The following is a 72,089-nucleotide window of genomic DNA, read 5'->3' as shown; positions in this document are numbered from 1 at the left end:
TGTGCTGATGTCCATAGATTTTAAAATTCTACACTATATTTGCTGAATCTCAAATGCTTAAGTCATTAACTGCATACCTTTCAATATATGGTCATCATCTAACTGCACATCATCAGGATCAGTCATAATGTCATCAAGAAAGTCCTCTTCTTCCTCTGACATTCCTAGGTCGAAGCCTTCATATGGCTCAAAATAGCCATCAAAATCTGTAAAAAAAAAAAAAAAAAATGTTATGAAAATTTGACAGACAGAATGGGTGTGATTCATTCAAACCTATTTAAATTACTGACAATTGCAAGACATCGATTGGATTTGACAAGGTTTATTGAAACAACTTACAAGGCCCTCTCCCACCATTACAGCTAGTACACAATTATTACAGATAACCTCGGTGTTGAATCCAGGACCTTCTGAATTCTAGCTCAACTCCTTCTGATCACGAGCTGTATCTATATGCTTTTACTACAATGTATAATTAAATTGTGATGTTTATAAATTTCACTGAACATTTTGCTAGTAAATAAAGTCTTACCATATTGTTTCATGAATTCTTATGCTTTTTGCACATATTTATTTCTTATTTCAGTTTACTGTAACTTGCAGTCTGATACTTACATACTATATGTATATCAATGTATTTATGAAAGGAGATCCCAGAGGGATCTTGGCGCCCACCATTGAATAATCTTGATAGGTTCTATGTCAGATTGATCTTCTCTCTACTTTTCCCTTCATTTTACTAATCTGTGCAAATTGAGAAACATCCCTCCAGTACAAGGGAATCCTAGCTATATAGGAGATTTCAGATTTTGCGATAATGGCTGTTTGTTTGCAAGGTTGTTTTCAGGACAGACTGGTCCTAAAATGCAATACGAGTGACCAAGGGGAACCTACATATGAAATTTGAGAAAGATTCCTTCAGTACTTTCTGAGAAATAGCGATAACAAACTTCAATTGTCAAAATCAATGATGACTGTCTGTTGGCCATGTTGTTTTCCAACTAGTTCAACAATGGAATATGCTTAACTACAGACCAAGGCCAACCTACATATAAAATTTGAGAAAGATCCCTTCAGTACTTTCTGAGAAATAGCGATAACAAACTTCAATTGTCAAAATCCAAGATGGCTGCCTGTAGGCCATGTTGTTTTCTGATTGAACCCAAGATGCAATATGCATAACTAGGGACCATGGGAAACCCACATATGAAATTTGAGAAAGATCCTTTCACTACATTCTGAGAAATAGCGATAACAAACTTCAATTGTCAAAATCCAAGATGACTGCCTGTCGGCCATGTTGTTTTCCGATTGGTCTCAAAATGCAATATGCATAACTAGGCACCAAGGGGAACCTACATATGAAATTTGAGAAAGACCCCTTCAGTACTTTCTGAGGATAAGCAATAACAAGAATTGTTTACGGACGGAGGGACGGAGGGACGGACGGACGACGGACCACGGACGATTTGAATAGCCCACCATCTGATGATGGTGGGCTAAAAATATCACATTAAGATTTTTTTCAGTCTAGTTTTAATATGGAAATATTAAAGATATTACTTTTATTATTATTTTCTAAACATCACCTTCAGTATGTAAGGTCACTTAAAGTAGCCTCATGTCCTGATACATTTATTGACATGTTTTCCTCGTCCACGGTACCACTTAAAGGCTCAAAGGTCATAATAATGGACACTAATTAAACTCGTTATCAATAATAAATTGACGATTTGACATTATCATCGAGAGTTAGAGTCATAGTCCTGACGAGCACCTGTTAATTTGTGACCTGCACGTGCTGTTCTATGCATTAGACCAGATAGCTGATCTAGATCTAGGCCTAGTCAAATTCGCCCAACTCGGCAACTGTCGATTCAGGGCGCGAAGATTTACCCAAAAACACCAAAAAACACCCAAAACCACCTGAAACCTTCCCAAAGACACCCTTAAATATCGAGTTAAATGCATGGCAACATTAATTATGACATTTAAAAGGTTCTTTGCCAACCTGATTAGAACTGATTTGGGTTCAAAGTTCTGAAATTGTAACGTGTATATTTGAAGGGAGGTAACTCTATCAAGCAAAGACTTCAAATATTTATTCAGAATAAAATGAAATATATCACCACAACAATAATGATAATATAGCGTTTACAAATGTAAAATAAATGTGTCAATAAAGTCTGAATTACATCCGAAGTTATTGAAATTATATAGATAGATATATTCAATTTATTAAGAGAACACTGTTTATAGCTGAAATAATGCAAAATTATCACATATCTGTATCGGAAATATGACAACGATACACGTACATAAATGTGATTACAAAGAGTAATTATTATCAATAATCATAATATGAATCTAAAACTGGAAATATAATGCTTGCCAATAACAAAGATCACCATTTTCATACTCGTAAAATTATGCATTTAAACTGCAATATGTTTGATGTAGAAATACTACATATTTAAAGGTATTCAAACAAAAAGTTGGAAATATTACTAATCTAGCTATCGGTCTATAGACGATCATAAAGTATGGCTCAGACACGCGGAAACCAATAATATGAAGCTAACTTAGTTTTACGAAAAGTATATGTACATGAATTGCGGAAACCAATAATATGTAGCTAACTTAGTTTGTACGAAAAATATATGTACATGAATTATCACGAAACAAATTTTGAAAATATTTGATGCTTACAAAATTGTTTTTATAGCAGTCTAGATCACCATATTAAAAGTATGACTCCGACACGGGGAAACTGCCCAGGCGAAATGTGTGCAATTTGACCAACTACAATGGTCAACCATGGTCGACCATGTTTTGGTAATTGACACCATGGTTTGAAAACATGGTCGAACATGGTCCTGGTCGACCATGGTAGTTGATGGTCAACCATGGTTCATCATTGTCGACCATGGTCCTGGAAAACCACGGTCAATCATGGTTGACCATGGTCGTCCATGTTTGACCATGGTTGACCATGGTAAACCATCAACTACCATGGTCAACCATCAACTACCATGTTTGTAGACCATGGTAAACCATCAACTACCATGGTCGGCCACCATGTTTGTTAACCATGTTCAACCATGATGGTCAAGTATGAACAATTCTTTTCAATAATCTTGATGTCCACATTTACTGCAAGGACTTCAACTGCCACTTAGTCTACTGTTGGAGTTTTCTTACATTAGTTACGAAAAATACACTAGCTATGATTTTAATACATTAAAATCATTAGATTTTAATAAGACAGTAATTCAATATGAACATGAATAATGAAACATGTATTATATTACATTTTATGGCTATTTCCTTTAAAATAGATGCAACAGCTATTAAAATACAAAATTTGCATTCAAAAGGACATATTCAGTAAGCACAAGTTTTCATTATTTAACAAAACTTCACCAATGGGAATTATTTGTATATCAAATAGCAAGTATAAAAACAAAAACAAGTTGTCACCACAATCTTAATTATTATCATATTATAGCTATAATACCAGTGTCTTCCTACAGATAGCTCAGTTTGGTAAGCGTACAGCTAGTCGTTTGGATGGTCCTAGGTTTGATCACTGGTCTAGCCCCATCAAATAGTATAAAAACAATAAAAGTTGTAACCACAATCATTCATATTTACATAAGTACATATTTAATGCCCGAGAGCATGTCACAAAATCTCATGATAGTACATACATGCCATATTTTTAGGAGACCAATAAGGGAAATTGATGATTATTTTAAGGGAGTTTTGCCTAGTAAAATAAGGGAGACTTGTGCGCGACATTTTTACTCAATTTTAAAGAAATAAACTAATTTTGAAAGTGATAAAGAACATTTATTTTTATTGGGATATTAATCATACTGTATATGCAAACAACAAAAAGTTGCATAGAGGGAAAATGCAATAAGTATACATTCAGAATCTGATGATATGAAATTATTTTTTGGTTTTTTATGTAACACAAAATGTTTCACAGCTTTATGCATATAACATAACAGCATTTGAAAAGGGTATATTATAGTTACATGTAGCTAAAGATTAAGACAAGCAAGATAATCATTTATGAGTTTGGATTTTCTTAAAATGAGGAAGCTTGATCAACTCTAAGGAAACACATCAGATGTAAAAATCACAATGCAATGTCCTGTAGGATCGCTAATGTTGGACCTTTTTTTAGATATAGAAATATTCCAAGTGTGCAAGTGTATACATGAAGTCATGAGAACTGAAGATGTTCATGTTAGGAGACTGCAGTAAATCTATCATGATCATTCTAGATTGTGTATGTATATTGTCTCTGTCATGGACGGTACAGTCATTGTAAACATCATGATTGACCACTATGACCAACAGATGTGCTAATTTTGATAGTTTTCTAAAAGAAAATATCGGATTTCATCTTGCTATCACTGATCCACGAAACACATGTTATATGAAAAACACCTGATTTTGCGTCTGACCAGGCTCTGTATCAATTACCATCATCAAAGTATGGTCCTAAAAGAAAAACAATAATTCAAGTATGATAGATACAGCTTTTGAAACACTATGGTATATTAAGTATTTTGAACTCTTCCCAGGATTTGTATCACACGTTGAAACCGGGCAATAGTCAAATAATTATTCCCATGATTTGAAAAACAACTATTGACTGTTCGCGAAATTGCATGCGGTGATGACGTTTTTTTTCCCGCTACCATTATGAACTACATGCGGGTATTCTTATTAGCAGGATTTAAATTTGAAATGTTTTCATTACTATAATTAACTACATGTACAAATATTCGCATCATTAGGAATTGAATTTGTTGAAATTATTTTTTTTTAAATTTTATCTTATAAGTCGATAAAGTTTAAATGTTATACACAAGTGTCAAAACACATCCCTTAAACTCCATTGTTGAATTAGGTAATAAAACACTTATTTGATGCTTGTGAAGGCAATAGTCAGGAAATTTCTCCTCTGTGTTTGGGACACCAAAGTGTACTTATTGCCCTCAGCCTTCGGCTTTGGGCAATAGTACACTTGGATGTCCCAAACACCTCTTGGGAAATATTCCACACTATTGCCTACACAAGTGTGGGAGAACAGGTCACTATAGCCTTACTATGACTTATCAGTATCAGTTGTTAAACCAAGGGTTTGGTACCCTCCGTAACTATAGGTAGTTATCTTGGTAGTATTGTAGTACATGTAGTTATTAGTTGTTCAGGTAGGATTTATATATTTCAATTAAATGATAATCAGGATACAGTATATAGTCATGTGGTATTATTGTAATTAATTACCCGGGAAGAGGTATTATATACAGGCATAACAATCAGAGCGACTGTAACCAGTCGTCAATATTGAATTCTACTCCAGAACCTAAAGATGTAGGGAAGCAAAGGGAAATGTGCATGTACAAAAACTGCATCTAATCTCTCTTAGAATCAATTGGCAGGGGTAATAAGCTAGCACTACTTAGATGGTCAGGGATGAAAGGGAGTTAGACCACCTAAGGGCCAACATGTGTGTATCTGACCAGCCAAGGCAAGGAGAGCCCTTAGAAACGCCACAGTTACCACGGGTATCAGATTTCCAGACCTGATCTGACTGACCAGCGCTGGACCTCCCTACTGTGAGGATTGGCACAAGTTTGTCCTCAGGTGACCTTAACGAGTTTCGGGACACCGGTCCTATACATGTGTGTGCCATATATGTGATATACACATGTAGAAACACCAGATCATCAAACGTCTCCATTGGCATTGGCCTCGAGGAACTGTACCAGTTCTATTTGGTCTATTGTCATCACGTCATCAGAGGTAATCCCGGAGACATTACGTACCTCCGTGAGGATACAGGAATCGAGAAGGAAGAGGATCGCCGAAACCCGAAATCCGAAGGACGTTCTTGAGTTAATAAGCGTTATGCATTGTTTTTACTTGTGACTGTGTTAATCATTTACAGTTATGTGAAACGAACTCTGGTAATTTAAGCATCTGGATTGTACCTGCAAAATGTGTTTATTGTATGTGTTTATGCATTTTATTTCAGGAATTTTATGTTTTTTTATATGTTATTGTTCTTAGGGGGGCAGTTGATAGCAGTATTATACTAGGTGGTGCTATTTTGTTTTGTATCTAATTTACGACAGGTACACTATACATGGAGGTCAGTACTGCCTGCTCCATATGTATGTGAATTTCACTTTAATAGTAGTGGAAAAACTTATTACACATTATACTGGATCATAATGTTTGTTGTTTAAGGAGTTTTGTTCTTATATTTCACGGTTGTCTTAACTATGCTCTGTTCATTTTGGGGTGAATGGTTAATTTGGTTCATATACAGATTTAAACTTTTACCCATTCCAAAGGTTGACCCCTAAGGTGGTCTTGGTGACTGTATAGACAAAGTTATATTTTCAAGAAAATGATACTTTGATCTTAAGGGGGGAGTAATGTGGGAGAACAGGTCACTATAGCCTTACTATTACTTATCAGTATCAGTTGTTATACCGTTATCACTGTGAGTCCCTTTAATAGTACTATCCTTTAACCCTTTGCCACATGCAGGTTATAACACTTCAGCACTCTGTGCCAATAGTGCAAAGATACATTGTTGCAATGCAACATTATTGCGCTGACTGAAATATACATACACCATCTCAATGGCAGTTTTTGAGAAATTAAGCTTTGTTTTGATTAATTTTTCTAAACCTAATTTTGAAAGTGAAATAGTTGTTTTAGACATTTTTAGTAAGTTACAATTATGTTCAGAATTTCTTAAATTTTAATTCTGTGCTATTTTCTTTATAAAACCAACAACACATAACCACGAAATCAGCTGTATACAAACAGAACAGACACATTTCAAAATATTTTGACAATGTAATTTATAGTTCATTGAATTCCTGTACATGAAATGATTCAACATTAACTCCCAAATGAAACAAACTGAATTTTCAAAGTTTTCACGGGAATATTTCAACAGTTCAGGCTTAAGCCTAGAATATTTTATATCCGATGTTGCGACGAAGGAATGTGTATCCGACCATTTTGGGTCAAATCTACCTTCGCTTTTCAAATGCCAGCGAGCGTAGTTATTAGTGTGTCTAGCTCTGGTGGAAAACTGATTCTCAATGAAGAAAAGGTAGAAATAATCAATGGGACCTGCAGTATCAATATCAAAAGTTTCTGGAAGTACTGGCCCCGTTTCCCTAACAAAATCATTTACTGTGATCGGCGAAAAATCTCGGTCAACATTACCTAATGGCGGCGGTACAACTAGTCGCCGTTCGTCCTCATTTTCGGACTCGTTATCTGTTGACAGTTCATTTAGAACATCGTTAAGGGCGGACCCACCCTATTACACAAGCATCAAATAAGTGTTTACTTTTGCCAAACTAACACACACGAAATAACTGTTTGATGTAATTATATAACATATATAACCAGTTATCTCATAAGCAGGGGTGTACCTGACCTACAAAATGTCAGTATATATATGAGGCATAAAAATTTATTTGTACCCTCAAAAGTTTATATGTGCATCCAATTGGATGTACAATATCAGTATACTACTTTAACCTTTTTTTTTTTTTACAAAAATAAATAATTCAAAACTGCCAATCAACACCAATCATGTTAAAAAAAACTTTCAACATTTTGTAGTTTACTACACACAGAGATAAATTTGGGAATATTGTCTAAAACAAGTGCTAATTCGACTCTGGGCCCTGAAATAAAATCACCTTAAATATGTATTATTTAAAATATTAATCAGTTGGCCAATTTGAGTTTAACTCATGCATGAAAATTATATTAATCTATGGTGATTTACATTATAATTGACTTCTAATACTCTATACATACTTCCATTATAGTATCAAAGACACAAAGTAATATATATAGTACCAGTTTGAAATAAAATATCTTTTGTCATATTTTTAGATATAATAATGACTTATAACTGTTGTAATAGTATTTTAATAGTAATGAACAATCATATCATTTCAAAAGTGTCAGATATAGACAGTCACATATTCTATATGACCTTGCATTGGTATATAGGTTAGCCCAAGTTTTCTCTGGCCCTGACACCATATACACCAGATATGGTGTCAGGGCCAGAGGAAACTCAGGCTAGGTAAAGGTAAGGTGTGCATGATGACCAGTTTCCATCTAACAATTAAGGGGGTCTTTATCTTGTTAGATGACTATGTACACCTGTCCAGCTTTTCACACCTTATAAGGTAAACAAACTTGGAGGAAGGGGTCATTATTGGGGTCAGTGTAAGTCTGTCTTTTCTCCACACCCCTGTAATCATGCTTGATATACAGGTAAATATTGATTCTGGAAGTGGGGAGTGGGGTGGGGGAGGGGGAATGGAGCGGGATTGTATCTTATATAACAGTTAAAAGAACTCCATGTAGGGACCACGGAACCAAATGATTTCCCATAGACGGTAATGTTAACGTTTATCACTGTACTGCTTAAATGGAGTTTTCAACACTGGTCCAGTAGCCATAATTTTGAAGTATGTCATCTCGGAAACCTCTAAATTGAATTATAAAAAAATTCTACCAATTTGAACTTTTTTATATGGGGGCCGCCATCTTGTATTGAATTCAGCACCAAAAATTCATCTAAATTAACAACAAAATACACACTTACTTAACTCCTCCTGACAAAAACAGGCTAGCAAAAAAATAACTGTTTTTCTATATATTTTACATCTACATGTATTGCCCAACCCACATATTAAAACTTTGGAAACTTCTCTCATCTAAACATCCAATCAGTGGGCCCCGATGTATTCACCTTCCTATTAAATCTTCTGCCCAAACGGGGAAAACCCACATTCTATTTTTGATTTGGTTCTGTGGTCCCTGTAATTCACTAGGGATTAGAAAAGTGGAAATTCGCTCGCCAAAGTGGAAATTCCTTCCACTTTTGGTTTAACCTACCGGAGTTTTTTTTTTATTTCCACTTTTTTTTTTATATTTCCGCAAAATGTTTCCTATTACCACTGCTTTAATAGTCTTTCCACGGATTTATCATTCTTACCACTAGATGTTTATTCTTTCCAGTACATTTTAGTAATTACCACTAATTATATATAATTTGGTTTAATTGGTAAAAGTAGACCGCTAGTAACTATAAATCGTTCATCTGTTTCAGAATACTTGCCGATGGCCTCGTCACGGCTGAGCGCGTTCACCTGTGTGTCAAACGTGCCCCGTGACGATGGCAAGTAAAGGCTTCATACAGTGAACACACTGTAAGTTTAGCTGAACCATAGCTCTTGACGACCATGGAATTATTAAATGTATATGAACCAACTGATTTATGGTTGTTTTGTTTTCATTTCCATCCATTATTTTTACAGTTGAAATCAAAATCCTTTGATGATACAGCGCTGCGTACATATCGGACGGTAGGTATCTAGATGTGCTGCTAAGTGAATTAAAATCACCTTGTAAAACCGTATGACTATCTTCTGAGAGATGTATTTACCGGAATTATTAAAATGTCCCACACAAAGTTGTATTACGGTGTTTGTTTTCACTTCCAACGGAGAGATCTCGACATATGTGTCTGTGTATTGATAGCAGATCGAGAGCCCCAACACTGTTACGTAGGTGTGACACGTGGTTACACACTGTAAGTTTAGCTGAACCATAGCTCTTGACGACCATGGAATTATTAAATGTATATGAACCAACTGATTTATGGTTGTTTTGTTTTCATTTCCATCCATTATTATTATAGTTGAAATCAAAATCCTTTGATGTGCAGCCGGGGACGTCGTCCCCGATTCAGCGCTGCGTTTGCTGCGTACATATCGGTAGGTATCTAGATGTGCTGCTAAGTGAATTAAAATCACCTTGTAAAACCATATGACTATCTTCTGAGAGATGTATTTACTGGAATTATAAAATGTCCCACACAAAGTTGTATTACGGTGTTTGTTTTCACTTCCAACGGAGAGATCTCGACATATGTGCCTGTGTATTGATAGCAGATCGAGAGCACCAAAACTGTTACGTAGGTGTGACACGTGAATCTCGGCCGAGTTATGGGCGCTAGACTTGAGGTTTTTGTAGTAAAACCAATGTTTATGATATAATACTCACCACCATATAGATAATGGCGTATCGCCTCCGGCAGCCCATAATTTGCATAACAAAAATAAAAATAGATATCCCGTGAGAGGACCCTTAATGCCCGATACGAACGCACCGCGCATGACCCAAAACCTCACTTCCGAAACCAAATAAATTGGATGAGGAGACGAGGGGAGGAGGGTGGGAACTCTAGTATATGGTGGTGAGTATTATATCATAAACATTGGTTTTACCACAAAAACCTCAAGTTTATTTCAATAATAGCTCACCACCATATAGATAATAGCGAATTTGTCTTACCGTAGAGGAGTCTCCGAGGACAATGACCTCTTGAAAAGACAGCAACAAAGACATCAGTTAAAAACCCTTTAAGGGTCTGGGATATTTACAATAAAACTCTTTAAAAACAGAAACCGCAATGGAACCTCCCTAAGGATTGACTGGGGGACAAGTGACTGACTGAGCAGTGACAAGAGGACCCAGAGAATATAACCCATCTGCATGGGAGGACAGCGACCGCAGATAGAAGTCTGCAAAGGTGTTGCGGCCTCGCCAAAAGGCAGATGCCATGACCTCATCATATGAGGTTCCATTGAGAAAAGCCCAAGAGGCAGATAGAGCCCTAACTTCATGTGCCCTAACCCGAACACTGTCACAAGTCTCTGCAGTAGACCCCTCATAGGCTTTCTGAATAGTTTCACAGATCCACCTGGAAATAGTCTGAGAAGATATATCAGACTGCTTTGCCTTGGACAAGAACAGACGAGGTCTAGGACCCTGCCGCCCCCCCCTTACTTTTATCAAGATAAAACTTCAAAGCCCTACAAGGACAAAGTAGCAGGTCCTGATCATTGGGACCAGAGACAGCCTTTAAGGCAGGAATCTTAATAGGATCTGGTGAAAAATTGGGAACCTGGTTTTTCGCCAAGAAGGAGGGGTCAGTGAGAAGGGTCACTAGGGAATAGTTTCGTGACCACCTGAGACATGACGGAGAAGAAGAAAGAGCATGTATTTCACTTCTCCGCCTACCTGAGGCAAGTGCAATCAGGAAAACAGTCTTCCAAGAAAGGAACTTAACAGAAGCAGAAGCCAAATGCTCATAAGGAGACCTTGTAAGAGAGTCCAAAACTAAAGCCAAGTCCCACTGGGGTGTCAAGATTCTTACCTTAGGCTTCTCCAATGAAAAAGACCTGAGGAGATTAGAGAGAGTGGAACATGTTCCAACATCTGAACGACCCCGAAAAGAAAATACATTGGCTAAGGCTGAACGATAGCCTCGAATGGTGCTAGGCACTAGTTCCCTAACCTTAAAAAGGTAGAGGAAAAACTCCGCTATTAACTGAATAGAGGCACCGAGTGGATCAATCTTCCTGCTGATACACCAACTGCAGAAGACTGACCATCTGGACTCATAGATGGCAGATGAGGAAGATCGAATAGATCTTGTGATGCCATCGGTAACTTCTGCAGAAAAGCCTGCCTGCAAGAGACAGACCGAGATAGCCTCCACGCGTGAAGGTGTAGGTGTTCCGGATTGGGGTGAAACTGTCTGGATTTGGGCTGGCTGAGGAGATTCCACCTGGCCGGAATGGCCAAGGGGAGATCTACCAGCAAATCCAGAAGAGCCGGAAACCAAGGCTGTCTGGGCCACAGAGGTGCTATCAGGAGAACCGAGCAATCGTGATTCCTGACCTTGTGAAGTACCCTGCCCAGGAGGTTGAATGGAGGGAAGGCATATGCCAAAAGACCCTCCCAGCTCAGGGATAGAGCATCTACTTCCCAAGCCAAAGGATCCGGAACTGGAGACACGAACGTCTGAATCTGGAAATTCAGAGCTGTGGCAAACAGATCTACAAGAGGAGTCTCCCAAACCATGCAGATGGCCCTGAATATAGACCTGTTCAGGGTCCATTCTGTGATAACTGGACTCCGTGATCTGGATAGCGTGTCTGCTAAAACATTCAGGTGCCCTGGAAGATGCCTCACTGAGAGGGACAGACCCATATCCTGACAAAGAAGAATCCTGATAGTGAGGGCACATAGCTTGTGAGACTTTGTACCCCCCCTGATTCTCCAAATAAGCTACCACTGTAGCATTGTCTGTAGCCAGACAAATGGACTGATCCTGCAGCAGAGGCTGTAGGGACTGAATGGCTAGCAGAACTGCTCTCATCTCCAGCACATTGATGTGTTCCTGGAGTTGAGCCCCCTGCCAGACCCCTGAACGACACTGATCGTCGAGGTAGGCACCCCAACCCGTCATAGATGCGTCCGTATACAGAGATACTGTAGGGGACGCTCTCTGAAGAGAGACGCCCTTCAAAACATTGGCCTCCAAAGCCCACCACATGGCCGAGGCCTTGACGGAAGCTTCCAATGGAATCCGAGCATCCCACTCGAGGGATGCAGGTTTCCATTTGGAAAGAAGAAACATCTGAAGAGGGCGAATATGGAGCCGACCCAGGGGTACGACATCCGAAAGGGAATTGAGGAATCCGAGAAGCCTCAGAAACCACCTGACCTGAATATAGTCCAGACTGTTGAGCAGAATAACCAACTCCTTGGCTTTCTGGAACTTGGACTGAGGAGGAAGAACGAGGCCCCGATCCGTAAGGAAACGGTTTCCCAGGAAAATGAAGTCCTGGGATGGAAGAACCTCGGATTTCTCCCGTGAAGGGATAAAACCTAGGCGTAGAAGAGTTGTCAAGACCGACCTGGTGCTGCAACGCAGAGAGACTGGGTCTATATGCAGCATCAGGGAGTCGTCGAAATAAATATGGATATCTACTCCGCGACTGTGTAAATAGCCCACAACCACCTGAAGTAGCTTGGTGAACACCAAAGGGGCGGTGGTCAGACCGAAGGGCATGGCCTTGAACTGGAACACTCTGCCCTGAGAAGTGAATCTCAGGAATTTCCTGACCGATTTCTTTATCGGTATATGGAAATAAGCGTCCTTGAGGTCGATTGAGGTCGCCCACATACCTGGAGCTACCGAAGTCAAGATACTTCGAGGTGTCTCCATTTTGAAGTGTGGCGAGACTACATGCTTGTTGAATGCACTGAGGTCTATAATCGGACGCCAGGCCCCGGATTTCTTCTTGACAAGAAACATCTGGGAGTAAAAGCCTGGAGTCCAGAGTGACCTTGGAAGCTCCTCCACAGCACCCTTGGCTATCAAGGAATTGACCTCGTCTAAGAGGGCTTGAGCCTTCTCTACATCGCCTGGTGGAGGAAAGAAGATAGGGTCCACAGACAGAGGAGGATCCTTCAAGAGAGGAATACCTAGACCCTCGGAAACCACCGAAATTGCCCACTTGTCCTTGGTGAGCTCCTTCCATTCTGGTAGGAAGGAGGATAGACGACCCCCGACGGGAAGATCTGGCTTTGGAAGCTGGAGACCTGACCATGGATCGTCTAATGGGGAGGACAAGTGACAATGAGGAACCGAGGGACTGAAAGAGTCAGGAACTCTCTTAGGCTTACCTGGACGCTGCACCCGGCCAGGTTTAGGCTTAGCCCTAAGCTTCTCAAGCCTAGCTGAAGCCGCCTTGTCATTGTTGACTCGGTCCATGACAGAGGTGAGAATACCTCCAAACATTTCTGCTGCTGCACGGCGGGCCAAAACAAAATCAGCAAGAACTGCCAAAATGAGCGCGGTTCCATCCATGTGGGCCCGGTTCATGGCCTTGCTGAGTTCAGCCAGAAGCTTAGTCTTGTTAGGTAGGCTCTCCTCAGAATGAGAAGATGCTACGAAAAAAGCAGAGGAAAAAGAATCTGCATAAGCCAGCACATGAATGGCAAGACGAAGCAGTCTTTCCATGCGACTATGCTCCTTAGGAGATAAATGAACAATATCATTTGATCTCCCAGGCCAGCGATGGTCTAAGATAAGATCCACCTTGGCTGGAGTAGGTTCAACTGAGGAATTGTGCACAGAATATCGAGAAGGACTAAACCCCTCGATATCGCTAACCCCCAGAAGCAAACCAGAAAGATCCTGCTTCCTATTAGAAGAACCTTTGGCCTGCAGAACCTTTTCAATTTGGGCCAATGCTGAAGAGACCATAGTCCCTTCAGCCAAAGACCTACCTGATGCCTTAGCTTCTGGCTCCGAGGGAAGAAAGGCACTTAAAGTTGAAGTCCTTTCTGGAGGCTAGAAGCAGAGGGAGGGGGACAAAATTCAACTCCCAAAAGGGAAGCAACTTCCAAACGAAGGCTACGAAAGGAATCAAGATTCCTCTCTGCCCGAGATGCAGCCAGACCTAAATCTGAGTCGGGGTTATCAGCCTCAGAGTGAAAAGACATGATTTGACCCCTCGGTAGGTACTGATGGGAGCCATGAGCGAGTCTCGGCATCCACATCAGACCCAGCATCCAACGACAGAGTGTCCCCATCATCAGGCAAAGTCAGCTGACCAACATCCTCAGTCTCGGACTCCTCAAAATCCATATCCTCAGTCTCCTGAAGATCAGTTTGAGGAGACTGGCCAAAACTGGAGGTTGACCGAGACACAGTCTGGTCTGGAGCCTCCATTCTCCTACACTTAGAAGCAGAAGAAAGGCCAGCACTAAGATGAGAGAAGTTGACTTTATGCTTAACCCTGCTGGGAAGCGATGACCTGGGAGTCTCAGCCAATGTCTTTGAGGGACGGTGAACCCTTTTAGACTTAACAAGGCGTGAGCGAGAAGGGGGGGGACCCAACTCAAAACCTGACTGATTATAGACAGCTGAGGAAACCCAAGGTTGACCAGTATAACCTGGAAAGGTTTGACCATACCCAGGGTATGGAAATCCCATAGACTGGGAGGGGCCCCAGTGTTGGCCGAAGCCAGAATACTGGGGAGAAGGCAACATTCCGACACCCGCAGGACCAGGAAATGAATTGCCACCTACTGGAGACCTGCCTGGCCAATATGGCTGAAAATGGCCAAAATTGCCAGGAGACTGCAAACTACCACCTAACCCGGTGTAGCATGGTATTTTGAATCATGGTGAAATGACCCCGGGGTCAAAATACCATTATGGTGAAATGACCCCGGGGTCAAAATACCATTATGGTAAAATGACCCCCCTCATGGTAGAATGCCCCCCCCCTTTCCAAAAAAAAAAAAAAAATCCAAACTTGTTTTTCATCTATCATTCAACATATTTTTTTAATAAAAGCTATATTGTATCAGATAAGTGATTTTGATGCAAGTCCGAAAAGGGTGGGGGGGGGGGGGGGGGGGGGGGGGGGGGGGGGGTCACTTTAAAAGTGGTGTAAGATAAGTTTTTGATGTGATCATGTAAGAGGGGAGGAAGGTGTGTGTGTGTGGTTTGAGGGGGGGGGGGGGTGACTATGGGATTGCCCCCCCTCCCCCGCTTATCCCCTTCCACTACTTTTACAATACTCTGATATACCTATTTCACCAAACTTTTAAAACAAGTTTACTTCACAAAAAATAAAGTATTTACAATATTAGATTTTGGTAGATCATTGCAAAAGCTGGGGCAGGTTTGGGTCACTTTACCATGACCATAGCGAAACAAGATATTTTGACATTTTTTTTTCAAAATTTTTTTTTTGATCAACCTCAATTCTTTAACCTATACATTATAACAAAACAAACCAAAATTGATCTCAGATAAGTTTTTGATGTGATCATGTACATGTAAGGAGGAAGGGGGGGGGGGGTCACTTTACCATGGCCATGGGAAAGTGACCCCCTCCTCCCCCGCTCATTCCCTTCCACTACTTTTACAATACTTTGATATACCTATTTCACCAAACTTTTATAACAAGTTTACTTCACAAAAAATAAAGTATTTACAATATTAGATTTTGGTAGATCATTGCAAAAGCTGGGGCGGTTTGGGTCACTTTACCATGACCATAACGAAACAAGACATTTTTTTTTTCAAAATCTTTTTTTTTGATCAACCTCAATTCTTTAAGTATTTGCAATATAAGTTTGGGGTAGATCATTGCAGACTGGGGAAGTTGGCGGTCACTTTACCATGACCAAAATGAAATAAAAAATTTTACTTTTTTTTGTGATTGATTTTTTTTCACAAATTTTTTTTTTAAATCCTCAATTCCTTAAACTTAACATTATTACAAAACTAAATTGGTGTAAGATAAGTTTTTGATGTGATCATGTAAGGGGGGAGGAAGGTGTGTGTGTGTGGTTTGAGGGGGGGGGGGGGGGGTCACTTCACCATGGCCATGGTAAAGTGACCCCCCCCCCTCCTCCTCCTCACCTTCCCTTCCAATACTTTGATATATCTTTTTCAAAAAAAAATTTGTGATTGATCTTTTTTCACAAAATATTTTTTTAAAATTCTCAATTCCTTAAACATTACAGTGGAACAAAACTAAGTTTGCTTGAGAAAAGTGATTTTGAAGTGATCATGTAAGGGGGAGGAACAGGGGGGAGGGGGGTCACTTTACCATGGCCATGGTAAAGTGAAACCCCCCCCCTGTCGTCCTCCTCTCCTTCCCCTCTAATACTTTGATAAATCTTTTTCAAATTTTTTATAACAACTTTACTGAAGAAAAACAAAGTATTTACAATATTAGTTTGGGGTAGATCATTGCAAACTGGGGAAGTTTGATGGCACTTTACTATAACCAAAATGAAATAAAAAAATTACTTTTTTTGTGATTGTTCTTTTTTTCACAATTTTTTTTTTTTAAATCATCAATTGCTTAAACAAAGTGCAGTAAAACAAAACTAAGTTTGCCTGAGAAAAGTGATTGTGAAGTGATCATGTAAGGGAGAGGAACAGGGGGGAGGGGGGTCACTTTACCATGGCCATGGCATGTGTTCTGACATATACATTGAATAATTGATTGAAATAAATTAATAAACTTTTGGTGAATTATGTATAATTATTTACATCAGATCATGAAGTATCAACAGAATTGTATTGGATTGGCTAAGGTAAAGTGATCCCTCCATCAAGAAATAGTTTTTTGCCAAATCTTTCATTAGTTTACTTCAACTAATTACCTAAATTAATTTAAAATTTAGAAAATAAAAATCAACACAATATATAGTTTTATCTTCTTTTATTAATCTTTAAACAATGGAGCAAATCTTAAGATATTAATAGATAAACAATAAATAATTAATTTTAAGATGAAAATGCAACCAAAACAACATGAACATTATTGACATGATTACATTAGTCATACACTTAAAAATGAATAAATAAATGAATATAGTAACAATATCACAACTCTACATTCATGCCAGGTCTAATATGTATTTATAACATACTGTATTTGACCTAATGTAATATGTATCTATAACATACTGTATTTGACCTAATGTAATATGTATCTATAACATACTGTATTTGACCTAATGTAATATGTATTTATAACATACTGTATTTGACCTAATGTAATATGTATCTATAACATACTGTATTTGACCTAATGTAATATGTATTTATAACATACTGTATTTGACCTAATGTAATATGTATCTATAACATACTGTATTTGACCTAATGTAATATGTATCTATAACATACTGTATTTGACCTAATGTAATATGTATCTATAACATACTGTATTTGACCTAATAAGTGCAAAAGTCCCATTAATCAGGGAAACAATATGAATGTGCTAATTAAAAACCTTTCTAACCTTTCTAAAAAAGTTTCTTACCTCATTGATCTGCCAATGTAATTTTCAGTTTTTATTCATTCCAAACTGTTCCAGAGAAACTACATCACTTCATTATATGATTGTGTATATAACACTATCACTCACTGGTCCTAATGATATCACCAATAAATCAATATGTTTTTTCATGTCCATGGAATCTTATATTGTAGTTAAAGATAGAAATTATGTCATCCGTGCTGAGATGTATTTTTGGCAGAGATCAATATAACAAACCTGGTGAAGCATTATATTGACCTATAAGTAATGTGATGAGTTACTTTAAAGGAACTTTCTTAGTTTTTTTTATCTCAATCAATATACTTCATTTTATATATTAAATACAAACTCTATTTCCGTGCCTCGATAAATATTGTCCAGTTCAGGTCTGTAAAGCCATTGATAACCAAAGGCTGTATTTGTATACGTAAAATATTTGTAACACATTTATCATGACATATCTAACATCATATTCACCTATGTTAAGCATATCTATCATAATAAATCTATATACACATGTCACTGGATAACATTATGTTTATAGGATATGTGACAAGTTCAAACACACAAAATACAGGTGCTTACATCAGCTCCTTCACACACTCCAAGACATGCCTTGTGACACATTCTGTTGCATTTGGTACACCGAAACATCTGTTTCCCACTTGAATTGCAGAACAGAAGGTCACAATTGTTTCTGATAGGTTTGGCAAACTTGAGCAGTTGGTCAATAATGTGTTTTCTGTAAGCCATCACATGGCATTGCCTCATCACAGTCGGTGGGTTTTGTGATACTACAGCATCAGCATTCTGAAAATGAAGAAAATACATCTTATCACTATTTCACTTTTCTATGATTTTTTTTTGTATATGAAAGCATGAAAAACAAGAGGTCCATGGGCCTGAACAGTCACTTTTTGAAATAGTTAGTTTGACCCTTCTTCGCTGCAGATCAGGCCAGGGGGTCAGTCAAAGTCAATATGTGCATACCATCAAACTCATCCAATTTAGCCAAGTTAGAATGAATTCCAATAGAAATATCAGATCAACAATTAAATGTGATGTGGAACGTTGCCGAAATTTTGTTTTTAACCCATACCCCTACTTAACTCTTGGGTGGATTACATCCATTTGAAACATTACATGGGGAGTCCAATCATATTTTCTATAAATGAGGGTAGTATGATGCATAGAAGAGGAACAACAACTTCCATCCTTATAGCGATTTAAACAATCGAAATAAAATCAGATAGTTTATCCTATATATTTATATCATAACATAAATCAGATTCTAAAATTAATATGTGCATACAAATAAACAGCATAATGTATGACAAAATATTTTGTGAATACGGGAAGCATTTCCCTCATATTATGTAAATGAGCCATACCATTAGTAGGAACACTCCACATGAACTACCATCATCCTGTCTAGATGACTTATTCCTTCCTAATGTCCACCTTGTTGCAGCTTCCTTCAAGACTCGTTCTCTCGTCTCCATGAATTTTCTGTTAATGAATCATGGTTATTATTATTTAAAAAGATATGGACTATGCAGATAAAGTAATACTAAGAATGTGCCATCATTGCTATCAAGAGGTTTTATGTTTAAAAGAAAGCATCACACAGAGGAACATTGATGATCTGTTGAAACAAGTTGTTATAAATTCATGGGAATGAACTGTCATATCTATACCTTTATAATGTTCAACCAAAATTACATTATGTATGAACCATATTTTTGAATAAGCACTATCAGGTAATGGATATCATATTTTTGTACAGAAAGTGTGGGACCAGACCATAAGTATGATACAAAATTTGGCCAATGTAACATACAAGGTAGGAGAAATAGTGAGATATAACTTGTTAAAGTTGCCATATAGACAAATTGTGTCCCATCTTGTACTTCAGTGGGCATCTAAATAGGTAAATGGTGCAGAGCTTTCGAAAAAGTATTACCTCCAATGACCCACAAATCTGTCCGCCCTTTGGCTGTTGGGTAGAGGGTCTAAAACTGTAACAATTCCAGTCCTCATTTCAGCAACAAGCAAAAACCAATGGTGCTGGTGGCATATTGGAACAAGCACCTGATAGTAGCGGTGAAGTGGGATCTGAAAATTGTAAATGAAACCTAATTTTAATACAACAGTATTTAAGTTATTCATTTTTGCTCTTTAAAAGACCATATTCACCAGGTGTGTAATTTATCAGTTTTTCAATTTACTATAAAGTAAAATTTTGTGAGCAATTCTTGTTCAACTGCCAATCCTAAACCAAACTTGTTCAGTGCATCTTGGCACTTATAATTGACCCCATGGTCTTGAGGGGTGCAGCCAAAATGGGTCAAATTGTTTAAAATTTCAAAAATCTTCTTCTCAACTCCAAGTTATGGTAAAATCAAATTCTCTTTATAAATGGAAGGATCTTAAGGTCCTTTACATAAATGGAAGGATCTTAAGGTCCTTTACAAAATTTATGAATTATGACACTTGGATCACATGTTACTCCCTGGGGACAAAGTACCTACAGTTTATATCAGAACTCAGATGTCTTTGGTCTCTTATTATATTGAATTACCTGGGGGTAAATCCAGTTGAAATTTCCAGCCTCCCAGTGAACCGCAATGAAACTTGGAAGGACATAAGTTGTGTTGCTGTTTAACAGACCCAAATAGGCGTGGATGATCTGTCAAAAAAAGTTTATGCCATTTATAGAAATAATTAAATATAATGGTATTAACTGTAAAATTGCAAATGGTGATGAAGAAATATATTCAGTCTCGTTATTATGCAAGCAGTATGTAACCAGCTAGTAAAGCAATTGTTCTTTGTTTTGGCTACAAAAGCTTCAAGAGCAACAAGTGAAAATAAGTATTTGTTCAATGGATGAAAGAAGTATAGTTTTGCTGTTTATAGACTCATTTGGTGGATTGAAGTATAGTTTTGCTGTTTATAGACTCATTTGGTGGATTGGTTAAGTCACTTGCTCTATGATTGATTGTAGGTCAGTTTATAATATATCCATTTATGCTTCAAAACTCACCTGGTCATTTAACCACTTCCCAGGCAGGAGTGTCTGCATATCAGAGGGATTTAAAGTGACGCTCCCAACAGAAAACTGATGTTTTGGAATTTTAAAGGTGGCTGACTTGGAGTCTGTCTGGTACGGTGTATTGTTCAATGTTGCATAGACTGATGACAACTCCATATCATCTTTAAGAACTGCCATCAACACAGCTGACGCCAGCATCACAGCAATTGGTGGATGTTTCAGATGCAATTGAGCTCTGTTTTCCATGTACCATTTCAGGAGTTCATCACTGCACTCTTCTTGCTCTTTTGAATACCTTTCACTATATTTCAGGAAGAATGACAATGTTGCTGATTGCTGGGCAGTAAATGCCATTCTCTGGGGACTTGATGGCAATGGCATCCTGAGTTTATCACAATGAACTAACAATTCATGAATGTTGCCATTAGCTACAAACTGGTCAATGTAACTGCTCGATTTTTCTTTCGCTGAAAGGCTTGGTTGCTTCCTTGGGCCTATTGCAGAGTTTCTTGAAGACCAGTCCGTAGTGGGTGCTTTTCTTACTGCTTGTTTTCTGGTAAAACTCTTCATTACCTTTGGCTGCTGTAGCCTCCTTGGTGTCTTCAGGGTGGAGGGCTTGCTTGTGGAAGTACTCTTGAGTTTGATCTTGGTCTGGGCTGTTCGATCATGTGAAGGTGTTCTAGCTGCAGATGTGGTAACTCTGGATGATGTTTCTTTAGCTGAACGGCTTGGTTGCTTCCTTGGGCCTATTGCAGGGTTTCTTGAAGACCAGTCCGTAGTGGGTGCTTTTCTTACTGCTTGTTTTCTGGTAAAACTCTTCGTTACCTTTGGCTGCTGTAGCCTCCTTGGTGTCTTCAGGGTGGAGGGCTTGCTTGTGGAAGTACTCTTGAGTTTGATCTTGGTCTGGGCTGTTCGAGCATCTGAAGAAGGTGATGTAGAATCGGTATCTCTGGATAATGTGTCAGCTGTTGATCGTCTAGGGGTGACATACTTTCTTAGGTTTTTTAGCCCACCATCATCAGATGGTGGGCTATTCAAATCGCCCTGCGTCCGTGGTCCGTGGTCCGTCCGTCCGTCCCTCCGTCCGTCCGTCCGTCCCTCCGTCCGTAAACAATTCTTGTTATCGCTATTTCTCAGAAAGTACTGAAGGGATCTTTCTCAAATTTCATATGTTGGTTCCCCTTGGTGCCTAGTTATGCATATCGCATTTTGAGACCAATCACAAAACAACATGGCCGACAGGCAGCCATCTTGGATTTTGACAATTGAAGTTTGTTATCGCTATTTCTCAGAAAGTACTGAAGGTATCTTTCTCAAATTTCATATGTAGGTTCCCCTTGGTACCTAGTTATGCATATTGCGTTTTGAGACCAATCGCAAAACAACATGGCCGACAGGCAGCCATCTTGGATTTTGACAATTGAAGTTTGTTATCGCTATTTCTCAGAAAGTACTGAAGGTATCTTTCTCAAATTCCATATGTAGGTTCCCCTTGGTGCCTAGTTATGCATATTGCGTTTTGAGACCAATCGGAAAAACAACATGGCCGACAGGCAGCCATCTTGGATTTTGACAATTGAAGTTTGTTATCGCTATTTCTCAGAAAGTACTGAAGGGATCGTTCTCAAATTTCATAGGTAGGTTCCCCTTGGTACCTTGTTATGCATATTGCGCTTTGAGACCGATCGGAAAACAACATGGCCGACAGGCAGCCATCTTGGATTTTGACAATTGAAGTTTGTTATCGCTATTTCTCAGAATGTACTGAAGAGATCTTTCTCAAATTTCATATGTAGGTTCCCCTTGGTGCCTAGTTATGCATAAAGCATTTTGAGACCTATCGGAAAACAACATGGCCAACAGGCAGCCATCTTGGATTTTGACAATTGAAGTTTGTTATCGCTATTTCTCAGAAAGTACTGAAGGGATCTTTCTGAAATTTCATATGTAGGTTCCCCTTGGTACCTAGTTATGCATATTGCGTTTTGAGACCGATCGGAAAACAACATGGCCGACAGGCAGCCATCTTGGATTTTGACAATTGAAGTTTGTTATCGCTATTTCTCAGAATGTACTGAAGAGATCTTTCTCAAATTTCATATGTAGGTTCCCCTTGGTGCCTAGTTATGCATAAAGCATTTTGAGACCTATCGAAAAACAACATGGCCAACAGGCAGCCATCTTGGATTTTGACAATTGAAGTTTGTTATCGCTATTTCTCAGAAAGTACTGAAGGGATCTTTCTGAAATTTCATATGTAGGTTCCCCTTGGTACCTAGTTATGCATATTGCGTTTTGAGACCGATCGGAAAACAACATGGCCGACAGGCAGCCATCTTGGATTTTGACAATTGAAGTTTGTTATCGCTATTTCTCAGATTGTACTGAAGAGATCTTTCTCAAATTTCATATGTAGGTTCCCCTTGGTGCCTAGTTATGCATAAAGCATTTTGAGACCTATCGGAAAACAACATGGCCGACAGGCAGCCATCTTGGATTTTGACAATTGAAGTTTGTTATCGCTATTTCTCAGAAAGTACAGAAGGGATCTTTCTCAAATTTCATATATATGTTCCCCTTGTTATGTTCTGTAATGCTTTCCTCCCTTCTAGTCTGAACACACCTTTACCTACATGAGCAATGATCTTGTATGGTCCAATATATCTGTTCGTCATTTTGTCACCCTTGCGATTGTGTTTTCTTGGGTTCTTTATGAGTACTTGGTCTTCTGGCTCCAGTGTCATTTGCTGTTGTCTGCTGTCATAGTACTCCTTCTGTTTCTTTTGAGCTGTGGCAATAGAAGTCTGTGCTTTGTGTCTTATTTGAAGTAATTCGATAAATGATGAGGTCCTGTCTTCTCGGAGTGCTTCCCACTCTTCTTCACTTCGTTCTGTTGAGGATCCTGTCACTGTTGTTGGAATGTCCAGCTGAATTGGTAGAAGAGCTTTTCGTCCATACACTAAGTAAAATGGTGTCTCATTTGTAGATTTCTGAACACATGTCCTTGTTGCAAACGCAACCATTTGCAAGTACTCATCCCAGTTGTTTTGCTTATCATTAACATACTTTACTAATCCATCACATAGAGTCTTATTGAATCGCTCTGTAAGTCCATTTGTCTGTGGATGGTAAGCTGATGTTACTTTATGCTGAATGTTCAGGCGGCTACATAGTTCCTCGTTCATCTCATTACAAAACTCCCGACCTTGGTCCGTAAGAATGACCTTGGGAACTCCATGACGGCAGATTGTGTCCATGACAAACTGTGCTGATAACTCTTAATGGGCCGCATTTTGGATGGTGGTAAAATAATGTGCCTCCCTCTTGAAAGTAAGATCTGGCTTTCCTCCTGTAATTGTTCTTTGCATTTTTCCCCTGAAAAGCAATTAAAGATATTTGAATGTTAGTTATTTGTATCAGAACAAATGGCAATTTCATATGTCATATGAGTCAACTATATATGATACAGCACATTTGACCTTTTATTTTTCATTTTAAATCATAAGTTAAGAATGGCTGGGTGCATTTTGACCACATTAACTAGGTGCTGAGATGAGCCTTGGAGTTAAAGCACTAAATATTGAATAATGGTTTGCACAGTTTCTCTGAAGCAGGAGTTTTACAGAATATAGGCATCAGACATATTTATTACAAACATATCTGTCATAATGAATTGATTAAATTTCATTCATAACACATCTATAACAAAACTATCATTTACAATATGTATATATCATACTTGATTCTGTATATATTATTCTAATGCTCTATCATAACATATGACACCCATAACACATCTATAACACATAAAATGCTTCAGTCATATATATCATACTCGAATCATTATACGTCAACAACCTATCTAATGTTCTATTATATCGTATCACACCTATAACAAATCAATAACATATATATCATACTTGAATCGGTATATATCTATAACCACAACCTATATAATGTTCTATTATACTGTATTACATCTGTAACAAATCTTTAACATGTATCTTTGGACACAAATCTATAACAAATCTAAAACATATATATCGTACTTGAATCAGTATATATCAAAAACATATCTACTGTTCAATTATATCATATTACATTCATAACAAATCTATAGCATATCATATCTTTGAACACCTACATTGTATATCACAAATCTATATCATATATAATAAATCTATAACATATATATCATACTAATTTAATCATTACATAATTTTATCTACAACCTATCTAATGTTCTATTATATCGTATTAAACCTATAATAAATCTATAACATATATATCATAATTGAATCAGTATATATCTACAACCTATTTAGTGTTCTATTATATCATTATACATCTGTAACAAATCTATAACATATCATATCTTTGGACACCTATATCACAAATCAATCATAAATCTATAATATAACATATATATCATACTAATTGAATCATTACATAATTTTATCAACAACCTATCTAATGTTCTATTATATCCTATTACACTTATAACAAATCTATAACATATATATCATACTTGAATCAGTAAATATCTACAACCTATCTAGTGTTCTATTATATCAGAATATATCTATAACAAATCTATAACATATAATATCTTTGGACACCTTTATCACAAATCTATAACATATATCATCAATCTATAACATATATATCATACTAATTGAATATTTACATAATTTTATCAACAACCTATCTAATGTTCTATTACATCGTACTAAACCTATAACAAATCTATAACACATATAACAAATCTATAACATATATTATCAATTTATAACATATATATCATACTAATTGAATAATTACATAATTTTATCAACATCCTATAGTGTTCTATTACATCGTATTTAACCTATAACAAATCTATAACACATATAACAAATCTATAACATATATTATCAATTTATAACATATATATCATACTAATTGAATAATAACATAATCTTACCAACCTCTACCTAATGTTCTATTATATCATAATACATCAATAACAAATCTATAACATATCATTTCTTTGGACACATATATCTCAAATCTATAACATATATATCATACTAATTTAATCATTACATAACTTTATCTACAACCTATCTAATGTTCTATTATATCGTATTAAACCTATAACAAATCTATAACATATATAACATACTTGAATCAGTAAATATCTACAACCTATCTAGTGTTCTATTATATCATAATACATCTATAACAAATCTATAACATATCATATCTTTGGACACCTATATCACAAATCAATCATAAATCTATAATATAACATATATATCATACTAATTGAATCATTACATAATTTTATCAATTACCTATCTAATGTTCTATTATATCATAATACACCTATAACAAATCTATAACATATATATCATACTTGAATCAGTAAATATCTACAACCTATCTAGTGTTCTATTATATCAGAATATATCTATAACAAATCTATAACATATAATATCTTTGGACACCTTTATCACAAATCTATAACATATATCATAAATATATAACATATATATCATACCAATTGAATAATTACATAATTTTATCAACATCCTATAGTGTTCTATTACATCGTATTTAACCTATAACAAATCTATAACACATATAACAAATCTATAACATATATTATCAATTTATAACATATATATCATACTAATTGAATAATAACATAATCTTACCAACCTCTACCTAATGTTCTATTATATCATAATATATCAATAACAAATCTATAACATATCATTTCTTTGGACACATATATCTCAAATCTATAACATATATATCATACTAATTGAATATTTACATAATTTTATCAACAACCTATCTAATGTTCTATTACATCGTACTAAACCTATAACAAATCTATAACACATATAACAAATCTATAACATATATTATCAATTTATAACATATATATCATACTAATTGAATAATTACATAATTTTATCAACATCCTATAGTGTTCTATTACATCGTACTTAACCTATAACAAATCTATAACACATATCACAAATATATAACATATATAATAAATCTATAACATATATATCAAACTAATTGAATCTTTACATAATTTTATCAACAACCTATCTAATGTTCTATTATATCCTATTACACCTATAACAAATCTATAACATATGTATCATACTTGAATCAGTAAAAATCTACAACCTATCTAGTGTTATATTATATCGTATTACATCTATAACAAATATATAACATATATAACACATCTATAACATATATATCATACTTGAATCATTATGTATCTATAACAAATCTAATGTTATATCATATCATAATACATCTATAACAAATCTATAACATATATATCAAGCATGCATATATCATTTATTATCTGTAATATACTTTTAGAGACTTAACATCCATAACATACACACAGATCTATAAATAATATTTTTTCAGTAATATACAATATTCTTACAAACTAAGCTATTTATAACATATCCTTTGTATTATTTCCATGGCATTTTGAATATATATTTGTAACATATCAAACATACTTTCTATGACATGCCTATACCATTTTCTTTTTTCATTTTTCATATATTTTTAATGATTTGACACAAAATTTAAACTACCTATATTTGGGTTATAATATATACAGTCATTTTGTTTTTGTATTTCACTTCGAAATATCAATAATTTTAACTAAATTTCAATGATCTACAAAATGTACTTTTACTTGAATTTAAGCATTTGAAAAAGTTTGTGTATAATGATATATATTTCTTCAAAAACTATGTAATATTGAATATATATTCTACCTAATTAATTTATAACAGCAACAGTGAACACTTAGCTTACAACATAATCAAGCTACCAGGGTAATGTGTATGCATGGTTTATATATACAAACCATATTAAAGAGGTTAACTTGTCATATGCAGGCCAACATTTTTCAATGCTTAGTTTCAAAGATAATTGTTATAAAAATGGATCAATTAATCTTTCTCTGTCGATTAAGTGTATATTTTATATTAATTATTTGTGTATGAAATTGATAATATAAAACCACTAACCAAAAGTATGGGATACATTTTTCTTTTTTTTTTTTTCCCTTGGACATTATTTAATTTCTATGACATGTTACATAGAATTTTTTCATAAATGTTGGCCTGTATTATATATGAATGAAAAATTCATTTACCTGCACAGCAGATGGCCAGATTCTGTTATTTGGGTCACTTTGAAGAAATATCAGCAGGTTGTCATATTCTTCTGCATTCATGTTGCCAGAAAACCGTACATCCACATATTCACGGAAACAACACTTTCAGTTTTATCTATAATGAGGGTATTCTTTTTTCACTGAGGAAATGTTTTATATACCTTTAATGGTAACATCAAGTTGTTAATTTATTGGTCAATATACTTACTAAGCCCTGATTGGTCAGTGTCATCAAACTTCTAATCAGTGACTGGTCATTCTTCATTGCATTGTCCATTTTAGACAATCATTGTCTCACAGTAATTGGTTTAATCACCTGTGTGAACCATGGTATTGAATTCGCGTGTCACCTTCATTGCATGGTTTCATCAACAACTGGGAATCGCAGGTTATTGGAATAACATTTTAGTAATTCCAAAACCAATAGAGAGACTGTAGTTATAGAAGGACACAATCAGTGTCATCTTATACACCTGACTTCTGATCATGTAAACAACTAAATTCATATAATGTGTCCAATAAGAATGTCATATTGAAGGAAACATTTGCTGAACAAACTTATATTAATAATCAATAGACATAATGTAATGTTAATATGCTTTGTCATTCAGGTATCAATTAACATCACAGTTTTCATATTATTGAAATGAAGTACTGATATAATTACATGCATACATATTTCAAAACATGTACAAAGTAATGAGTGATGCCTCAGTTGTCTTAAAGACACAGTTATTAATTAATGTAAAAACAATGTTTTCAGATGAATTATTTTTTGTTGATACAAAAGTTTGGCATGGTTGACAAGCAGGATACCTGCATGTTAAATGTCAATGAAACGTCGCCTCTAATTAACAGTTCCAATTCACCATTGACTTGTGCAAATTGCGGGGGTATTAGTCAGAACTGGCGACAGTTCTAGTTTTTAAGGCTGAAGAGAGTTATGCAGAAAGTCTTACCTTTATTTTATACCCTTTTTCCACAGACACATTACTTATTGAACTAAACATTCATATGTACATTCTAATATACATGTGTACTTAATTATACCCCCGCAACAAAGTTAGGGGGGTATACTGGAATCAGGTTGTCTGTTCGTCCGTCCGTCCGATCACCCGTCCGTCCCTCTGTCCTTCCATCCATATTAATGATCATGTGTAGATGTGCATGCCACTTTCATTTCTCAAAATTTTTGTTTCTATGGCAACTGGTCACAGGTTTTCCTATAAGAACCATAATTTTTAAGTTTGTCCAGACAGCTCCTCCTAAACCGAAGGGCCAATTTCAATGAAATTGACTCGTTCAGATTGCGGGGGGTATTAGTCAGTCTTCCTGGCGACAGTTCTAGTTATTATTTTTTATTTTACTAAATGTTATCTAAGATTTTTGAACTGCTGTGAATTTATTTGTTTAGGGGTAATTAAGTTTTAATCCTTTTGCTCCCTAAACTGAAAATCCAGGTAAAATGTTGTTTTGGACAAACAAAATTTGTTTACACAGGGGTCTAGTTACTAATTAAACATCGAAGGCTATTGTCTTTCTCATCCATTTATTCCAAAATCATCGCTTCTAAAAACGGCATTAAAGCGTCAGACTCAATATTAAGAGTTTTTGCCCATATACGAAATTCAACTTAACAGTTGTTCTGTTTTAGATTTAAGAGATTTTGTCAGATTTTGTCAGATTTTATCATTGATTTTGTCAGAGATTTCGTCAATAAATATTGAATGTCAAAGCTATTAGCAAGGTATTGATAAATTTGGCATTTTGAAGAATTATCAAATGCACCATGTAATTCATTAATGAAAAAATTCATGCAAGCATTGCGTATACGTTTTCAAATAACTGTTTTCTTTGTACATTTTGTGAAAATGTAAATTTTTTTTTTGTTATCTCATAGACCCAGTTCAAAATATACACTGAATACATTTTTATGATTTTTGTTTTCTTATCATAGACAATGTATTCGTGAATCCAGCTTAAACAAGGGTACCCTTTGCTGTTTCTTCATTCAAATCAGAAGCATGTATACCCATCCCTTGCATCAGTCGCTAAGTTTACTCTCCTAACATTGACCCTTTCAAACTTGAACTTGTGAACATTTGACAAATTAACAACTTCTTCATAATCGTGAGTAACATTATCAAACGCCTTTACTACATTTGGTTGTAAAGTATTATTTACTATGACATGCAAATATTGCATCACATAGACCAAAACCAGTCTTAAACCCAAATTGTGACCTCTGTAAGGATCTGTTCAGATCACTCCAGTCTTACAATGTTTGTTCAGAAGACTATAGTTAATAACTTAGCTACATGACTAATGAGGGTATTACTCCTGTAGTTATTTTCATTATGTTATCTTGCTTTTATACAAGGGAATAATTAAACCCTGTGCCCAAGCATGAGGGAATTAAATAGCCAACTTCCATAATGATATTGAAAAAATTTCAATCTTCAATAAAACAGGTGCCAAAAGTCTTTATATTCAATCAAATCCATACCAGCTGACTTCTAGACATTACTTTTAATTGCATCCATTACTTCCTCTAATTCAAAAATCTAATCAAATTTTTACCGCTTTATTTGTGACATCTCTCTTGAATTTGATCATTCGTAATATGGGAGATACATATCAAAAATTAGTCAATAATATTAAAAATATGAATAATTTTTATCAATTTATTACCTTATTAATTTGCATGTTTTTTTTTTTTTAATTCCTTTTATTTATTTATTCATTTATGTTTTTGCTGTCAACTGGTATATTTAGTAATGGACACCTTAATTTACCTGTACAGGTAACATAACTGTTAAAACCCAAAAAAATAATACTCCAACTATATTGTTTACATCACTTTTTGGGACAACCAGGATATATTATTCAGTTTTGGGAGAAACAGGCTGACACTGAAACGTAATGACTTACTGCCCCCCCCCCCCCCCCCCCCCCCCCCCCCCCCCCAAGCATACAGAAGCCATACCATTACACTGTCCTTCACATCTTGACATGCAGCCATGTTTCACATTAATTATTGGTTAGTTACCTGCATTGTATACCAGGAAATTGTGTCCATGTCATATTTTATATTGCATTGTTTCTCTGCCACTTGAGATATTGACATTTGATTCCAAAACCAACATATATCACACACACTCACTGTCATCTCTCTATTATCTCCGATCTTTTACCTGCATACCCCAAATCACATACATATTTCAAATTTAAAGTAACTTATAAAAGTAAGGTGAAAATGATATATAAGTATTGTAAAGGTAGTGGAAGGCCATTCATCACTTTCTACGTTTCTATCACCTGCCTATCCAAACTTATTTTTTTTCAAATTTTTATGCATAGAGTAATGGCATAATTGAAGTATAAAAGGTTTGGTAAAAAAAAAAGAATGAATGCTTATATTCTTGATGGGGATGAGGAGGGGGGGGTTCACTTTACCATGACCATGGTAAAGTGACCCCCACCCTCTCTTCCCCCTTATTACATGAATCGCATTAAATTAACTGATCACGATTCAATTCAATGGTTTTTAAATGTATAGATTAATGATTTGAGGTAAATTGAAAAAATATTTAGTGAAAAAAAAAAAAAAATCCACAAAAATATATTTTCACTATAATCATGGTAAAGTGATTCCCCTCTCCCCAACCTCTCCACATAGCTTACATAAAAAAATCACCTACCCTAAGACCAATTGTCTTGACTTTATTTATGTATATTTTAATGAATGGAAGTAAACAAATAAAATATTGTTAACTTTGTAGGTGGTTGTGGAGGGGCAGGAGGGGCAGGAGGGGGGGGGGGTCACTTTACCATGGCCATGATGGTAAAGTGACCCCCCCCCCCCCTCTTCCAGGCATAAATGACTCATCAAAATTAGTTACCCCAGACCAATTTTATTGTTGTTAAAATTTATAGAATTATTGATGTATACTGATAAAGGTTTTGTGAAAATAAGTTACCAAAATTACCAAAATTAATGATAAAAAAAGCTTTATTTCTTCATTAATGTTCTCCATCAACTATTCACCTATATTTCACTATATAGTCAACCTACCCCTCCAAACTTGTACTGTTTATAATGATACAAGATTGTTTTAATGAAAATATATAAAATGATATATGAAAATCATGTTTTAGTGACTTTAGTATGGGGGGGGTCACTTTACCATGGGGGGGGGGGGGGGTCATTTTACCATAATGGTATTTTGACCCCGGGGTCAATTTACCATGGGGGTCAAAATACCATACTACACCGGGTGCAGAAAGAGGGTAGGGATAAGGTGGGGGGGTGCCTTGGAGCTCCCATAAACCCCACTGAGCCAGGAGCTCTAACTGGAGGAGGACCAGATAGAGGCAAGGCAGACCTAGGAACTGACGGGTGCATTACCCCGGAACCCAAACCAGACTCAAAATACGGTAAACCAACGCCTGGGAGTGAAACAGAGACACTCCCAGCTCCTAGTGCAGCCTCTCCAGAACCACCGTAAAAACCGGCAGTACCAGCCGGCCTACTGTCAGTGGGTACACCGGCACCCCTCAATGGGGCCCGGGTCGCATGACTGGCCTGTTCGGTAACCATTCCGCTAACGGAGATGGTACCTGGGCCCGTATTCATGAAACTGTACTCATGCACAAACTCAAGGTTTTGTGCTCAAAATAAAGTTTTGTACTCACGGATTTTATTCTCATGCTCAAGTCGTATTCATGAAAAAATCTGTGCTCAAATCGTGCTCAAGATTTGAGCACGTTCTCAAGATTTCTTGAGTATGGTATTGCCCATGCTCAGCACACTTTTCTCCACCATGGCGGCAGGACGTTTTGTAAATAGAGAAGTGAGAGAAGTGGTCATACCAAGGCCAAGGCTTATAATGGATCGCCAGAACCCCCTAGAGCTCCTTTCAGATGAAGAAGTGTTCCGGCGTTTTCGATTTCGGCCGGACACCATCGTATATATCGTTGGTCTGGTGGCGGATTCTATTACCCATAGAACGCTCAGAAGCGTGTCCCTCCCACCCCTGTTGCAAGTCCTTATTTGTTTGAGGTTCTTGGCGACAGGGGCCTTCCAACAATTGATAGGCGACTCTGTTAAGATTTCTCAGCCGACAGTCAGTAGAGTTGTGCGGCGAGTTGTCGGTGCCCTTGCAAGAAGAATCCGTAATTTTGTCACATTCCCGAGAGGAGAAAACGGAAACAGAACAAAGCAAGAGTTTGGGGCAATTGCAGGTTAGTCAGTATTGTAACCGTCTGTTTTTTAGATAAAATTACCATGTCTTATTACATTGTAAATAAGCATATCAGCGTCCTCAAATTAGGTTCCAGTCTCCAACTTCAATGTATCGGAAATGACGTCACACATGACGCGGGTCATACTAACTCACTGAAAAGAACGCCAACAGGCTCTAACAAGCCTGTGGAAGAAATAACACCAACAAGCGACTTGGAATGCGATATGAAGGTCTAGTTTTTAATGATAATAAAAAACATCCAACAATTTTCATGTGAATGATTTGTTCAGATCCTTGATACACATGTCAAATTTTATGGCGCGGGAAGGATGTCATAATTAAATATATAATAGGCAAAAATCGAATAGTGCTTAGGCAAAAATATTTCAGCCTAGACAATATCGATTTATGCCTAGGCAAAAATCGAATATTGCTTAGGCAAAAATAGAATTTTGCCTAGCTAGAAATATAATTTTGCCTAGACAGAAATAGAATTTTGCCTAGCCAGTATTCGAATTTTGCCTAGGCATAAATTATTTAATTATAACATCCTTCCCGCGCCATAAAATTTAAATCAATTAACTTCAGAAATAACTTAAAACATTACAGATCCCTGAAACACATTTACAATAATCATTATCAAAGTAAATGCATATTGCAAATACTTGAAATACACATTCCAACAAATATCACAGATTATCACAGTATCTTGATTTTTCACAACACAACACAAATTTTAAAGGCAATTATGCATACATATTTCAAAGACTATGACCCCATGAAAGCTGAAGATCAGTTTATCAGATTGTACGAAATATTTCATTTATACGCACGCTGTATTATTTTGATTAATAGAACAATTAAGGTGTATTCACATCTTCATACCTCTCACTCAACCTATGGACTTTCCCTTATTTCAAAAGCAAACTGTTTCATTCAAATTTTGCACATTGCTCGTAATGCTCGAGCATTGCAATCATACTGAGTTAAAAAAGAGCAACTTTGAGAAGAAAAAAGGAATTATATGGTAAGTACATGTAGTTTGGGTTTTTACTTATTTGATTTAGATATCTGTAGTTAAATTGATATATCTTTATTTCAAATAATAGTAACTGTAATTAAATAGAGACATCTCTATTAAAAAGTAATTCAATAATTAGATATCTGTAGTTAAAGTACAAATATCTCAAATTCAAATGGAAAGGAATTAATATAAGCTTTAAGCTTGTTTTCCCATCCCATTTGCAATTTTTTGTATATGTAATGTTATTGTGCCTTGTTGAATAAAATAATGTTTAAACTAAATAGAGATATCTTTGATTTTAATACATAGATCTGTATTTAATAGAAGGTAAAGATCTCTATCTAAAATACAGTTCTATATTAACAGATATCTACAATGTATTTGAAATATGGGTATCTCTTATTAGAATACAGACCTTTAATTAAAATACAAGTATCTGTATTTTATACATAAATAGATGTATCTCTATTCTTAATAAATATATCTGAATTAAATGGGTAAAAACCCAAAAAAGCTTGCCAAAATGTCCACTTATGTAACTGATATTGAATTCAAGAATTGAAATGAGCAGATATTGAGTTATCGTTTATTATATGCCTTGCCTGAAAATCATTGTTAAAAAATGACAATGAAATATATTTTTCACATTGATGAACCGTGAAAAACCCACATTTTCTCTATTTCAATTTTTTGATGCGAATAAATTAAATGGCACTCATACACGTCAAACACCCCCCAACACCCCCCCCCCCCTACACACACACAAACATCATCCAGGACACAGTCACAACCCCCAATACACCAAGCTACTCACAAATACCCAGGTTATTTTTTCCTTTAAAAAGGATTTATTTTACCATAAAATGTAACTCGGTTCTTTTATTTAGGATTTCCAAATGTCCTAGGCTGTATAGATGGGACATTTGTGAAAATCAAGAAGCCAGCAGCCAATGAAGCAGACTTTCTCAATAGAAAAGGATACCATTCCTTGAACATACAGGTACATATAGAAATATTTACCACTCGACTTTTTATCTACAGGACTACTGAGAACAATTCTTCCCAATCTTATTTTGTGAAAGGCATAAAATTTAATGATGCTAATTCATCAATCATAACATGAAGTTTAACATATGGAATATGGTACACTCCCTAAAATACGTTGAAAATGATACTTTCACTTATTTGTACCTTAATTCCTGAGATTACACAGCTCTCTTTTTGATGTTGCACATTTAAACTTGTAAATAAAGATTAGGAATATGAAGTATGCAGTTTGTCAATATAATCTCTATAAACACAACAGGCAATTTGTGATGCCCACATGAGGATCACAAGTCTAAATGCGTCATGGCCAGGCAGTGTCCATGATTCACGGATTTGGAACGCTTCAGCCTTAAAAGACCAATTTGAAAATGGTAAGAAATCAGTGCATTGGTTCAGGGTCATTTACACAGCAGTAAATAGCCATATTTTCTGAAAAGATTTATGGGATTTTGATACATATGAACATTTCATTAACCAATATTGTATGATAAGCTATCAAGTGTCTTTACATAACTTAAAAATACTATATCAATATATATACATGTATATACTTACTCATACCTTTTAACACTCCGCAGGCAAAATCAACTGAATCTTTGTTTAACTATGTTCTATCTGATTAGAGAGAAATAACTACTATATATCTATTATCATTTCACAGGATTACATGATGGACTTCTTCTTGGAGATTCTGGATATGCATGCAGGAAGTACTTAATGACTCCGTTTCTCCAGCCTGTAGGCAGAGGTCAAGAACGATTTAACAGGAGCTTGTGCAGAACTAGAGTACTAATAGAACAGACTTTTGGCGTTTTGAAAGCTAGATTTCCATGCTTAAGATTCGGACTCAGGATGAGACCAGAAATGGCAGTTTCTACTACTTCTGCTTGTGTTGTGCTTCACAACATAGGGATCCTCAGGTTGGATGTAGTGGATGTGGAGCTTGAGCATGACAATCAGCTCCACATCCAAGACCAACAAGTTCTTGCACAACCTGATGGAAAACATGTTCGTGATCACATCACAAGACAGTATTTCAATAATTAACTTAAATCTACATTCTAAATTATAAATTAAACATTATAAATTAGTAAAGTGACTTAAAAACAAGAGATCCCAGAGGGATCTTGGCGCCCACCATTGAATGATCTTCATAAGTTCCATGTCAGATTGATCTTTTCTCTACTTTTCCTTCATTTTACTAATCTGTGCAAATTGAGACATCTCTCCAGTACTTTTCAAACAAGGGAATCCTAGCTATATAAGAAATTTGAGATTCAACGATAATGGCTGTTTGTTTGCCAGGTTGTTTTCAGGACAGACTGGTCCAAAAATGCAATACAAGGGACCAGGGGGAACCTACTTATGAAATTTGAGCAAGATCCATTCAGTACTTTGAGAAATAGAGATAACAAACTTCAATTGTCAAAATCCAAGATGGCGGTCTGTCGGCCATATTGTTTTCCAATTGATCTCAAAATGCAATAAGCATAAAGAGGCACCAAGGGGAAACTCCATATGAAATTTCAGAAAGATCCTTTCAGTACTTTCTCAGAAATAGCGATAACAAACTTCAATTGTCAAAATCCAAGATGGCTGCCTGTTGGCCATGTTATTTTCAGATTGGTCTCAAAATGCAATAAGCATAAAGAGGCACCAAGGGGAACCTCCATATGAAATTTCAGAAAGATCCCTTCAGTACTTTCTCAGAAATAGCGATAACAAACTTCCAATTGTCAAAATCCAAGATGGCTGCCTGTCGGCCATGTTGTTATCAGATTGGTCTCAAAACGCAATATGCATAACTAGGCACCAAGGGAAACTTACATATGAAATTTCAGAAAGATCCATTCAGTACTTTCTCAGAAATAGCGATAACAAACTTCCAATTGTCAAAATCAAAGATGGCTGCCTGTCGGCCATGTTGTTTTCCGATTGGTCTCAAATCGCAATATGCATAACTAGGCACCAAGGGGAACCTACATATGAAATTTGAGAAAGATCCCTTCAGTACTTTCTGAGAAATAGCGATAACAAGAATTGTTTACGGACGGAGGGACGGACGGAGGGACGGACCACGGACGCAGGGCGATTTGAATAGCCCACCATCTGATGATGGTGGGCTAAAAATCTACATGATATTATCAATTTCAATTCTAAATCATTTTTGCCATTTCTTCTAGTTCTAGAAAGTAAACATATCAATACACTGATGATAATGAACTTCATGACGATGATGATGAGCATCAAAATGATGATGATGATGATGATGATGATGAGCATCAAAATGATGATGATGAGCATCAAAATGATGATGATGATGATGATGAGCAGCAAAATGATGATGATCATCAACAAAATGATAAGGAACCTTGAGCTCTTGATGATGATGCTGATGAGGATGCTGCTGCTGCTGCTGATGAGGATGATGATGATGATGATGATGATGAATGGCTTCAAGGTGTCAAATCAGTCTAGAAACTAACCACATACAGTTCCCTGTAGCATAAATTGATAAGAATTAATAGCTGATATGATGATAAATATAAATAAATTCTTTTGATTATGCTGACAAAATATTTTGTTAGATGACTTGAGGCCACATTAACTTATGACCTTGAGCGAAAATCAATAATATTCATTCTCTCATTAAAGGGAAAATAAACCACAAGTACTGTTATAATCAGTGACAATTGAAGCTTCTGATATTTTGTAGTAAAAATGTACAATTAAATGTTAAAAATTTGATAAAAGCAATCGCTTTACAGTTTTTCCCCTTATTTAACGATCAAGGACAGACGAGGGACATTGCCATCCATGGCATAAAACATTTAAATTTCAAATTCGTTTTGTAATTTGAATGTCCAGTAGGCTGCTTTCAGGTCTAGGACAGATTTCTCTTGAGCCAATTTCTGTTGCTCCATTTGTATTTTCTTGGTTTCCTCCTCAATGCGCTTAATTTCCAGGGTTAATCGTTGGTTGTCTAGCATCAAGTTTTCCTCAGTAAGTGATGCTAGAGATGTTTTTTGTTTCTCTGAAAGAAATATATTATACAGTCATACCTAATTTAAATCAAAATCTTACAATATCTAAGATTCAATATATCAGTAACATCATCATGGCAGCCATTTTGTGAACAATTTCATCTTTTGTCTTGGTTGGAAATCATAATCTGCATAGAATGACAGTTTGATGATATTGACCGACTCCAAAGAGCTGAGGTTCAGGCCCCAAGTTAAGTGGTCATATATGCAAATTCCATGTATGTAACTTTCTACAACTTCCTTGTTTGAATCCAGAGTTACTGGAATCAACTTTTATTCAGTCTTATATCTGCATGCCAGATATTGGATAAGATAGCTTTATTGATTTTTGATACTTTTAAATTATGGGTTTGAAAGTATATCTTCCAAGCAAATGACATTAAAAACAAACTTGGGCAGTAACAAGATTATAAAGTTTCTTTATAGAGTTTTAACAAAGGATTACTTCAGTTTGATATATATGGATATCTATTGACCTACATCCTTTGGGTGATGTCACCAGAAAAATTTAAATTTAATTAAAACATGAACAGTCATGCAATGAAAGAGTGCCCTAATACCTTATAAACAAGAGGCCGAGAGGGCCTGTAATGGTCACCAGGTTGGATTTAGTATTAATTGCATAAATCCAGAGAAGTTGTTACTCAGTATTACAAAAGAGACCCTTTTCGGCCCCGTCGCTTAGGCTCCTGGGGGTTCAGCCGTATCATTTGTATAAATTTGAATCCCAACCAGATAGGGATGCTTCCTGCCAATTTCTGTTAAATTCTGAACAGCAGTAAAGAAATCAGTTGTTGACAGACGGACACCACTACATGGCATAAACTCACCTTGGTCCTTTGGTTTCATTCTTCAGACCTGGTGAGCTTAAAATTGATACAGTTATTAAAAGCACTTACTTTTTGTTGGCTCATTAATGTCTGTGCATGCATCTGATGTTGGTAATATGGCTGGAAAAGATGGTGAAATATTTAACATGACTGTTATTACTACAAATTGGCTCGTATACAGTATTGTGTCTTTTTTTTCATAAGTTGACAAGTGAAAATTCCACGGTGCAGTAATAAATACACTCTCTAAAATATGCTGTTGAATCTGTTTTTAAACAAAATTTTACAATGAAAGACAGCTAAATGTATTCAAATCAAACAGAAACAGTGGACTTAAAACTGTGAAGTGTTTGTTCAAGATATTATATTGGTACATGTAATACAGAAAGAAATATTCAATTATCAGAACATTCTTGGATTGAAAGAATGACTTTACATATTAAATTATCAATAAATCAATAAGTACTTACTACTTGTGAGCTCATAAGTGACAGGGCTTTGGATTGTGGTTGAAGTACACTGTGTACAGGATAATGTGGCTGAAAATTAATGGGTGAAAATATTAATAATCTCATGGCTATCATTAAATTCACACTCTAAAATATTTGTGGAATAATGTTTCTCTTAAAACTGTGCAAAAAGAAGGCTAGCAAAAACTATAAATTTGGTGACAATTAATGCACAGTTGTATTTGAGAATGGTTGATTGCCCAGTGACAAAATGTTTGTGATTGTCTCATTTTCATTGGCAATTACTAATATCATGAAGTACACTGTAGTTATATAATTGTCAGCACAAAATTCACAGTGCATATTATCTCGGGTACATTCAACACTGTAATAGAATGTTGTCAGTTAATATAAATCCCACCAGACATTTGATAGCAAAGAAATGTATCATGTTTATCAACATGTATGTGTTGAAATATTCATTATTAAATGTCACCCTGTTCAATTCTAATTCCATGGTTAAAGAGTTTTTTATGCTAATTTTCTAATGTCAGTATCCACTTTCAGTTGAATATTTATTAAATATACTAGAGATCACAGCATGATCTACTGGGCCAACATATGACTGATCTCTTTTCTATTCCTTCCTCTTGAATTTTTGAACATAATAGGTAACCTTACATCTGAAACTTGGGAAAAAATGAAGGACTTTTTGAGAAAAAACAATAACTCTAAAACTAGATTGTTAAAATCAAATATGGCCACCAGTTGACCTGTCTGTTATTTTTTTCTGATCTACATTACCCATGTACTGTATGTTGTTCATCATCAACCAATACACTATATATATATATATATATAATGTATAGCTTAGAAACACAAATGACGAAGGAAGACAACTTTTTGACTCGTGCCCTGACCGGGTCTCGAACACACGATTGTTTTGATGCCATTTTTCTCCATTCATTCATGATTTATCATATTTATTCAAACTGAAATCAATTCCTAAATATATTTCAGAATATGTCTACAATTTACCTTGACAATCAGATGAGGTGTAGTCTTCCCTTTGAGTTTCTGTCACAGTTATAGGTTGGACTGGCAATACTGCTGAGTTCAGAATTAAATAAAAACTAAATTAGCACACCAGTTTGTACTTAATATACAGCACACCAGTGCGTTCTTAATATACAGTTTAAACTGTTTAGAATATATTGTTATATTTTGTATCAGGAATGACGCTTCTAATAAGCTTGTGACAACTTCATTTACAAAGAAAATAAGGTCACCTCTGTCCTACACTGACCAAATCATTGCAAAATTGTAATATAAAGTCTCTTTAACTACACTGTAATAATGACATAGCTTCTTTCTATATATGCAAATACCACACAAAAGGTAAAAAAATTGATTCTCCACGTTCACCAGGAATGAAAAATACAAACTTCTTATATATTTGGAAGGGTTTTGGGGGTCCAGTTGGCAGAATTTTTTTGTGGGGGTTTCCGGGGGGAAAAATTTTGGGGTTTTTTTTTTTTGTTAAAAAAAAAATTTTTGTTTTTTTTTTTTTTTTTTTTTTTTTTTTGTTTTTAAAAAAAAAAAATTTTTTTTTTTGTTTTTTTTTTTTTTTGGTTTTTTTTTTTTTTTTTTTTTTTTTTTTTTTTTTTTTTTTTTTTTTTTTTTGGTTTTTTTTTTTGTGTTTTTTTTGTTTTTGGTTTTTGTTTTTTTTTTTTTTTTTTTTTTTTTTTTTTTTTTTTTTTTTTTTGGTTTTTTTTTTTTTTTTTGTTTTTTTATTTTAAAAATTTTTTGGCGCCCCCCCCCCCCCCCAAACAAAAAAACCCCCCCCCCCCCCCCCCCCTTTTTTTAAAAAATTTTGGTTTTTGTGTCCCAAATTCCCCTTTTGGTTTGTTTTTTTTTTTTGGGGTTTGGGGGGGGTTTTTGGGGGGGTTTTTTTTTTTTTTTTTTTTTTTTTTTTTTTTTTTTTTGTTTTTTTTTTTTTTTTTTTTTTTTTTAAAAACCCCCGGCCCCCCTTTTTTTTTTTTTTTTTTTGGTTTTTTTTTTTTTATTTTTTGGGTGGTTAATTTTTTTTGCCCCCCCAAAAAAGTTTCCCCCCCCCCCCCCTTTGGTTTTTTTTTCCCGGGTTTGTTACGCCCCGGGGGGGCCCCCCCCCCCCGGGAAGGGCCCCCAAAAAAAACCCCAAAAAAAACCGGGAAACCCCCCCCCCGGGGGCCCCCCCCCCCCCCGAAAAAACCCCCCCAGAAAAGAGGGAAAGTTTTCCCCGTAAAAAACCCCGTAAAAAAAAAGTATCTTTTAGGGGCGGTTTTTTTTTTTTTCCCTTTTTTTTTTTTTTTTGTTTTTTTTTTTTTTTTTGTTTTGGGGGCCTTCCCCCCTTTTTTTTTGGGGAAAAACCCCCCGCTTCTTATACAAATAATTATGCCGGTGCAGTAATAAATACACTCTCTAAAATATGCTGTTGAATCTGTTTTTAAACAAAATTTTACAATGAAAGACAGCTAAATGTATTCAAATCAAACAGAAACAGTGGACTTAAAACTGTGAAGTGTTTGTTCAAGATATTATATTGGTACATGTAATACAGAAAGAAATATTCAATTATCAGAACATTCTTGGATTGAAAGAATGACTTTACATATTAAATTATCAATAAATCAATAAGTACTTACTACTTGTGAGCTCATAAGTGACAGGGCTTTGGATTGTGGTTGAAGTACACTGTGTACAGGATAATGTGGCTGAAAATTAATGGGTGAAAATATTAATAATCTCATGGCTATCATTAAATTCACACTCTAAAATATTTGTGGAATAATGTTTCTCTTAAAACTGTGCAAAAAGAAGGCTAGCAAAAACTATAAATTTGGTGACAATTAATGCACAGTTGTATTTGAGAATGGTTGATTGCCCAGTGACAAAATGTTTGTGATTGTCTCATTTTCATTGGCAATTACTAATATCATGAAGTACACTGTAGTTATATAATTGTCAGCACAAAATTCACAGTGCATATTATCTCGGGTACATTCAACACTGTAATAGAATGTTGTCAGTTAATATAAATCCCACCAGACATTTGATAGCAAAGAAATGTATCATGTTTATCAACATGTATGTGTTGAAATATTCATTATTAAATGTCACCCTGTTCAATTCTAATTCCATGGTTAAAGAGTTTTTTATGCTAATTTTCTAATGTCAGTATCCACTTTCAGTTGAATATTTATTAAATATACTAGAGATCACAGCATGATCTACTGGGCCAACATATGACTGATCTCTTTTCTATTCCTTCCTCTTGAATTTTTGAACATAATAGGTAACCTTACATCTGAAACTTGGGAAAAAATGAAGGACTTTTTGAGAAAAAACAATAACTCTAAAACTAGATTGTTAAAATCAAATATGGCCACCAGTTGACCTGTCTGTTATTTTTTTCTGATCTACATTACCCATGTACTGTATGTTGTTCATCATCAACCAATACACTATATATATATATATATATATAATGTATAGCTTAGAAACACAAATGACGAAGGAAGACAACTTTTTGACTCGTGCCCTGACCGGGTCTCGAACACACGATTGTTTTGATGCCATTTTTCTCCATTCATTCATGATTTATCATATTTATTCAAACTGAAATCAATTCCTAAATATATTTCAGAATATGTCTACAATTTACCTTGACAATCAGATGAGGTGTAGTCTTCCCTTTGAGTTTCTGTCACAGTTATAGGTTGGACTGGCAATACTGCTGAGTTCAGAATTAAATAAAAATTAAATTAGTACACCAGTTTGTACTTAATATACAGCACATTAGTTCGTACTTAATATACAGTTTAAACTATTTAGAATATATTGTTATATTTTGTATAAGGAATGATGCTCCTAATAAGCTTGTGACAACTTCATTAACAAAAAAAAGGTCACCTCTGTCCTACACTGACCAAATCACTGCAAAATTGTAATATAAAGTCTCTTTAACTACACTGTAATAATGACATAGCTTCTTTCTATATATGCAAATACCACACAAAAGGTAAAATAAAATGCATGCATCCTACCACAGACAATACCACACCAGGATAACTGTAATAACTGTACAATGGACTTACTATCACTATCTATTCCATTGGTAATGCCTTTCATTCCAGGCCTGGTTCCAGTGGCAGCAATTATCAGCTCCTCTGCTGGAGAAGGACTTTCCGGAGGAGGTCCACCACCAGTTGCTGGATACCGGCATCCATCTAATTTTGCCTTTGCTGATAATAAAACCAAAAAGAAATATCAGATACATGAAATATATGTGGTGCATATACACTAATAATATAATGCCTAGTTTAAAAAAAAAACCAAGTGTACATGTATATACAGATGTAATTATAACTAATGACCTTCTGGTATTCTGTAAAATAACTTCCAATTATTTCACTATCTATAATAATCATGAAATTATTTTTCAAATACTGCAATCTCAAAACTAATTTAGGCCTAGGCTAATAATAATACCTGTGTTTCCACTAAACTTGTACTTTTGTGCCTACACTGATTATTTTTTGCCATTTTCAAGGATGACTAACAAAAAGATTTCCCTACCTACCTGTACCTTATTTTACATGTCTGGAATTGTCTACAATAACAAGCATTTTTAGAAATTTTCATGTTAATCATTAAAGATGGATTAACTCAGGAAAGTCTGTAATACATACCAACACTACATACTGTAATCATGACTGGAAATTACTAGGCTTTTCTTTACAAAAATCCTTCAAAAAAAGTTATACAACATATTGTAGTTTAATTCAGGCTGTCCTCATAATGACCAGAACACTATATAGATAAGGTCATGTCCACTGGATATCTTAATTGGCCTGGGTTAAGTGGGGTTAGATGGAGAGAGAAAAAAGCCAGTAAAAATGAAAGGTACCCAGGCCACCAATACAATGGGAGGCGGTTTAATTGGACATGTATGTATAGTAACATCACTTATCACTGTATGAATGGGCGTTACCATTATCTACAGATACAGGAAAAACAGTTAGTCTCATTTTCTTTCAAGATTTTAAACAGCCCCCATGTAAAAACTGACATTTCTTGGGTACTAAGACTCTACAAATATATAGGTTATTATACAACTGACAAATACAATAAGTCCGTGATTATACTGAGGTCGACGTAACAACTGAATATAATGTAAACAATAAACAGCTGATCAGCAATCATGCAGGCTGATCTAAAAATTCGAACAGATTCGTTGACATGGTAGACGCATATTGACGTTATATTCCCTGGATCAGCTGAAGATGTTACGATTCCATCGCGTTGGCCTAATGCATGTATATAGTCATACTAATAGGCTAATGTGAGCAACATAAGACAGCGGCAAAAATCTAAAAATAACATCATTAGAGCTGACGTCACAGTGCACCGTGGGTAGTACTAAAATCAGCAGCAGGCGTCAATAAGATAATACAATCAAATACATGAAGCCTAATCGTATGGCTACTGATTGATTCCGCAATAGCTGTAAAATTATATATCTTCCCTGCATAAACATACCACTATAGTATCAATTTTCAGGGTGATTGCTTTCTGTTTTTTTTTTTGTTTGTTAATATCATACTTACGAATTCAGCATCTCCGTTATTTCATCCCAAGTTCTTTTTTTCTTCTGGGATATTTTTTGTGAACCTGGTCCGGACAGTGATCCAAACAGTACATTCTCGTTTGAATGTACTGCTTGGATCAGTGTGGCCTCTTCAAGGGACGTCCATGTGGGTTTTTTCTTTTTGGGTTCCGCCATTCCGGTTGCGGTATTTAGTCGTCTGCTCCGAGGACAGGTGCGCGTATTTCCGCGATACACGAAACGAAACTCCAAACATTAGAGAGTTCTCTTAGTTACCGTACTCAGCTGAGAACGTTCTCAGAAAGTTTGATGAATACGCTTTTTGAGTACGTTCTCACCGGAGTACAGAATTGAGCATGAGCACAAAATTTGAGTTTGAGCATGAGTACAGTTTCATGAATACGGGCCCTGGACACTCGCTCCCTTCGACCTCCAAGGAGATTCCCGGGTGAGTGCCCTTCTGATGACCGATAGAACCCAAAGGCCCTACCGCCTCAGAAATATGTGTGTGAATAGGCTCCTCTGTAGCCAAAGAGTGCCTATCACTGCGAGACAAAATTACTTCCCCTTCAGGGGGTAAAAATGCCTCACTGCCAGGTGGGAGGCCGACAACAGCACCACACTGGGCTTTAGGTTGACGTTTACTGTCTGCCCCAGACTTAGCACCCTTATTACGGGCGACAGACTGATGGGACAACATCCTGCCCCACAAAGTGTTTGACCATGTCAAACAGACGGAACACATGTTGTCCCGGGAGCAGCCTCGGCAGGTAGAACAGGTGTCATGGTCATCCCCATCGAGGATGACATGACCGCAGTCTCCTGACCGAGTTTTTGGACCCGAAGTAAGTCTCTTACCTCGCATTCTGCTAGGCGGGCAGCTTCCATCAAACGAGAAAATCCAGCCAAAAAACGGAAGAAAAATCCACCGATAAAATTAACAAATTATTAGCAAATAAAGCGAGAAAAATAGACACCGAAGTGGTCTACTAGACCGCGGTACCGTAGCGAGACAGTCCACGTGTGCAGTAACCACTCGACACAAAAGACGAAATACGACACACATACGGACTGACAGTTCAAACGAAAATGAAAAACTTGTCAACAAAGATGAGAATAACAAATTACGAAAGCAAAGCAAAAGAAAAACTAATGAAATGCAACAAAAAACCCTGGGAAAACGAGCTGTCGTCAAAATCCTTCTGGGATGACGGCTGCCATAAGCGGAAGTGAGGTTTTGGGTCATGCGCGGTGCGTTCGTATCGGGCATTAAGGGTCCTCTCACGGGATAATTATTTTCATTTTTGTTATTCAAATTATGGGCTGCCGGAGGCGATACGCTATTATCTATATGGTGGCGAGCTATTATTGAAATAAACTTTATATTTTGCTGAAACTGTAATAGATTCTACTTGATTATTCGGTTTAAAACGACAATACATTGTAGATATGTTTTTACTGTTTTGCATGTACGGACTATCCGCGTTGTCTTTGATGACCTTTCACCTTCAATAGACGGCGCTGTGTTTAAAACTTCAGGAAGTCTACACAACGGTCACGTTTATAAGGCAAGATTTTGTTTTTTGATATTTGTAGATTAGAGCAATCAGACTGCTAGGCCTCCAACCACGGACTTGTATAGTGGTACCAGGGTATACATAAACGACCTATTAACGCAACGGAACTTTTCTAGTAATTTCATGATGTTATTACTTACCATTATAGGGTACAAAAAAAGGCAACGTCAGTCATTTTCATCATCCCACGAAAGATAACAATGAGTTCTTACCTTTCTGTTTTCACAAGCTGTCTACTGGCGACATTCGATACATTTCTTTAAGTACAGTGAAAGTAGCGACTTGTGGGCCGATAGGTCTACGAAATTAAATGAACTGAAGTGACACTGATTTGTTAATACCGCTGGAATTGATATTTTTGGTTTTATTAACATTCATTTAACTTTAAAGGTAAACACCATAATTTGTACCAGGTCCATAGACGTAGAAATGTATTCACCTGTTTAACGCCTTATACTATGACCAGTATAAAAATCTCGCGTGGACCCACCGTCACCTGTTAATAAAAAAGATCTCCAGAAGGAACGTCTAATCACGATGAATTACAACGAAAGACAGAGTCCGCAATCAAAATGGGATAATCAAGATGCTTATTATCATTGGTACCCACTTTTATCAATTATTGCAAGCAAAGAATGACCAACTAAGGTAAGATGATTTGACCTATATTGTTTCTACTGGAAAGGCTTGAGTGATCGGATTTGCATTGGTCCCATGTGTTTATCAGTTTTTTTTTGTTCTAAACTGTCATTTTATAGCAATATTTAAATTGCTGTACTTAAAACAAAACATGTACTTGAAGGACGGGTACGTGATTAATACTCCAGCATATATTAAAAAACTACATTCAGTTGTCATATCGTCATGCCCAGAAACGTAAATGTGTCCATAACGTCACGTGTAGGTCATTTATCAGCGCATTTCGCAAATTTAATATATTGTACCATTCATTCTGATGCGATAATGGCAGAAAGATTTATAAAATGATTCATATCCTAGATAGCCAAATTACATTGGAGTACTTATATCCTTGCATTAAGCATGCACCCGTCGTCTTGAGCTCAGTTGCGGTGGATTAATTTGAGAAAGAAAAAAAATTCTTTAAAGAACCTCCTAGGTTGATATCAGAAGTATGATTTTCAATGAAACACGTGGCCATTAAAATGGCGATTGCCTTCGGTTGTTAGTTCATTTGTTTATTACAGCGCTGTCGGTCGACTGCTAATCAGCGTATCGGTCAGTCACGTTGATTTGAAAGTCTATGACGCCACAGGTATAACAGTGACTGAAATGGTGGCCAGCAGTATAGACGACAGTGTGAACAGTAACAACACAGAATGTCTGAATACCATCTGGACACGAGATTTGAGGTTGATGATTTTGGCGAATATTGCCGACAAGAAGTCGAAATCCAGCAATATCAGTTTGAGCGTTCAAAAAGAAGAAGATTTTAGTGAAATCGACTCTCAAAATGACCGCTTGGGTAACAAAGACTAATGTATTATACCTGGGGCAAACAGATGTCATACACGACCCAATAATCGGTCAATCACCAATAAAGGTATATTATTTATGTGTTTACCATTTCTTCCTCGTTACTATAAAAGGAACACGGCATCAATATTTCTTTTAATAAAATAATGTGCTATTTTATTCGCAAATTAATATTCAAATAAGCATACCAACAAAAATACAACAGTTCTGGATACTCTGGTTTGTGAGAAAAGACGAAATACAAAGGTACAGTAAACTTATGCGTTGTATTCTATACAAAACCCTCTTTTAGTCATGAAGGATACTTCATTCAGAAAGTAATATATTGTATAGATCATGATCTACAATAGACTAAATCTCTCCCGAATGAAAACCCGTGTTGAAGCCTCCAACAAACTTCTACATAATTATACAGATTTTATCCCTTATTTTACATGTCACGGTCTCATGGATTATCGACGATTAAATGCTTGAGAAAGATATAATCTATGAATTCGCAATGGTTAAAGTGTATGACTTTTTGTAATTGTGTAATAATCGTGAATTGATTGAGATCCTTGTAATTTTACTTTCAATTCGTGTGTCGCAAGTCAACAGGACTTTAATAAATAAACAAACATGCTCAGAGAAACAATTGCCAGGTGTGAGATTACGCTCGTCACACCTGTCTCTTCACCTCAGGTGTCTGTGATTTCTGGCGTTCTAATTGGCACGCGCCGATAATTACTTGTGAGTTGACGCGTTTGGTTTCCGTGCACTTCAAAAAATTCCGAAAATATGCTTATACAGGTTGTGCGTAAATTTAACTTGAATTCTGTTAAGAATTGCGTTTATACTATAGGGAATTCACTTTCAGGTTGATGAAATCAAACGCATTTTTTTTTTTTTTTTTTATAAAATATACATGTCTTTGTACAGACACTACAGTACTATGATCAAGAACATCTATCATACGCTTCCTGATAAAAAGTCATTGAGAGACTAACCCGTTAGCACACTCAGCTAAATAACCGTATTACCAATATTGGGTGAATATTACAGCCTTGACTTACGAGCTTGTATTATTGGAAAATAATACATGGTTTTAAACGAATCAAAACTGGCGTTGCATAGCAAACATGGTAGAATCAAATGTTACAAGTTATATACAACCTGTTATGATAAGAAATTAGTAAGATGATACTCGTTGTATTTCGCCCGTTATAATAGAATATTAGTAAGATGTTACATGTTATCTTAATATGGCCCGTTATAATAGAAACTTATATATGTCCCTGGTTTCGGTAGCACTTGTTAATTCACAAAAGTTTATTCAGCACTTACATTATTGTTGTCTAATTCGCATTTATTGCAGGTACGTGTTCACGCGTTTCTATATTTTCCGATATGGCGTCTCTGATGTAATATCACCGAAGCAGTCCGTGTTTTTTTTTCGTTTTTTTGTTGTTGTTGATTTTGTTTACATTAGTTTACTTACGATCAGTCCATGATGTTATGATTCTTACGTAAGTTAAAAACCTGAAATAAAAGACCCGGTAAAGAAAAGCTCTACCGTTACAGAGGCTGAGAGCTAACATTGTAACACAGGTAAACACCCGGGGCTATGACCTGGCAGCGGTCGCTATGACTACGCACAGTATCAAGCGATAGTCTGTACAGCTGTCGACACGGTTGACTTAACCGGGCATCGTCCGGATTACTGGTAGAATTTACTAATGAAAAGTACGTTCCATTCCCAAATTAGGGTTCCGGAAACGGAATCCGAATTTCCAGACTGGTGAGTACAAATAACGTTACGGAAATCCGTTCCCGTGCTATTCCGTCCGGACTGTGAGTTTTCCGGACTATCGGCGTCCGGATTATCGCGGGTCCACTGTACCCTGATTGAAAATAGTGGCAAAATGGGATCCATTGATTTTATTCACACGATAACTTAGCATAAAAGTCAAAAGGGAAAGTGTTTTTTATTTAGTAGCTCCTCCTATTTGGGTATACAACAGGGGCCGCTCGTATGACATTTCAGTTGCATGGAGCCTTTCAGAGCTGGGTACAGATAATTTTGAATCTGGACGTGCGGTTGAAATGATACTCTTAATGAAGATATTTTAACTAGAATCTTGATACCTATTAACGCATACTTATTACAAAACCTGAATTTTGGCAACTTCTTTTGCAAATTAATCTATATCTGACATAACATCTTGTGAATTTTTTTTTTTTTTTTTGTATTTTTGGTTTTTCACTCTCTATCACTGTGTGTGCATGTACATTATTGGACAATACATGAAGTAGCACACACCATAGAGACTCCCCGGACGGTCAAAGCTTCCGACAAAACCTTACAAATACTGTATACTGTACCTGGTGGGAACAGTGATATCCTTTACTGTCTGTCCAGTGTAACCGGTTGCTTAGACCCGTGGCAGTAAACGGACAACCATAGGAACACATATCAACACATACACCAACAGAAATTAAACTGTTTACACAATTTTTTCTCTCTCACTCCTTTTTTTTTTAATATGCACAAAATATATTTCTATACTACATCTTGTTGATCTTCTTAGCCCTGATCGCCCTCCCACGACAGTAACACACTAACATGTTTTTGGGGGCCGATTTGGGGTAGAATTTTGGCCCCATTTCCCATTGTAAAATTGGATATTTTTCCCAATCCGACCAGTTAAAATTCCCAATCGAATTAAGCAATAAACTGCCTAGATGCGGCAGACCTACTGGTATAACTGCCACATGTGTCACAGACAAACAATCATGGTGCGCCAATCCGACCAGTTAAAATTCCCAATCGAATTAGCGAATTAAGCAATAAACTGCCTAGATGCGGCAGACCTACTGGTATAACTGCCACATGTGTCACAGACAAACTGAATGGTGCGCGCTAGCGCACCATTATTGTTTGTCTGTGACACATGTGGCAGTTATACTATATTTACGTTCTATTAATGAATCGCAAAAATAAAAATATTTGAGTGAGATATTCATACGCCCTCAGGGCAACTTCAGTTATACTCTCATAGATGAAGCTGCTTTTGGTAGGGATTTACTAGTAATATATAAGGGCATTGCCACACCAAATGTAAATATTGATCTATAAAACAATTGTCTTTATGAATGCGGATGGTGCCGTCCCGTTTTTTTATTTACCAAAAGCCCTAAGGCCTTCAGGTATACAAGGCATATAACATTAAACAAATACTGAGGTGTACAGGAGAGTGTTGCATACATGTACATGAAAATTGTTCGATATATAATCAACACTAATCAATTTTGTCTTTTGCTAGCCAAGTATAGATATTTACCTTTTGACAACTCTCTAACATTATTAACAGATAAGAGTTGGATTAATTAATAAAACCGGTGGTCTTTTGTAGTAACATTGCTTTATATATTTTACCCTCAGATCTGTATATAATGGACATACCAAAATAAAATGAAACTATGGACCCGTCGTCATCCGATTTCCAGTTCCTGAAGTAAAATCTATGACACTTCTGATTATCAGCCATACCTTTTTTTCCCGGTGGCATATTTCAATCAAAATAATAATAAGAAACTATCAATAATCATTGGATTGCATGTCCGTCGCAGATAATCCTATTACCCGTACACTTCATTGTATCCGACAGGATGATGTAGACTAACCTACGATAAAAGTACCAATCTGTAGTTACTGCTAACCACATTTACCTCAATCCGGGACGTAGAATCTAGTTCACTTTTATCATGGAATTCTTTAAAATACCGTTAATGTAGTAGTCTGATTGTTGTACCAAACAAATTTCAATACAATATCGCGCTACCGCACTATTTCACCAAATATAACTCGAGAAAAAGGCACACAAACGTTCCCAATCACAGCGCCATCTATTGAAGGTGAAAGGTCATCCAAGACAACGCGGATAGTTCGTACATGCAGAAGTCATGCAAAACAGTAAAATCATATATCTACAATGTATTGTCGTTTTAAATAGAATAATCCAGTAGAATCTATTACAGTTTCAGCAAAATATAAAGTCTAGCGCCCATAACTCGGCCGAGATTCACGTGTCACACCTACGTAACAGTGTTGGTGCTCTCGATCTGCTATCAACACAGGCACATATGTCGAGATCTCTCCGTTGGAAGTGAAAACAAACACCGTAATACAACTTTGTGTGGGACGTTTTAATAATTCCGGTAAATACATCTCTCAGAAGATAGTCATACGGTTTTACAAGGTGATTTTAATTCACTTAGCAGCACATCTAGATACCTACCTACCGATATGTACGCAGCAAACGCAGCGCTGAATCGGGGACGACGTCCCGGCTGCACATCAAAGGATTTTGATTTCAACTATAAAAATAATGGATGGAAATGAAAACAAAACAACCAAAAATCAGTTGGTTCATATACATTTAATAATTCCATGGTCGTCAAGAGCTATGGTTCAGCTAAACTTACAGTGTGTTCCCACGTGTCACACCTACGTAACTATGGCAAGCCGTTTTAATATTTAATACATAATAGCTTAAGTTAAATAGTTTTTTGACTTAAGTTAAAAAGATTTTAACTTAAGCTGAAATGATTTTGACTTAAGTTGAAAAGATTTCTGCTTAAGTTGAATAATGCACATTTATTTGTCTTAAGTTGAAATCTTTTTACCTTAAGCTTAAATCTTTTCAGCTTAAGTCAAAATCATTTCAGCTTAAGCTAAATAAAGACATAATGCAAAAAAAGTTTTTTCAGCTTAGGTTAAAAAGATTTCATCTTAAGCTGAAAAGAAAAAAATCTACATCATAATGTGAAAAGAATTTAACTTAAGCTGAAAAGATGTTGTTTTGATTTGGGGAAATATATTACGAAACCTTCCTAACCTTGCAAGGTGGAATCGTCCATTATCATCTAGGTCTCGAAAAGACTTGGATTGACCGGGAATTTTCAAAACGCCTAGATGAGGTAGATATTGCAGAAAAAAAATGGCTCAGGATGATGTACAATCTGATTAAAATCAGCTGTTACATGGCTACGTTTACTATGCACTACGCCTGAACGATGTTCAGGCGTAGTGCATAGTAAACGTAGCCATGTAACAGCTGATTTTAATCAGATTGGATGATGTGTTGATGGCTATCCAACGGAATATTTTTAATGAGGCCACCCAACTCCAGCAAGAAAATCCTAACACTAACAGAAACCAACTTCGGGATTTGATAACACAGTCGCAGAGCAATCTTGACCGAATTTCATCGACGGACCGATTGTTGTTTGCTGATGTACATGGAGCCCTAGCTGACCTACTGTTGCTTGTAGACCGACCGGCCCCAGCCATGTCGGCGACAGAAGCGACTGTGCGTTTGGGACTTGATCGAAATGAGAACTCCGGTAAGTTTTATTATTATGCGAATTGTATCGAGAAATGGGAAGAAATACCGGTCTAACCTACATCAAATGTTGAAAGTTACATATAACATATATATCCCCTAGTTCATATTTGGCTAACGTCACAGGACCCCATTTGGTACAAGACCCCATTTGGTACAAAATTTGATAAAATAGCTCCCAAATCCTCGCATGTCCATTCCATGACCCAAGATTTTATGGCGTCATATTGTAAACATAAACGGTCATTTCAGCGTCAATTTTGAGGTATGCAGCGATCCAGCTTGCTTTATACAAGATATTGAAATGGGTAAGTTATAGGAAAACATCCGTTTTGTACATAGTTTTGCCTTTCGACGACAGTGTTATATCAACTTTTGAAATGTTTTCCGGCACATTTATCACTCCAAATGATTTCTTGTAGTCCTAAAAGTCTTCGTTGGTCGTATTACAACGGTACTTGCCTTATAAAGTGAACATACACTCATTTTCAGTGTGCTGTACCTGCAATTCGAACTTCCCCGCTCCGCCATTGCAGTAAAACTATTTGTGCGCATGTCGGAAGTTGATCTCTAATACACTCTCACAGGTGCTTGAGGTCTCACGCAAGTAATTCAGCCCCTATATTATATTACCAATGAATTAAAGCTATAATTAATTCATTTGAAGTTTAATTCAAGTCAGCAATGGCTGAAGTTATAGATACAAACCTGTTACACAGTTTAAAACCCAAATGTTGACAGGTTTAAAGCCTTCTAAGGATCTGACAGGTCCGTGTGCTGTATTACCGGATGTTTACATACACAACCGGTGCAATTTTGGGAAAATACCTGGTCATTTTGCACCTATGTGAATACGCCAGTATGTACATCTCAGCACAGCAAAATCAGTATATTCTGACAGTTTGGAATATGTACTTCAAATAAATATCAGATATCTCAACATCACACCTAAACATATCAATCAAAATAATATTTAAATGTGGAACTTTATTTTCTTACCAGACTACTTTCGAATACAACACTTGCTGATTGGTTAATTTGCTTGCGTGAGACCTTGATCAACGATAAGTCCGGATTTTTTAAGGCCTTTATTAAGAGTTATTTCCCTTTTACTATGAATACTTAACATAAAGGGGCATTCACTGAAAACTGAAGCGAAATAATTCAATAAATAATTTAATTCATAATAATCCTTCTTATACTTTTAACATGCATAAATGGGAAATATCCTCTCTGTACATTGGAGAAAAAGTAATTCACCATTTCCTTTCAATGATATACATTATTATTAGCAATATTATCATGAAGAAAAAATAAATACAAATTAATATAATATTTATGACATGAATATATATATATATTTTTTACATTCACCAATTCCCACCAAGCTGATTATTAACACCTAAAACACTCTGGGACTCCCAAATTTTTTTTCCATTCAAATTATTCTCATGAACCAATTTTTTTTTTCTGAAAAAGACCCCATTTATAAAATGCCAAGCCCACCCTTTTGTTTCAGTCTTTATGTCCTTACTTATGGCATGACTGTAACACATGCATGAACAGGCCGGCTAAGTGATAAAATTGATCAACATATCATATTGAACAAGATCTTGCCGGAGTATGCAACATATTCTAACATATTATTTATTATTAGTTTTAATGAATGAAAACCCAATGTACAAGTCGAACCTGTGTATAAAGGACACCTAAGAGACAAGTGTCCTTTATAAGAGAGGTGTCCTTCATATAGATGTTCCAACAAGTTATGTCCCTTATAAACAAAGAAACAAACCAAATCTGATTACTGTACATTACCATATATATCTCCTGATTTATTATATTTAAACAATAAAACAAATGAATAAAAGACAAATGCCTAATCAATTTTCAATTATTTATCTGACACAAACACTGAACTTCAGAAGTTGATAGGTTTAATAATTTATAGTAAGCCAATAGTATAAAAAAATCTTCACAATATCATCTTATAGTGAATGTCTATTCAGACAAATACTCAACATAGAAAAAAGGTAAAGATAATTCTTATTAAAACAATTTTCATTAATCATCAATATTTTGGGGAAAAAAAGGTTTGAAATATCTTTTCTATTACAACATTAACCCTTTAAAATTAAAGAGAATTTTTCTCTGATAATTTCAATCCTAAGCGTTTATTTTGAGATATATTTTCTGAAATCCATGTTGGGATTTAATTTAATAAATACCCATTTCTGGTTCAGTCAATAACTATAGTGTATACAAAGACACTCGGAACTCTCCTGCTGTTCTGTCAGATTTGCATTCGTTTGTTTTTGTAAGTAAACCAATTATGACTGACATAACTATTGCTTTATCCTCTTTTGTTGGTCTTAATAATGATTTAATTACTACCTGACCATTCTTGTTGTCTAGGCTAGCTGTCACCAGTGGGGTTGAGGAAACAAACACCTCTGCAGATGGCGATCGGTCACTCTCTTGTAATTACTTTTGATTGTTACAGGTAACAGGACAATTAGGGACTGATTATATCATATAGTGGCTTCCTAAGTTAGCATTGCTGCCGGGGGAATTGAGCAGTAAAGGCTCTGTTTTGTTAGTTAGAACCTTTTTACACACAAATAACAACACGGCTATGGTTTAACTCATAATTTAATCTTTCATCTACAGAACAAATGCAATGAACTTGCAGAAGAAATATTTACATGCAAAATTTGCAACATCAGGGATCGATGTAATGATGAGGAGGAAGATATCCTTTGGGTTAGATACGCTGGTACCTAATGTGGCTGCTGGTTTCACCAGGACTGCCTCAATCATGAAGAGCATGAATGTTGATGTTGAGCCATTCTCAGCTCTTAGTCAGGACACCAGTCACAGTACTTGTGTTCAGTCAGATATTGAGCTACATTGTATTTCCAACACTTGACAAGGCTCTTGACCAGGATGGTACAACCCCAGAGGGACACGGCATGCTTATATGTCAAGTATCACCAATTTGTTTCTCCGATAGAGGAAGAAATATATCGGGTGACATGCTACTTCTGTAAAAAGTCCTTTCATGCATATTGTTTGCCACCCAGAGTGTACCGCACATTTGAAATGAGGAAGGCATCAGATTCATCCTGGTGTTGCCAAATGTGCCCTGCAAGTTGAGAAACAATATGGTTAACTTTTAATTTCACTTCTGTTGATTGAATGTTCTTAACTCACACTATATTAGTGTTTTAGCATATAATTTATATATACATGTACATTACTATTTCTTTAGTCACACCTATTACTAGTACATTTATTCAACAATTCAATATCTTTCATTTCATCCTAACTTCCTCTATGATGTAAGTGATCAATCTTATTATATTCAAATTAATTTGTTGACATTTTTACATGAACTGTGATACCTTGTTAAATCTTACTCGTGTTATATGTTGCGAGAATAACACTTGTACTAATGTCATCATGTTTTAAATACATGTATTCAATTTTAAATAAGGTTTCTTGACTTTCCATCAAGAGTGTTTTTATTGATTGATTGATTAAAATAAATTTATTGTCATTTTAAAGGTTTTTCTTGTAATATTTCATTTCAATAATTACCCCGGGGAAAAAATAAACAAAAGAAAGCAAAATTAATAAATGATACTGCCAGTAATAGTCAGCTGATAGTCACCAACATGAAACAAACTTTGTATTTTTGTTATTTTATATTATAACTGTTCAATCACAGGGACAATGATACTCAATGTAACATGTTTATAACTTTAAACTGATCAGATATGACCCCTATACATTTTATGCATACTTTTAATATTATATTGTAACGTCCCTGTGGTTCAATATGTATCCTGTAGACATACATCTGAGCTGCCCGACGGCTAGTAGGAATGTCCTCACTGGATATATATAGCAGCAGGACCATTCTACATACCTCCTGACAGCAACAAGTGCCCCTTACTTCAATATTCTAATTTAGTAATCTATTATTTATAAAAAAAAATTAAGAAGTATAATGTATTGCCACTTATAAAAAGTTGTGAAACCACTTTACATACATGTGCATTTATGATATTTGTCACAAAACATCGTTCAATGAAACCACGTGGACTCGAGCTCAATGGAAAAAAATACGGGAAATACGGGCCGGGATATTTGTATTTCCAGCTATGGTATTTATACACAAATGACAGATATTTTGGAAAAATGCTGATGTAATAAGTAATAATATATGTATTACCATCGCAATCGCTCACATTATTGATGATATTTTTGGAAATAATTGAAAAAATCGATGTCTCACCACTTTGTACCAAATGGGGTCCTCTCTGCATGCTCCAGACCGGAAGTTACGTAACACAAAAAAAGCGGATCTACAAATAGCTATCACATACTATTTTATTTTGATCATGCAGTTGGAAGTACTAAAGGTTGTCTTAGTAAAATATCAACATTAATTTGAAATTCTCACGTGAGTATTTTCTATATTAGAATCAATGTGTAAAAATTGTACCAAATGGGGTCCTGTAACGTTAGGCCTAAGCTTACATTGAAAAGCTGAATAAATTCAATGGGCATTGAAAAGCTTTTGAAACAAGTTTTGTTTGTAATGAAGTGATTACGTTTTGCATCAAATGAAGTTTGATTTTAGCAAATTCTCTCCAAAAGAACTTATCTGATTTTTTTCCATTATTGAATCAATCAAAAGCTTAAAACACATTGTAAATTGCTTGATATAATTTAATAGAAGATATAGATGAAACTGTATTTTACATCAAATAGCAGACCTCTGATGAAATAAATTACAAGATGTCTGCTGTCACAATTTTATGGCTTTCTGCACAAATACTAAAGTTCCCACTGTGTGTGTATTTTGATCCCACTGTATGTCCCTGATCTGTTAATAAGACAGTTTTGCAGGGCATTTAGGAATGTATTGTGTGAAAGAAAAAATGTTTAAAAGAGTACCTAAATCAATGTTTATATTCAGCTTTGGTAGTTGAATTTGATTAGCATACACATCAGAAAGTATGTAAATTTTTGTATCATGCATATATTCAAAATATAGATTTTCTTTCTGTTTTTAGCTCGTCTCTTCGAAGAAGAGTGAGAACTTATGTCGTCACTCTGGTGTTGGTTTTTCAAATGTTAAATTTTTGGTGCAAGTGTTGAAAGGCATAGTAATTTATGGTAGTATGGTCCCTGTTCGGGTCAAACTATCCCCTGCAAGAGTTAATCTAAAAGATTTTTTTTTTTTGGAAAAAAAAAACGGAATTTTCAAATTTTTGGACTTTAAAAATGTTTACGTTGGGTTTTTGGTGCAAGTGTTGAAAGGTATCAATACATCACTTTATAATTGTACTAGGGTGCTGGTAATTGGTAATAGAGCCCCTCTGGGGTTAAACTATCCCCTGTCAGAGTTAAACTAAAAGACTTTTTTGGGGAAAAAAACAGAATTTAAAAAAATTTTGGACTTAGAATATTTCTGCGTTAAGTTTTTGGTGCAAGTGTTGAAAGGTATTTAATATTTCTGCTTTAAGTGAAAGGTATTTAATATTTCTGCTTTAAGTGAAAGGTATTTAATATTTCTGCGTTAAGTTTTTGGTGCAAGTGTTGAAAGGTATTTATACATCACTTTATAATGGTACTAGGGTGCTAATATTTGGCAATAGAGTCCCTATGGAGTGAGACAATCCCTTCCTGGAGTAAAACTTTAAAATCTGTGTTTTTGTTTTTAAATCTTTGGACTTTGTGTTAAGTTGATGTTGTGAGTGTTGAAAGGCATAGTAAAACATGGTATTAGGTTCCCTTTGGTGGTTAAACTATCCCTTGCTGTAGTTTAACTGAAAAAAATGTTTGGGGAATTTTTTTTTTTTTAATTTGTGTGCAAATGTTGAAAGCTATTAACACATCACTTAATGATTGTAATAGGGTGCTGATATTGGGTAAAAGATTCCCTATGGAGTTACACTATCCCTTCTTGGGGGTGAAACTGAAAATAAAACAATGTGAAAATGCATGCTCACAATAGAAAATTTATACCGGTCCACATTTTTCAAGGGAGACAACTCTCATTAGGATAATATTTTGTTAAAAAATTGAAGAAATATGTCCAAAAGTAATTAAATTTGTATTTAATATATTCGTTTAATCTACAACAGCATAGCATGTTTCCTGAATGTTTGTCAATAAATAATTTCTATATAAATTGGTATGGTTTTGAAAATTGCATGAATTCACAAAACATAATCTGATCAAGTAAACAATATAAATATTATTAATGCAATTTGCGAACCCATTCCAATTAATATATTTTAATTATTTATTGACAAACATTTGCGAGACGAGTTATATAAATAATTGATTTATTTATTGTAAATTTATTACATACATGCTATACATTTTGTAGACAGAATTAAAATGGTAATATGCATGTAGCTCAGACTGATTATAAGACCTGCTCGTTAATTTATTAGTTAGTTTTTACCTTAAAGTGTAATAGCTCCTTTTTGAGGTGACATCATTTGTAAAAAATTGGCAGAAAATGTTTTCCGGCTAACGGACCATTATACATACACAAATATTCCAAGTGTATTAGTCATGAGAATTGAATGAAGGTAGTTGGAATCTTTATAACCCACTGCAATAATTCTAGGTATCTTCAACTTAAGTTTAAAACATGCTTAAGTGGAAATCATTTCGACTTAAGCTAAAAAAAACTTGTCTTTCCTGCTTAAGTTGAAATCTTTTCCACTTAAGTTGTAAAAACGACCTTTTTAGCTTAAGTTGAAATCTTTTCCACTTAAGTTGAAAAAACGGCTTTTTATAGCTTAAGTAGAAATCTTTTTGACTTAAGTTGAAAAAACTGCTTTTTGTAGGTTAAGTTGAAATCTTTTCCACTTAAGTTGAAAAAACGACTTTTTTAGCTTAAGTTGAAATCTTTTCCACTTAAGTTGAAAAAATGCTTTTACAGCTTCAGTTGAAATCTTTATGAGTTAAGCTGGGAAAAAAATCTGCAGTTTTAGCTTAAGTTGAAATATTTTTTTACTTTTGTTTAAAAGAAAGGCTAGCATTCTTTAGCTTAAATTGAAACATTAAAATTAAAAAAACATAATATCTTTTTTTTACTTAAAAGTAAAAACTTGTTGCTTAGACAATGCCTCAATATTTCTATAATATATCCTTTTAGGTGATCAATTGTCAAGATTCAAAGGTAAACCAGGTTTAGCAGTTATTCACTTATTGTGCTTAGTAATATGAAATTAATATAGTTCTTTATGTACAGGATCTCGAAGAGGCCGTGGCCGACCAGCTAAAGAAATTGATCTGCAGTTTGTTAAAGATCAGCTCCAGAATGGCTTCACTGCAAAAGCAATTGCCCAACAACTGAATTGCAGTCCTCCACTTCTCTACAAGTTTTTGAAGTCTCATGATCTGTCTGTTAGAGGAGTGAAATATTCAACTATCAGTGATGCAGACCTACACAACACAATTGCTAATCTTCACGAATCTCATCCTAATTCTGGAAATGAGGTAGATATTTTGATGCATGAATTTATGGTGTTTTTTTTTACCTTTCTGTGGGATTTTATTTTCAAACTGACAGGGCATAACCTAAATTGATTATTCTTCAAAAATGATTTTTGTGAGATCTTACAAATGGTAGTGTGACAACATCTCCCCTTCAAGGTATGCAAATACCAGTTGTAATTGTATAAAAAGGATTTTTTTTTTCAATTTTATTTATATATTGCTCATACTTGTCATCAATTACCTACTATCCTTCATTTTCTTTAGACATCTATAAGATGTCTCCCTTTTGGACAATCTTCAGAGCGTTTATTACAGTGGATCCATATTATTTTGTCCAGTATTATTATTTGAATTGGGACTTCTTTGGTTTTGTAGTAAGGACTGTCATTGAACAGAATGTATCAATTTGTATATCTATCTGTAAAACTACCATATTTTATAAAACATGTTCAGTCACAATTCTTTCTTTCAAAATAAAAAAAAAACTAACTTAAATAGATTAATTATGAAGAATGTATGCTTAGCTATATGTCTTAACATTGGTTCAAATATATGGTAGTAGTACATAGTTGATTTAAAACAAACAGTCAAACTTCGTTAACTCGAACTCGGATAACTCGAAGACCCTGTTTAACTCGGTCCTGGCCAAAATCCTTCTTTTTCTTAGTAATAAAAACTTGGATAATTCAAACTTGGATAATTAAAAAAACTCAGTTAATCTGAACTAAAATGTTGGTCCCGATGTTGTAAAACCTATGTAAAATGTACCAGTTATCCCGAAGTCGAAAGCATTATTTTCATTTTTAAACAAAATGTGTCAAAATACTCATCGTACTTCTCGGTAAATTGTTTACAATTCTGCGTCCGTGAAATATCCAGTTTCGGTTTGTTCATAAATTAAACTGTGAACCTGTCTTTATTAAGATCCAACATCATTGATGTTGACAAACAGTACTAACATAATCCCTTTGACCATTAAAGCAGTGCGATAATTATACCAAAGATCGCTATACCCTGTCAAACTGTCTAGGTGCGTTCAGACGGACCTATCTGACACACCTGAAATCAAAACTATGGCCGGGTAACCCGTGAATTAATTCCAGGACTTCGTTTCTGATCAAGCTATGATAATTGATACAAGTTAATGGTTTTAAAACTTTTAGATCATATTTATGTGACTTAACTCCATCCATGATTGTTGTCAAACATTGACGTGTACTTGCGCACTGTGCATTTCCTGCTGCTACTGCACTTGTATTATTTGCCGCAGACTTCGTATATTGTTTTTGTTTTGTTTTTAAGATTCTTAACATTGATATCATTTATGTACCACGATAGAAATTATTTAAATAGATATTAAAGTGATGAAACTGTGTGGTAATCTTCTCGTCTTTCACTCACTTATAAATGACATGTGAGACACGACTCCCAATCACAGACATACACGCTTACTTGATTTCAAAACGATACGACTGTATTGCATGAAATATAATTATCTTTTTAGAAATATTGTTTTTAGCATAAATAGTAACAAGGGCCCAATGGGCCCAAATCGCTCACCTGCAATGCAGTGATCTTTTCATATATGGATCCTGCAGTTATTTGAAAGCATGCTACAGGACCAATATAATAATGTCTCTCTGCACTTTGGCTTTTCACTAAAAGTCATTCAAAGATTTAAGCATACTTGATCGACGTGACCTTGAATGCGAGTCAGGGTCATTCATTTGAACAAACTTGGTAGCCCTTTACCCCAGCATGCTACAGACCCAATATTAACTCCATGGGACTCTTGGTTATTGAGAAGAAGTCGTTTCAAGATTTTAGCCTTTTTGACTCCTGTGACCTTGAATGAAGGTCAAGGTCATTCATTTCAACAAACTTCGTAGCCCTTTACCCAAGCATGCTACAGACCTAATATCAACTCCCTGGGACTGTTGGTTATTGAGAAGAAGTCGTTTAAAGATTTTAGCCTTTTTGACTCCTGTGACCTTGAATGAAGATCAAGGTCATTCATTTGAACAAACTTGCGAGCCCTTCACCCCAGCATGCTACAGGCCAAATATTAGGTCTCTGGGACTGTTGGTAATTGAGAAGTTGTTAAAATTTTTAGCCTTTTTGACCGCTGTTACCTTGAATGAAGGTCAAGGTCATTCAATTGAACAAACTTGGTAACCCTTTACCGCAGCATGCTACAGACTCAATATAAACTCCCTGGGACTCTTGGTTATTCAGAAGAAGTCGTTTTAAAATGTTAGCCTTTTTGACTCCAGTGACCTTGAATGAAGGTCAAGGTCATTCATTTGAACAAACTTGGTAGCCCTTTACCCCAGCATGCTACAGGCCAAATATTAGGTATCTGGGACTGTTGGTTATTGAGAAGAAGTCGTTTAAATATTTTAGCCTTTTTGACTCCTGTGACCTTGAATGAAGGTCAAGGTCATTCATTTGAACAAATTTGGTAGCCCTTTACCGCAGCATGCTACAAACCCAATATCAACTCCCTGGGACTCTTGGTTATTGCGAAGAAGTTGTTTAAAGATTTTAGCCAGTTTGGTCCCTGTGACATTGAATGAAGGTCAAGGTCATTCATTTGAACAAACTAGGTAGCCCTTCACCCCAGCATGCTACAGACCCAATATCAACTCCCTGGGACTGTTGGTTATTGAGAAGAAGTCGTTTCAAGATTTTAGCCTTTTTGACTCCTGTGACCTTGAATGAAGGTCAAGGTCATTCATTTCAACAAACTTGGTAGCCCTTTACCCAAGCATGCTACAGACCTAATATCAACTCCCTGGGACTGTTGGTTATTGAGAAGAAGTCGTTTAAAGATTTTAGCCTTTTTGACTCCTGTGACCTTGAATGAAGATCAAAGTCATTCATTTGAACAAACTTGCGAGCTCTTCACCCCAGCATGCTACAGGCCAAATATTAGGTCTCTGGGACTGTTGGTTATTGAGAAGAAGTCGTTTAAATATTTTAGCCTTTTTGACCGCTGTGACCTTGAATGAAGGTCAAGGTCATTCAATTGAACAAACTTGGTAACCCTTTACCGCAGCATGCTACAAACCCAATATCAACTCCCTGGGACTCTTGGTTATTGAGAAGAAGTCGTTTAAAGATTTTAGCCTGTTTGGTCCCTGTGACATTGAATGAAGGTCAAGGTCATTCATTTGAACAAACTAGGTAGCCCTTCACCCCAGCATGCTACAGACCCAATATCAACTCCCTGGGACTGTTGGTTATTGAGAAGAAGTCGTTTCAAGATTTTAGCCTTTTTGACTCCTGTGACCTTGAATGAAGGTCAAGGTCATTCATTTCAACAAACTTGGTAGCCCTTTACCCAAGCATGCTACAGACCTAATATCAACTCCCTGGGACTCTTGGTCATTGAGAAGAAGTCGTTTAAAGATTTTAGCCTTTTTGACTCCTGTGACCTTGAATGAAGATCAAGGTCATTCATTTGAACAAACTTGCGAGCCCTTCACCCCAGCATGCTACAGGCCAAATATTAGGTCTCTGGGACTGTTGGTAATTGAGAAGTTGTTAAAATTTTTAGCCTTTTTGACCGCTGTGACCTTGAATGAAGGTCAAGGTCATTCAATTGAACAAACTTGGTAACCCTTTACCGCAGCATGCTACAGACTCAATATAAACTCCCTGGGACTCTTGGTTATTCAGAAGAAGTCGTTTTAAAATGTTAGCCTTTTTGACTCCTGTGACCTTGAATGAAGGTCAAGGTCATTCATTTGAACAAACTTGGTAGCCCTTCACCCCAGCATACTTCAGACCCAATATCAAGTCCCTGGGTCTTTTGGCTATTTAGAAGAAGTCGTTTAATTTTTTTTTAGCATATTTGACCCCTGTGACCTTGAATGAAAGTCAAGGTCATTCATTTGAACAAACTTGGTAGCCCTTCACCCCAGCATGCTACAGACCTAATATCAACTCCCTGGGACTCTTGGTTATTGAGAACAAGTCGTTTAAAGATTTTAGCCTTTTTGACCCCTGTGACCTTGAATGAAGGTCAACGTTATTCATTTGAACAAACTTGGTAGCCCTTCACCCCAGCATGCTACAGGCCCAATATTAGGTCTCTGGGCCTTTTGGTTATTGAGAAGAAGTTGCTTGAATGGAAAAGTTGACGCCGGACGGACGGCCAGACGGCCGGACGGACGACGGACGCCGCGCCACGGCATAAGCTCACTTGCCCTTCGGGCAGGTGAGCTAAAAAATGATTTTGTTTTAATTATTATATGAAATCAAATAGGCATGTTTCTGTAAATGATTTTTTTTTTTTAAAGATATATATATATATATACCAACACGTTTACCTTGAAACTCGGATAACTCCAAGTATTTTCTCGATCCCGATGTCTTCGAGTTAACGAGGTTTGACTGTAGTTGGAAAATGCAGCAAAAGAGGTAGAAAAATAATTTAAAGCTTAGGCCGTCAAACTGTTTACCGTATACTATTTTAGTGTTGATTATATTAATTGCAGATGATGAATGGATACTTGAAGGGACAAGGAATCCAAGTTCAAAGGAGGAGAGTCAGAGAAACATTGACAGCAGTTGATCCCCCAGCAGCAGCTCAGAGATGGAGCGCGGCCATATCCCGCCGTGTATACAGAGTGCCAGTACCCAACAGCCTATGGCATATTGATGGACACATGCGTCTTATCAGGTAAAAGTCTGACAGTTAAAAGTTAAACATTTCATGATGGATGTTGTTTGAGAATATCCTAAATTTTAGCTGAAATTAGTTGCATGTAAAAAGCATGGATACCGTATTTGACCTAATAAGAGTGCCTGCCCTAGAAAGGACTCCTACTTTTTTTCAAGGAAATAAATATTTGACTGAGCAAAATGGTGTTCAAAAGTAATAATTCATGTGAGAAGTTTTACTACTTTTTGCGTTCATTTTTTCAGCAAATTATTAATAAGTAACTGTAACACAAGTTTTTCGCCACATTTTGTCTATTCCTACAGATGACATGTCAGTGCAAAGAGCACCCAAAACTAAACACACATACAAATAATAACTTACCATCTTTATTTGAAGATAAAGTAAAACTTCATTTTTGTTGATAAATAACTTTTGTTCAGAACAGAAAGCTAGTAAAAAATATTGTTAATCAATTATTAGGTCAAAGAAAACAATGTCTGATATGATCTGGGAAATCACACAAAAAGATTTCCATTTGAACTTAAATGGTGGAACACACATTCTCTGGTCTAAAGATCAGCTGGCATGGTTTACAAGTTTACAGGAATATTCAAGTGATGTTTAAGCTTAATATATGATAATGAATAGATATCTTCATTTGGAATATTTTTATGACTGATATATTTTACCGTTTCCACAGCCTTGGGTATTCTGCTATAAGGTATGGTCTGTTTCAGAAAACTTCAGAAAAACTAATCTTAATAAGGGTGCCCCTACAATTTCCCGCACCCTGCGCCTTATTAGGTCAAATACGGTAATTCAAAAATATAAACACTGCACAGCAGCTTATAACCAAAGCTTTGATTTTATGAAAAAAATAACTCAAGCTAGATAAAAGTTACCTGTTTTTGGTTAAAATGACCACAATGAATTTGTCAATATACAGTAATTGAAGTGAGATCTTAGGCGTGTTCAGGAAGGCAGGCCGCTTGCAAAAGCAGCCACATGAAAAAAAATCTGAGATCCTGAACAGTAGTGTGCATTTGCACAGGCATTCAAAATGGGGTCCTTCATCAAACAGCTTGTTGGGTTGGCAAGCGGCATGCATGTACTCATGATCCCACATGCATGTCCGTTCAGAAGCGAGTGCGGGATTTCGCTTGCCATCCTGAATTTGAAAATTTGTTCCCATTTCAGTACCCTTATTTGTTAAATGCCATCCCTGTTATGATTTTTAATTAATTACGCCACTTTCTTTTGTAGATGGGGAATTGTTACACATGGGTGTGTTGGTTACTCCAGGACAATGATATACCTTCAGGCAGGAACTAACAACAAGTCATCAACAGTTCTGCAACTTTTCGTTGATGGAGTGTTAAGCTATGGACTTCCGTCATTTGTAAGAAGTGACAAGGGTGGGGAAAATGTCCAGGTAGGACTCTTTATGAACTTGATGAGGAATGAAGAGACAGGAGGCTGTATAACGGGACGTTCCGTCTTTAATCAACGTATTGAGAGGATGTGGAGAGATGTTCATAAGGATGTCATTGATAAGTTCTATCAAACTTTCTACCAACTGGAAGATGAGTTGCACCTAAACCCAGACAATGATGTTCACATCACAGCAATCCATCATGTGTATTTGCCAGATATTAACAGAAGCCTTGGAGAACTAAGACAAGGATGGAATAACCATCGTCTCCGAACAGAATGGAACCGAACACCAAATCAGGTTTGGTTTGAAGGGATGGCCAATGGTTCAGCACATGCACCTGTCAGAGAACTGCAGTCTGAACGAAATACAAGTGACAGTATTGAAGAGAAGTTGAGATCTTTTGGTCTCACACTCCAGGATGTCCAGCCGGAGCAAGTAGATGACATGGAAAGAGTAGTGGTCCAGAGAAGAGGTGTTGACCTTGTTGCGGACTTTGTTGCCCAACTTGAGAGGGAAACAGCTCATATGCAGCTGCGTGAGAAGTACCTGCATTATGTATCCAAAATAAATGACTATTTGGCATAGATATGTGATTAAGAGAATATGAATCACACATTACGAAATCCTGGTGAAAATAAATGTTTGAAATGTGTGAAGCCATGAGATGTGAATTGAAATTGTATTGCAATGCATATATAGGTTAGCTTGATTACTGTTAATATTTTTAAATATCTAGAATTACATGTTTTGGATGATATGTAACTAAATAATTGCCAAAGATGTGTACATGCATGTTTCTTTTATTTTTAGGTCATCTGACCCGAAGGGTCAGGATGACCTATAGTCATCATGCTTCGTCCGTCGTCGTGCGCCGTGCGTCGTGCGCCGTGCGTAAACTTTTCACATTTCAATCTTCTTCTCAAGTTCCACCAGTGGGATTGAGCTGAAACTTGCCTGAAATGATCCTGAGATGGTCCTGACCAAGTGTTGTTATTTTTCGGGTCAGTCCGAAATCCAAGATGGCCGCCATAGCCGCCATTTTGAAAACACATTTTAAACTTCTTCTCAAGTTCCACCAGTGCTGTTGGGCTGAAACTTGCCAGAAATGATCCTGTGATGATCCCGACCAAGTGTTGTTATTTTTCGGGTCGGTCCGAAATCCAAGATGGCCGCCATAGCCGCCATCTTGAAAAACACATTTTAAACTTCTTCTCAAGTTCCACCAGTGCTATTGAGCTGAAACTTGCCTGAAATGATCCTGAGATGATCCCGACCAAGTGTTGTTATTTTTCGGGTCGGTCCGAAATCCAAGATGGCCGCCATAGCCGCCATCTTGAAAAACACATTTTAAACTTCTTCTCAAGTTCCACCAGTCCTATTGAGATGAAACTTGCCTGAAATGATCCTGATATGATCTCGACCAAGTGTTGTTATTTTTCGGGTCTGTCCGAAATCCAAGATGGCCGCCATAGCCGCCATCTTGAAAAACACATTTTAAACTTCTTCTCAAGTTCCACCAGTGCTTTTGAGCTGAAACTTGCCTGAAATGATCCTGAGATGATCCCGACCAAGTGTTGTTATTTTTCGGGTCGGTCCGAAATCCAAGATGGCCGCCATAGCCGCCATCTTGAAAAACACATTTTAATCTTCTTCTCAAGTTCCACAAGTGCTATTGAGCTGAAACTTGCCTGAAATGATCCTGATATGATCCCGACCAAGTGTTGTTATTTTTTTCGGGTCGGTCCGAAATCCAAGATGGCCCCCATAGCCGCCATTTTGAAAACACATTTTAAACTTCTTCTCCGGTTCCACCAGTGCTATTGAGCTGAAAATTGCCTGAAATGATCCTGATATGATCCTGACCAAGTGATGTTATTTTTCGGGTCGGTCCGAAATCCAAGATGGCCACCATAACCACCATCTTCAAAAACACATTTTAAACTTCTTCTCAAGTTCCAGCAGTGCTGTTGGGCTGAAACTTGCCTGAAATGTTCCTGAGATGATCCCGACCAAGTGTTGTTATTTTTTAGATTGGTCTGAAATGCAAGATGGCCGCCATATCCGCCATCTTAAAAAACACATTTTAAACTTCTTCTCCAGTTCCACTGGTGCCATTGAGCTCGAAATTGGTGAGGATGTTAAGGAAGGAGTGCCAACAAAGTTTTGTTATTTTTTCGGCCTTGTAAAAACTTTGGCATGGCAGCAATGGCGGCCATTTTATAACATGATTGCGCAATCATGGTTTTCCTGAACAACACCTATTTCAAACTTCTTCTCAAATTCCACCGGTGGGATTCAGCTCTAACTTACCAGAAATGATCCTTAGATGGTCCAGACCAAGTGTTATTATTTATTGGGTCGGTCAGATATCCAAGATGGCCACCATGGCCAACAGTGCCACTATATACTTGCTACAGAGAATGCATACTACAATAATATAAGGGTTTTAATTTAGAGTCAGATGACCGTTAAGGCCCCTGGGCCTCTTGTTGATATTTAAAGTTGCTTTATTTATGTCACTAAATTATGAGTGTTTTCATATGATTGTTATGCTCCCGCCTCCAATGGCAACCATTCCATATTAAGATATGCAATGTTGATGAAATTTGGTATGTATGTACATCCTTATAATTAGACACTGGTCACTCTCATTATGTCACGCTTACATTTTAATAAATTGGCCACCATTTACTCGCCTCAGACTGGTCAAAATTCAGATTTAGTGTGATGTTGGAGAAATTGGTTAAGTAGCTAGGTACATCATGGGAAATTGGCCACCCTCCTAACCACACTTTCATTTTGTAACGAAATGGCTCTCATTTCCTGGTGTCTGATTTGTCCAAATTAAATTATTGTTTGATTTCATTGAAAACTGATATTTAGTGGTTTGGAGGGATGGCGAACACAATGTACACTTTTGGGGCACTTTGGTGACTTCTGTATTGCATGGTTTCCTATCACATATAGTACTTTTATAATCTAAGCTTTTTATCATTTAATTCATAAATGTGATTGAAACATTGCATAGATTATTGTCTTTGTCATGATAGTGTCATCATCAACATTTCCCTTTTTAAGAAGAGTGAGAGCTTAATTTGTCGCGTTGGCGTCAGTTTTTCAAATGATAAGTATTTGGTGCAAGTGTTGAAAGGCATAGTAATTTATGGTAATATGGTCACTGTGGGGGTCAAACTATCCCCTGCCGGAGTTAAACTAAAATAAAAAATGGAAAAAAAGCAGATTTTGTTCATTTTTTGACTTTTTGGTGCAAGTGTTGAAAGGTATTAATACATCACTTTATAATTGTACTAGGGTGATTTTTAAATTTTTTGACTATTTCTAAGTTAAGTTTTTGGTGCAAGTGTTAAGAGGTTATATATCTAAGTTAAGTTTTTGGTGCAAGTGTTAACAGGTTTTAATACATCACTTTATACTTGTACTAAGGTGCTGATGTGTGGCAATAGAGTCCCTATGGAGTTAAACTATCCCCTGCCGCAGTTAAACTTCAAGGTTTTTTTTGAAAAGAAACCCATATTTTTCAAATTTTTGGACTTACAATAATTCTGCATTAAATTTTTGGTGCAAGTGTTAAGAGGTTTTGATACATCACTTTATAATTGTACTAGGGTGCTGATATTTGGCAGTTGAGTCCCTCTGGAGTTAAACTTTCCTCTGCCGGAGGTAAACTTCAAGATTTTTTTGAAAAGAAACCCATCAAATTTTTGGACTTTGAATATTTCTGCGTTAAGTTTTTGGTGCAAGTGTTAAGAGCTTTTAACACATCACTTTATAATTGTACTAGGGTGCTGATATTTGGCAATAGAGTCCCTATGGAGTGAGACAATAACTTCCTGGAGTAAAACTTTTAAAAAAATTGATTTTTTTCATTTTGAATCTTTGTTTTTTGTTTTTGTTTTTTTAAATCTTTGGACTTTGTGTTAAGTTGATGTTGTGAGTGTTGAAAGGCATAGTAATACATGGTATTAGGTTCCCTGTATAGGGTTAAACTATCCCTTGCCGGAGTTAAACTGAAAGATTTTTTTGGGGGAAAAACACATTTTTTAAATCTTTGTGACAATGTTAAAAGCTATTAACACATCACTTTTATTATTGTACTAGGGTGCTGATATTTGGTAAAAGAGTCCCTATGGAGTTACACTATCCCTTCTTGGGGTGAAACTGAAAATAAAACAATGTGAAAATGCTCACATTAGACAATTTATACTGGTCCACATTTTTCAAGGTAGACAACTCTCATTAGGATTTTTTACATTTGTATTTAATATATTCATTTCAGCATAGCTTGTCTCCCGAATGTTTGTCAATAAATTTATATATATATATAAATTGGTATGATTTCGAAAATTGCATGAATTCACAAAACATAATATGATCAAGTAAACAATATAAATATTATTAATGAAATTTCGAAACCATTCCAATTAATATGTTTTGATTATTTATTGACAAACATTTGAGATATGTGCTATGCTGTTCTTCAACAGCTCTTGTTTTATGTTGAGGATTGTCATGTTTATATTTGTTGTTCCAATTTCATCCAAAGGAGTTATACAATTAGATCACAGTGGACATATCTCAGCATATATTATAAAGGTGAATTCTATTCAGAAGAGGTAATTTTAGTAAATTCATATT

General features: G+C 35.9%; 4 protein-coding genes and 1 long non-coding RNA gene across 6 annotated transcripts; 2 read left to right on the top strand and 3 right to left on the bottom strand.

The window, feature by feature from the left end:
• Positions 1 to 17,741: 17,741 nt before the first annotated feature.
• Positions 17,742 to 21,842, bottom strand: LOC117318866. Its single transcript, XM_033873796.1, has 5 exons — positions 20,839 to 21,842; positions 20,374 to 20,481; positions 19,756 to 19,907; positions 19,184 to 19,301; positions 17,742 to 18,602 (listed from the first exon to the last, which is right to left on the bottom strand). Exons 1-5 carry the CDS (start codon positions 21,415 to 21,417, stop codon positions 18,351 to 18,353), a joined length of 1,209 nt encoding a protein of 402 aa, XP_033729687.1. The 5' UTR covers positions 21,418 to 21,842; the 3' UTR covers positions 17,742 to 18,350.
• An 11,038-nt stretch (positions 21,843 to 32,880) lies between these two features.
• Positions 32,881 to 36,421, top strand: LOC117318865 (putative nuclease HARBI1). Its single transcript, XM_033873795.1, has 4 exons — positions 32,881 to 33,301; positions 35,188 to 35,327; positions 35,634 to 35,745; positions 36,036 to 36,421. The coding sequence occupies exons 1-4, from the start codon at positions 32,881 to 32,883 to the stop codon at positions 36,419 to 36,421; spliced, it is 1,059 nt and encodes a 352-aa protein (XP_033729686.1).
• A 1,666-nt stretch (positions 36,422 to 38,087) lies between these two features.
• LOC117318868 lies at positions 38,088 to 43,944 on the bottom strand. 2 transcript variants are annotated; one of them, XM_033873798.1, is made up of 5 exons: positions 43,834 to 43,944; positions 43,401 to 43,472; positions 42,382 to 42,450; positions 39,318 to 39,368; positions 38,088 to 38,408 (listed from the first exon to the last, which is right to left on the bottom strand). In XM_033873798.1, exons 1-5 carry the CDS (start codon positions 43,865 to 43,867, stop codon positions 38,206 to 38,208), a joined length of 429 nt encoding a protein of 142 aa, XP_033729689.1. In that variant the 5' UTR covers positions 43,868 to 43,944; the 3' UTR covers positions 38,088 to 38,205. The 2 variants fall into 2 exon arrangements, with proteins under 2 accessions (XP_033729689.1, XP_033729690.1); XM_033873799.1 differs by having other exon boundaries at positions 43,401 to 43,469; positions 43,834 to 43,938.
• Positions 43,945 to 53,479: 9,535 nt separating this feature from the next.
• Positions 53,480 to 68,306, top strand: LOC117318873. Its single transcript, XM_033873803.1, has 4 exons — positions 53,480 to 53,800; positions 61,082 to 61,329; positions 65,832 to 66,016; positions 67,262 to 68,306. The coding sequence occupies exons 1-4, from the start codon at positions 53,542 to 53,544 to the stop codon at positions 68,016 to 68,018; spliced, it is 1,449 nt and encodes a 482-aa protein (XP_033729694.1). The 5' UTR covers positions 53,480 to 53,541; the 3' UTR covers positions 68,019 to 68,306.
• Positions 56,434 to 58,172, bottom strand: LOC117318874. The gene is made up of 2 exons (XR_004530472.1): positions 58,100 to 58,172; positions 56,434 to 56,944 (listed from the first exon to the last, which is right to left on the bottom strand). It is a non-coding gene; the product is annotated as an uncharacterized LOC117318874 (long non-coding RNA).
• Positions 68,307 to 72,089: the final 3,783 nt, after the last annotated feature.

Source organism: Pecten maximus, unplaced genomic scaffold, assembly GCF_902652985.1.
Source record: "Pecten maximus unplaced genomic scaffold, xPecMax1.1, whole genome shotgun sequence".
NCBI classification, from domain to species: Eukaryota; Metazoa; Mollusca; class Bivalvia; order Pectinida; family Pectinidae; genus Pecten; species Pecten maximus.
Note: the sequence above shows the minus strand (reverse complement) of the source record. Positions and strands in the feature narration are given on the sequence as shown.

Bases quoted from the DNA above. Each gene is read 5' to 3' on its own strand.
- LOC117318866 (XM_033873796.1), bottom strand. From the start codon at position 21,417: ATGAAGAGTTTTACCAGAAAACAAGCAGTAAGAAAAGCACCCACTACG. The intron at 19,302-19,755 runs GTAATACTTTTT...ATTCATTAACAG, and splicing joins AGATTTGTGGGTCATTGGAG to AAAATTCATGGAGACGAGAG. The intron at 18,603-19,183 runs GTATGGCTCATT...CTTCATTTTCAG, and splicing joins GTGGAGTGTTCCTACTAATG to AATGCTGATGCTGTAGTATC.
- LOC117318865 (XM_033873795.1), top strand. From the start codon at position 32,881: ATGGCGGCAGGACGTTTTGTAAATAGAGAAGTGAGAGAAGTGGTCATA. The intron at 35,328-35,633 runs GTACATATAGAA...TAAACACAACAG, and splicing joins ACCATTCCTTGAACATACAG to GCAATTTGTGATGCCCACAT. The intron at 35,746-36,035 runs GTAAGAAATCAG...ATCATTTCACAG, and splicing joins AAAAGACCAATTTGAAAATG to GATTACATGATGGACTTCTT.
- LOC117318868 (XM_033873798.1), bottom strand. From the start codon at position 43,867: ATGAAAGGCATTACCAATGGAATAGATAGTGATA. The intron at 42,451-43,400 runs GTAAATTGTAGA...ATTAATTTTCAG, and splicing joins CACCTCATCTGATTGTCAAG to CCACATTATCCTGTACACAG. The intron at 38,409-39,317 runs GTAAGTGCTTTT...TATTTCTTTCAG, and splicing joins CATTAATGAGCCAACAAAAA to AGAAACAAAAAACATCTCTA.
- LOC117318873 (XM_033873803.1), top strand. From the start codon at position 53,542: ATGGCTATCCAACGGAATATTTTTAATGAGGCCACCCAACTCCAGCAA. The intron at 53,801-61,081 runs GTAAGTTTTATT...CTTTATGTACAG, and splicing joins TGATCGAAATGAGAACTCCG to GATCTCGAAGAGGCCGTGGC. The intron at 61,330-65,831 runs GTAGATATTTTG...TATTAATTGCAG, and splicing joins ATCCTAATTCTGGAAATGAG to ATGATGAATGGATACTTGAA.